The 72,089-nt window shown below is 34.7% G+C and overlaps 1 pseudogene; it reads left to right on the top strand.

The window, feature by feature from the left end:
* The first annotated feature begins 17,582 nt into the window (after positions 1 to 17,582).
* Positions 17,583 to 54,682, top strand: LOC143639826 (KATNB1-like protein 1 pseudogene; annotated as a pseudogene).
* The last annotated feature ends 17,407 nt before the right edge of the window (positions 54,683 to 72,089 follow it).

Raw genomic sequence — 72,089 nt, 5'->3', positions numbered from 1 at the left:
GTTACATAAGTACAACAGTAATATTAGTAATAAAATGGTAATCAAAGCCAAAGTTAACACAGTACTTACTATGTTCCAGACACAATTTCATGCCCTGTATATTCTCACTTTATTTAGCACTTATTTCCTTTCTATAAAATCTCCTTCTTTTAAAGATGAGGAAATCAAGGCAGAGAGGATATCTTAAATCAATTTTGTGTTGTTATTAAAGAACATCTGAGATGGGTAACTGATGAGGAAAATGAATCTATTTCTTGCAGTTTTGGAGGCTGAAGCTCCAAGGTTAAGAATTTACATCTGATGAATGCTGCCCTTGCTGATGGGGACTCTGCAGAGTCCTAACGTACAGCAACACATCTTGTGGTGATATTGAGGATCTTTGATAACTTGGGTCACTTTTTCATCTTTTTCTGAAGCCCCATTCTCAACTGTAATTACTTTGAAAGGCCTACCTACCAATATGTGACTTTGGAGATTAAGTTTCAACATGAGTTTGGGAGAGGACAAATACCTAGAGCATAGCAGAGAGGTTAAATGACTGATAAAGTTTTACATAACTCATAAGTACAGAACACAGTCAGGCTGTCTCTTGAGTCTAATATACAGTTCTCCCAAGATACACATACAATCCAAATTATCATGGTAATAACTCCCCTTTGTTTGGAGTCAATGCCTCTATAAAATTTTCTGACTAGCTCTTAAGAGTTTCCTGGGCATTGCCAGTTATAAATTAATCCACATTGAGCTTGAGGATGTAAATTTGCCCTTCACCTGTTTCTCTTTAAGCATAGGACAGGCTCTTATTTGCCAGAGAACATAGGAGAACAGATTTTAACCTTTATATTTTAATCAAAGATTAGATGTATGCAAGGGGAGTAACCACATTAATTTACTTTTAACTGCCACAGGGAACCCAGACCTACTCTCAGTATTCCTATTGAGTTCTACCAGTTTGATTTAGTTGGTCTTTGTTCTAACACCCACCTTCCTCAACTCTGTATCTACAATCCAAAGTCCAAAATATGAGGCAAGGCTCAGAGTTGTAGTTTAAAGACCTATATTCTTTCTGTCTTTCTCAAAGAGTAAACTAAAATCAAGTATATATGGATTAGGAATTTTATTATAATGGGTCTTTTGTTTATATCTGGTAAGAGTACTTGTATAACTTGTACCAGTAATGTTATTGAACAATACAAATACTGTTCCCAAAATATGACATGCTTAATAATTTAAAAAATCTGTAAAAAGATGACATAACATATCTCATTTCCTTTACCTAACAGAAAATTATCCTATCCAGAAATTCTGATTTAAAAGAGCGAGGTAGGGCCTGACAATTGGCCATTTGGTGAACTATACAGTGGTCATGGATAAAAAATATTGGTCTAGATAAACATCTTCAAGCTCAGAACATAATAAAGAGTCTAAAGGGATGTTTTACCTAGTGTTTTTGTGTATTCTACTGATTTTTGTGTTGAAATTTTTACCATTTAAAAAATTAAATGTTATACCCAATTACAAAATCCTGATAATAGAAATTAGACAGACTTTTTAAAAAAGTTATTTGGTTATATTCCTTACATTATGAATTTCTAACTTTTCATTTAATCAATATTTGGGCATAATAAGGGTTGTAATTTTTTAAATATTTTTTGAGAGTTTAATTTAAAAAGAATTTTCAATGAATATTATTAAGAAAGTATCATTAAATAAAATTATACATTTCAAAATTCTAATTTATCTTTTCAAGTCATAAATGTGTACTTTTTCTATTTTATATGTGTATACCACAATATAATTTATTCAGAGTATAGATAATTTTAGTTATTTAAAGTGAATAATGAATAAAGGTGGTTTTTCTTTAAATGACATTTTAAATATCTTTACCTATTAATACCTTATGTTCTCAAACCACATGAGAGCTCTTCTGATTAGATTTATTTATTTTCATGACTTGGGTGGGGATTCTCTGGATACTTTAAAAGCATGAATGTCCTTTTCACCTTGAAGTGTACCCTGGATTTTCTCTATGTTCTAAGTGCTATGAGACTTGTTGCTAGGGCTGTCTATGAAGAATATAGCTAGGATGCCTGCCCTCCTGAATGTTGCAGTTTGATCCAGTATCTCATAACTTTATTGGGCATATAAATGGCCTGGGTCTTGTTAAAACTATGATTTCTGATGTGATAGTTCTGGGACATAGCCTAAAAGTCAGTATTGTGAACAATCTCTCAGGTGATGCTGATGTTCCTGTTATGCTTATCACACATTAGATTATAAGATATTTCCTTGGTAGCCCTAGGGTTCAGTGACCACTATTATTTAGTTGTTACAAACATATGTTAATCTATGAAATATACAGTTCAAGTCAAATATGGTTGTTTTCATTTTTGCCATTACTCTCATTGTAGTTCTGCTCTGTAACTCACTTGTAACCTGTTTGAAGGCAGGAAATAAGTCACTAACTTCCTTATCTCTCATTGTGCTCAGAGTGCCTGTGATCAGAGAAAGTTCGTAATGAATACTTAATAGGCTATATGTGATAATTTAATTTTAACTTTACATAGGGGCTGAAGGAAGTACTACATGACTTATCAAAGACCCTGGAATGATGATATTAAATATAAGTTTGGAGGTAACAATGTTGGCATTGGAAGGACTGATAATTTCCACTATAGCCCAACAGCCAGGCTCCTTTTTACTTCCTACATATATTTCAGTCAGTAAGCAGCTGCATTTGCTGCACTAGAGAAACCCTCTCCTCTTCAAAAGAAAGAGCCTAGATTTAAAGCATTTGTGGAGAGGAAGCAGGTTGTGTGTTAATCTGTGGAAAATGTTTGTAGTAAAATATAGTCCTGATTATCCCCATTTGCCCCTTCTGAACAGAAATGGAAATTGTGTGCTTCATTTTATTATTTTAATTAGTCTTAAGCAGTCCTTTAAAGATCCCTAAGAGGCCCAAAGCCACAGTACTTATGTGTATATTTTATAGTTCTGGATGCTATAGAGATTGGTTTTCATGTTTCAAATAATTTTATGTCTTGACATTGATTATTAGTTGCCATTATGCAAATGCATATGGGAATATGTATCTGCTATTTGTTGCATAAACTCCCACCAAAGTACCCAATATCTCCATTTTGCCTGCTTTGAGAAATGCCTCCTTATAGTGGTCCTTAAAGAAACATATTACTGTAAGTTAAGTTGCTTTCTCAGAACATAAAATCTTGAGCACAAACTGAGAGTTTTTCATGTCACAAAGAAAGCCATTTTCCTTGATGACATGGATCCTTTCCAAAGACTTCATGCATGCTGTTACCTGCTGCTATGTGTCTATCACTGCCATCCAAGGAGCATGGCTTTCCATTTCTCTAACATGGTGACTCACTGTGAAAATTGTAATTAGTTCTCAGTATTTAATTGCCTCAGTCTGGCTGGGTACAATACACGAGCCACTTGTCAAGCAGAAACAAACTTTATTATTAGAACACACACACTGCACCACACAAGCTCTTCAGGGATTCCCTCAGAGCCCAACTGCCACCACTGGCTCTCCCAGCCAGCCTCTCAACCACTCTTGAGCTCAACTGGTTGGGTTGCATGGGCGGAGCCAAAAGAGTCCCCCAGTGAGCAGCTCCATGGTCTGAAAGGGCAGGGAAACAGCCCAATGAGCAGCACCACAGAGGAGCCAATCAACTGAAAGCTGGGGCCACTTCCACTGTGGCTCTCAACATCTCCCCCTCTCTGTTTAATTAAAAAACAAGCTTGTGGCTTAGGGACCGTGCCTGTCTTAGGTTGTCCAATACTACATATGGTCCTTACCCGTCAGCAGATGAGCTGACCTCTAGGCGTCAGCCTCCTGTGTTAGGTTGGTACCTTTGCATTTGGATCTTACCCGTCATTGACAACCAGTCCAGCGTATAGCCACACCTGTGGATAGGCTTTTGTACCTGTGTGTGTGGGGGGGTAAGGTTCTTTGTCTCACCTCTGTTAGCCCCCAAATTTTAGCTGAACGACCATCACAAGCAGAAGGGAGGAGGATACACCAAGCCAATTGACGGCTCTTTTTGGAAAAATTGTACCACCAATCAAACCATCAGCAAAAATACCCTGGCACTACCAAAAGTTGCTGCACCAAATGATAGTTCACAATGCATACAAGTGATACATAGTCGATGACACCATCAGCAAAAATACCCCAGCACTACCACAAGTGATACATAGTCCAGGCAAGTTCTGCAAGCAGTTCAGTGATAGCTATTGCAGAAGCTGTAGTTTGGTTTTATCATTGTCTTCACCAGCACTGGGATGAAGATAGGAATTCTGGCAATAATGGCTAAAGAAAAAATTATGTAACATTCCAGTAGGCACTAAAAGAAAACAATTTTTCTGAACAATTTACATTATCCTGAACAGAATTATTAAATATAATGAAAAGGAAAGGAGAAAGTAAACAAACAGATCTGTTAACTTCCTTTTTTGTTCACATATTAAAACAATCCTCAACAGCTGTTTATCCAATTTAAATTAAACCATTTAAATCATGTGAATAAAAAACAAATATTTGGATCCATTTTATGATGAGTGCTCATCATATATGATATATGGACATACACGCATACAAACGTACATCACAAAACACAAGTGTGCACACATAATATAATACATACAACACATAATAGTAAAGGCCTTGTAACTTTTTACAGGTGAAATCTCCATTGCAATGTTTAAAAACTCTATAGTCAAAAAATAGAACTGATTAACAAAACATAAACCTGGGTCTTATAGGAGCTCAAAAAACAAAATAGAACTTCATGATGTGGGAAAGGGCAATAATAAAATAGATATTGAAAAAGGCATCCTGGTTCTGTCGCAGATGGAAGGATAGCCAAACTGGAGTTCTGGATATCAGCTGTTATAGATTTGAGCCAAATCATCTTTTTGGTCTGTAGAAATCGCTTTAGTTAATCTCTCTGGAATCCAAATCGGCTGCTGTTCTCCCTGTGGAAACACACAAACAGACCCCCAACTCCAGACAATTACTGGATCAGGATCTTTCCATTGTCCTCTTAGAATATCCTTCCAAAGTACCTTGGGCTTATGTACATTTTTTGGACACATATGCCTTTCCGCAGCACTAAGCCTTGATGAATCCAAATTTAAAAAGTTTAGAGTAAAAAGGGTTATTTTAAGTTTATCTTTGGGGAATATATATCCCTTCCCAATTCCCTCTTTTTGCTTTAATAAGTACATTTTAATAGTTTGATGAGGTCTTTCAACTATGCCTTGTCCCTGTGGATTGTATGGGATTCCTGTTATGTGAGTAATGCCAAATGATGAGCAAAATTGTTTAAAAGAGGTAGAAGTATAACCAGGGGCATTATCTCATTTTTTTCTGTTTTGGAACGCCCACAGTGGCAAAATTTTGTAAGCAATGAGCTATAATATCTTTAATTTTTTTCTCTAGTATGAAGGGAGCCAATCAAAAATCCAGAAGAAGTATCAACTGTAACATGCAAATATTTTAATTTTCCAAATTCTGGCAAGTATGTGACGTCCATCAGCCAAATATGGTTAGGTATCAGTCCTCTAGGATTGACTCCAAGATTAACTTGTGGTAAGAAGGTCACACAATTTTGACATTGTTTTATTATTTGTATAGCTTGTTCCTTAGTTATTTTAAAACACTTTTGTAAAGTATTAGCATTGACATGGAACTTTTTATGAAAATTTGTAGCTTCTTCTAGTGTAGAGAAAATATGTATGTCATGTGTAGTTTTATCTGCTAAATCATTGCCCAAACTAAGGGCTCCAGGCAATCCTGTATGTGCCCTGATATGTCCTATAAAGAATGGATCTTTTCTGTCCCAGATTAGACTCTATATAGTGGAAAGCAAAGAGAAAACAGTAGAGGAAGGGGAAATCCTACCACCATCTTCAAGGGATACTGTAGCATTAACCATATACTGACTATCAGAAAATAAATTAAACACAGAATCTTTAAACATCACAAAAGCTGATAATATTGCATTAAGCTCTACCTTTTGAGCTGATTGTTTGGGTACTAAAAATATAAAAGTTTGATCAGGTGTAAATACTGCTGCTATACCATTATTTGACCCATCAGTGAATATATTTGGAGCATTCATGATAGGTGTTTTTCTTGTCATTTTTGGAAAAATTACAGGATGCAATGACCAAAAAGATAACAAAGGATTAGATGGTAAGTGGTTATCAAATGAAACATTAGATTTGCACATGATTATTGCCCAAGTATTTAACTTATTAGCTAACTCATCTCTGATCCATAGTATATGGAGTAATAATTTTATTGGGAGAAATTCCAAACACTCCCTTTGCTGCTTTTATTCCTTTGAGTATTAATTGTCCTACAGCCTCAGGATACCTAGTAAGAACAGTGTTAGGAGCATAAGATAAATGTATCCATAATAATGGACCTTCTTGCCAACATACTCCTGTAGGAATATTTTTGTTAGTAGTACAATAAATAACAAAGGTAAACTTATATCAATTCTATCTAAATGCATATTTTCCATATATGTTTCAATGATTTTTAATGTCTTTCTTGCTTCAGGCATTAACATGTGGGGTGAATTTGGATCTAATGTACCTTTTAGGATATCAAATAAAGGTCCCAACTCTCCTGTTGGTATGCCTAGATAAGGCCTTATTCAATTTATGTCTCCTAATAACTTTTGAAAGTCATTAAGTGATTTGAGTTGACCTACTCGTATTTGAATTTTTGGTGGACGAACCATGGTTGAGGATAATAGAACTCCTAAATAATTAATTGAAAAATTTAATTGTACTTTATCTATTGCTATCTCTAGATTATAATTTTTTAATAAGTTTGTAAATGTGGCATAATATTCTAGCAATGTGTTTTTATCCTTGTGTGCTAATGATACATCATTAATATAGTGAAATATTTGTAATTCAGGATTTTGATTTCTAAGTGGCTGGATTACTTTAACATAAATTTGACACATAGTTGGGCTGTTAGCCATCCCTTCAGGGAGTACTTTCCATTTATACCTCTGATCTGGACCTTCATGCTTCAGTGCAGAGATAGTAAATGCAAAATGTGAACGATCCTCAGGATGAATTGGAATTGAAAAAAAAAACAATCTTTAATATCTATAACTAAAACATACCAAGTTTTTGGTAAAGCAGATAATGGGAGAATCCCCAATTGAGCAGGTCCCACAATAACCATCTCATTATTAATGGCTCTTAATTCTTGCAATAATCTCCATTTACCAGATTTATTATTGATGAAAAAAATGAGAGTATTATGGGGAGATACAGAAGGTTGCATGTGTCCTTCCGCTAATTGTTGTTTGACCAGATCATGGGCTGCTTGTATTTTTTCTTTAGTCAGGGGCCACTGAGGAACCCATACTGGTCTTTCTGATTTCCAAGTAATTTTTATTATCTCAGTGACCCCTCCTGAAAATCCAATCCATGTCTGTCTGTTCCTTGATCTATTTGTATTGGTGCTGCTATACCTTGTTCTTGTTTTCCTAATCTTTTTCCTCCCCTAAAACCTTGTCTAGCCATAATAGTGGGTGCATTTGGATTGATGTTATTTGTTAATGTTAGTCCTGATTGATCTAGGACATCTCGTTCCCATAAATTTTATGGGAAGATGATCCAATACATATGGCTGTATAGTTTTTTCATATCCTTCAGGATTCTTCCAATCTAATACCATTGCATTTCTATGGGGATTAGTCACCACTCCTAGGCCTCGAAGCATTTGAGTGGCTTGTTGTAATGGCCAATGTTTTGGCCATTCTTGAGGAGAGATGAAGCTAAGGTCTGCACCTGTATCCAGGAGCCCATTAAATTCATGTCCTTGAATATTTAGTTTTAGCATGGGGTGAGAATCTAAATTTAAAGAAAGCATAGCCCAATCTACACCTGTTGAGCCTAATCCCATGGAACTTCTTTCTACAGTATGACTGAAAAATTTGTCATGTAGACTGGGTATTATTAGTAACTGTGCTATTCTATCTCCTAGTGAAATTACTGATATGCCCTTTAGAGAACTGGCTATAATTTTTATTTCACCTTCATAATCAGGATCAATTGCCCCAGGACCTGTCATAAGTCCTTTTAGAGTAGAAGAACTGTTTCCCGATAATAAGCCTACTGTTCCTTTGGGAAGAGGCCCTTTCACCCCCGTGGGAATGATTTGAACTCCCATCTCTTGAGTTAGTACTGTTCTGGCGGAGACACAGTTGTCCAATCCTGCACTTCCTCTGGTTTGCCTAGTGAGGGATCTAATGGAAAGTGTGTCCTGGGCACTATCCTGATGGTGTTTCTGGGTTCCTCTAGTGCCCTGTATGCTTGTGGTCTTGGGCCCTGGAGCATTGGGCCCCCCTGTCCATTTTTTGGCAATAGAGCCCAATGCCTTTATCCATGATATCCTGGATAGACACCTGGTCCTTGTTTGTGTTTGATAACGGAGTACCCTCTATGGTGGTTTGAGAACAGCATTCATTAGCCCAATGTCTCCCTCTATGGCATCGTAAGCAAATACCCAATATTCTATTCCTTTGTTACCTAGTTTTGTTAAACCCTCCTCCTATGGTGCAATTTCTTTTAAAATGTCCTGTTTTTTCACAATTATAGCATGCTTTTGGCCTGGAATCTAAAATCTGTTGTACTGCAGTTACCAATTTAATATATGTGTTTAAATCTTCATGTTTCCATGGTCTAATGACCTCTCTGCACCAACAATTTGCTTGCTCATAAGCCAGTTGTTTTATTAATGGCATATCTTGTTCTGTATTCCCCAAAACTCTGCTAGCTGTTCGAATAAGTGTATGTACAAATTCAGCATATGGTTCATTAGCTCCTTGTATTACCTTAGATAATTGACCTTGTAAACCTCCATGTCCTTGTAAAGTCTTCCATGACCTAACCACATATGCAGCAATTTGTGAGTATAAGCCAGGATTTTATGCAATTTGTTGCTGCTGATCCTCATAAGTTCCCTTTCCTAACAGCATATCTAAATTTCTCTGAGGATGACCAGATGATGCATTTCACCTAGCCGTCTCCTTGCAAAATTCCTTGGCAACCTTCCATAACAGGTATTGTCCTCCATTTAGCACAGCTTTACACATGCTAGCCCAATCTGCTGGTGTCATGTTCAAGTTGGTAATGGATTCGACCATGCTTACAGTGAAGGGTGCTTGAGGACCACAGGTTATTATAGCCTCTTTTAGCTGCTTCACTGTTTTGAAATCTAAAGCATGGTGAATTCGCTGCCCTCCTGCCTGCTCAAATACAGGGCATGGTAACTTTGAGGTCCTGTCTCAGGATCCTATCTATCAACTATGGGGGTTGGGGGCCTCCCAGCATATGAAGATGGCGCTGTTGGTTGGACACTTCCACCCTCTGGTGATAGAAAGGTGTTATTGGCAGTCTCCTGTTGTAAATTTTCCCCTGATGGCTTTTTCTGCTCTAAACTTTCTTCCTCTGTCTGACTAGCTCGAGAGACCTTCTCTTTTACTTGATTTTTTTTCTCTGTCTGACTAGGTCAAGAGACATTCTCTTTTGCTTGAATCAATATGTCTTCTCCTTCCTCTACCATTGTCTGAACTGAAGGCTTTGGACTAAGCAAACAAGATTCGAATGTCCACAATGGCAACATGCCAAATTGCAGAGTTCCTAGGTTTTTCTTTTCCTTTTCCCTTAAATCTTCCCCATGATGGTTCCATTGTGATATATTTAACAACTCCTCCTTAAATAGCCATGGGCTACATTTTTGTATTGTATCAACATATGCCCTGACTACTCTTGATTTTACTGAGATGCCTCATTCCTCTAACAATTTTCTTAACATTCTTTCAGTTTGTTTTTTACTAATTTCTGATCCCATATTTCTACTATAATGCAACCCAACAAGATGACGCCAAACAAAACTGAAACAGAATGAAACAAAAATGGAACAACAAAAAATCCTTATGACACCTTTTCTATCCTCCTGAAATGTCCATCCAGCCTTTCTCCCTATCTGTTCCTCAGACACAAATAGGTTTTCCTTAGATGTGAGCGGTTTTTCTTCCTTCTCATTCATCTTCAGGGACAGGCAACTTAAAACAAAAGTGAAACAAAACAAAATAGGAATCTTAAAATGGCTACCCATCCTCTCGCCATTTTCTTTGGGGACAGCAATTTACCTTATCACTTACCCTCAGTCGTTCCCTGTATGGGCCACCAAATGCCACAGTCTGGCTAGGCACAATTCAGCAGCCACTTATCCAGTAGAAACGAACTTTATTTTTAGAACACACACGCTGCACCACAGGAGCTCTTCAGGAATTTCCTCAGAGCCCAACTGCCACCACCAGCTTCCCACAAGCCTCTCAACCCCACCCCCCCCACTCCTCCTGCTCTTAATGCCAATTGGCTGGGTCGCATGGGTGGAGCCAAAAGAGTCCCTCAATGAGCAGCTCTGTGTTCTGAAAAGGCAGGGAAACAGCCCAATTAGCATCACTGCAGAGGAGTCAATCAGCTGGCAGCTGGAAGTTTGCTGGGGACCCTTGGCTGTGGCTGTCAACATCTTTATTTTAATATTATCCTTTCCTTTTTTTCCTATTGGGATAGGTGAATCTTTAAGGGTAAAAACATTTAAAAACAACTGCTTAAGCAGTGGAAGAAAGTCACCATGCCTGCTCAGGAGAAGGGCACAGGATCAAAAACGAACTCTGAAGACCTCACCTGAGTTTATACATTAGGCTCATTCACACACACACACACACACACACACACACACACACACACAGATGTCATACATGCATTGTAACAAAAATAAACCTGAGGAAGTGTTTAAATGTTTTTACTGAAAATCACAAAGGAAACTAAAAAATCTTGAAAACATGGTCAATTCAATCAATCAATCAATCAATCAACAGAAACTGAACAGATTCACCTAAACTTCTGAGTGAAAACAGGCTGTGAACCTTCTAGACAAGTATTTTAAACTGTTAAATTAGTAATGCTTCAAAGAGCTAAATAAGGTACAGATAAACTCAGGAAAACTTTTGATAAAACTTTTGAAGAAAATAAAATTTTAGGGATGAAAATGCAACCTACATTGAAAAATTTAAAACAGGGATTCAAAGCAGATTTCAGAAGGCAAATGAAAATGAAACAACAGGAATTAATAATCATAAGGAATTGAGGGAAGGTGGGGTGGATAGTAAACAATAAAACAAACACATTACAGTCAACCTGTAGAATACCACAGACAAAAAACAATCTTGAAAGTATCAAAAGGGAAGTAACTAATCATATGAAAAGGATTCTCAATAATGTTATCTGCCACTTTCTTAACAAAAATCTTGGAGATCAGAATTCAGTAGTTGTCATAAGTGTTACAGTAAAGCAACAATAAACTATCAACTGAGAAATTTGTAACTAGCAAAATTCCCCTTCAAAAATGAGAGGGAAATTAAATTAAATTAAAACAAAAAATAAAATCTTAAACAATTTTTAAACAGCAGTTTACACTGGAAGAAATGCTAAAGGGAGAACTTACAGTTGAAATGAAAGAACACTAAACAGTACCTCAAAGCTACATGAAAAAGTGAAATTTTCCACTGAAGATAAATACATGGCTACTGTGAAAACTAATATCATTTCAATATGGTTTGTAGTTCTGCTTATGTTTTTCATATCTTTTATGAAATACATTCTTAAAAAACTTACTGTAACTATAGTCAATGGCTTGCCTCAGGTTGCATCCCCAGTACCAAAGGAAAAAATATTATTACTCAAAGATGTAATTAGGTAACATCAAAAAGTAGCAAAAGTCATTCCTTCCTTATCCATAAGCCTAATAAATTTCACATGGTATAAGAACAAATGATTTCAACAAGAGTGCCAAAAGTGTTCAAAGGGGAAAGAGTAATCTTTTTAACAAATGCTGAGAGAAAAGGAAATAACATTAGGCAACAGAAAGAAGCTGCCCCTTTAGTTAACATAAATCGATGAAAAACTAGCTCAAAATGTCTCAAACTCCCAAGGAGAAGTAAAAGCTTAATTTCTATGAGAAAGTTTTAGGGAGAAAGTTATGGATTTGGCAAAGACCTCTTGGATACTATTCCAAAAGCACAGGCAACTGCAAAAAAAAGTAGACAAATTTAATTTTGTTAAAAAAATATTAAAATACTCTGTGAAAAGACATCAACATGCTGAAAATGAAACCCACCGAATGGAGAAAGTATTTACAAAGCATGTATTGGTAAAAGATTAATAGAATCTGAAAGGACACTAAAACTCAAACCCCAACTTTCAATTAAGAATGACCAAAGCATTGAATTAGATTTTTTTCCAAATGTACAAATAGCAGTAAGTACACAACAAATATCCAAAGTCACTAATTATTTCTCCTATAATATAATGCAAAAAATAAAACAACAACAGAACAAAACCCCACAATGGGATACAATTCACACCAATTATGATGATTAAGATCAGAAAAAAATAGAAAGTAAAGTTTGGCAAAGATTGAAAATATTGGAACTCTTGTGTATTGATAGAGAGAATATAAATTGGTGGTACACCTGCTATAAAAAGTAGTAAAAGTCCTTCTCAAAAATAAATAAATAAAACAATTAAAGTGTCTGATAATGGTAAATATGCTGCTATGACATTTTACCACCATGAAAAGAAGAGGCTATCCTAGAGTTTTGCATGGCCTTTCCATATTGAGGAAACACCTACCAGAGAGCAGGAGGTGAGATAAAAAGGAACCAGCCTTCAGCATGTGAAGAATGAATAAGAAAGGTGATATGGCCTATGGCAAGAAAAATTATGCTGCTAGGTCACCTTAAATCTTAAGGAACATGGCATTAGAAAGAGGGTAAAAGAAAGAGGGTAAAAGCCTAGAGATGAGAGAAGGGGAAGGTCCATGTAAGGATGGGGCAGGGATAGGAGGAAAAGAAACAGGGGTATAGCAGTAGAGGGGAAAGAGAGGAAGTAAGATGGAAAGGGAAAAGGAGGTGGAGGAAAAGGGGAGTGGGGGGTACAGACAGAAGAAGGGAGGCACAGGGGAAAGGGAGAGGCAAGGTCACAAAAGGAAAGGAAGGGGAGGGAAGGGAGCTGGAGGGAACAAAAGGAAAATTGTGAAGGGCAAGGGGAGGGGGCAGGTGGCAGAGACCAGCAGAATGGGAGAGGAGAGAGAGGCAAGGCAGTGAAGGTAGAAGGGAGGGTAAAGGAGGGGCAGGGGACCAGGTAGGACTGAGGCTGGAATGGAATTAAAGACATTGAGAAGGGTAAGAGGAGGGGAGAGAAGGACCAAAATATGAGAAAAGGCAGTAAGGTCCTCAGGAAAGAGCCAGCATTCACCAACTGTAAGTTGAGGCATCCATCAAGGAAGTGCTGTGAATTTTACTATTTGCACTTGATGGGATAATAAAATCGAACACAGCTAAAGACAGGGTTTTTTGTTTGTTTTGGTGGGCTGGTTGGGTCTAATTTCACACATCTTGCACTTCCACTATCCAAGTCAATTCCCCTAGAGGAATGTATGTAGAGATTATGCTTATCCTGTGAGAAGAAGGTAAAACTGATATTTATTTCTTTGAAGAGCAGAGAACAAGAGAGTCTTCCAAGTTGCTATGGGTTGGCAGACCCTATTTCTCACAGATTTCTGGTCCTGGCAGTTGGGTTAAGAGAACACAGTCATAAATGAATCTAGATGAGCCAGGTGATATGCTGGGCTTTAGGTCCAGTAGAACCTTGCCAAGATTTTCACATGTAAGATACACATTCTTCCCAGCTTGGAACAGAGCTTAAAATACAGCTGTAAACGTCCCTCAATAAGAGTCCTCAAGGTCACTCACTACTATTTAAATATCTGTCATGGGAGAAGAGGCACTGAACACTCAAGGTCAAAGAACTGTGGGAACTGAACAGACTACCTAGTCTTTCTCTTTTGGAGGATAAGAGGTAGAAATGCACGAGGATCTGAAACACTTTCTGACCAAAAGCTTAAGATTATTTTCTCTTTGCTATAATAAAAAACACAATACAGCATATGAAAGAGAAAAGGGGCAAAGGAAAATAAATAAGATGTTTTAGTACAGAAATACAATAAATGAACACAAGAGAAATGTGACAAACTTTTTTCATACAAACACTTATTGATCAGTTTCCATTTATCTAATGTCTAATATAGGCATACATTATTTTATGCATACTATATCTTGTAGACTGTTGGGAAAATATTTTGCCTGTTATCTCAGTACTCTGAGTCAAACTAATTTACTGAATGTGAACCATGGATAATACTACTAAATGAACAATTGTACATACTTTGGTGTAAAACGTTACACGATCTACAGAAATAATATGGATATCACATTAATATGTAAATCAAGTGTGATATAAGACAACGTTGAACATTATGAAATAAGGCAAAAGGCAATCATATCAAAAGGGAATTTTTCTGGAATTTTTATGGAATATTATTATGTTCATTTCAATTAACCAATGTCCTACTTTTCATTATCCATAGGAACTAAATCACCATAAGGATAAAACTAACTCTAAGATGTGCTAAGGGAGGGAATACTGGATATTTGCGGTGGTAAATGCTAATTGTTAAAACTAGCTTTATAAATCAATAAACTTTTGATTATTTACAAAACATCATCTGATTAACTCATATACAATAGATACCTTAACATCACCTGAAAATGTATAAATGTTGGTGAAAATTCACACAAATATTTCCCAGAACACAAGAATCTTTGCATTTACATTGGAATCAACTCTGAAATTTCTATAAAAATTCTTCAACAACTTTATAAATTTTCCACTCTCCCAAAAGTCTGATGTGACTTCCATCCTAAGAAAATTTCCTAACCTCAGAAAAATAATTCATTTTACATGGCAATAACAAGGGCCAGAACAAAATCTTGAAGTCAGTTTCTTTCAAAGATGATAAAGGATTTATGCCTGGCATGTTGGAGGCATTAAATACATATTTTCTGGAACATAGTATCCACTTTACCTAGATGATTTTTATCTAACTCCTAATTTCAATCAAATGGCTGGGCTTACTCCTTACCTGTAAAATGAAATTTATATACTGAAACCAAAAATCTCCAATTGACATGTATCTAAACTTAGGAATCAAAGTACTGACCTAGGAGTACTAAAGTTAACTGTGATATAAGACAACAGAATTCATTTCATGTCTCACAACCACAATACTCTAATACATTGTGTCATAAAATGAACTCATAAAACCAATCCTTAAGAATGATGCATTCCTTTAATTTTGGAATACAATGTATTTTTACATTTATAACTCTACCAAAGCAATATATAAAAATCTTATCAAGCACACATATGTCTTTCTGTATTTTATAGTGTCTGATCCTTTGTTTACATACTTATAAGATCAGCACATCTTACAAGAGCTGCCAGTTTCTCCTCTGGGATCAAAAAAGTTTTCAGGACTTGTATCCATAATAAAATTTCTGTTTCCTGATGACTAATAAGATTTTTTAAAAGTACCCCCAAAAGGGTAAAATAAATCCAGTCTGTAAAATTCTACATGAAACATCCCATGTTCAGACATCCAGCAAGGGTGGTGGTGGGTGGGGAGTAGGTAATGCTACACTTAGAAACATATTTGCCAAATTAATGGAGGAAACTATTTTAAAAGTCCGATTTAGCTGCCATTTCCTCTCCCATTCCAGTTTCTTCACTTGCCATCTACCACCGCTACATGGTATTTAAACTTAGTGAAGGATGACAAAGTGAAAAAAGACACTAAAAGCTGAAAAACTTACCTTGCCTAACCACTGTTAAGGCAGAAACATCCCTATTTAGGTTTTTGTTTTGTTTTGTTTTGTTTTGTTTGTTTGTTTGTTTTAAGATAGGATAGGAAGTACTTATAAACCTTCTCTCAGTCAAGTACAAATGCAGAAGAAACTGAAAAGCTGGTCAGGTATAGTCAGTCTAAGATGCACATAGAGGAGGACGAATGTAATTCAGTGGCTGAGCACTTGCCTTGCATGTGTGAGGCAGTGGGTTTGATCCTCCATAACATAAAAGAATAAGGTGTACAAAAACTATCCCATCCACATATATGACTATAATGCGCCAATAAAAAAATTGTAGAAAGAAGAAACTTTATAATTTAAACAAACAAAAAAACCCATGAAGACATGAAAATAGGTGTTCTCTTGTGGAATGGAGCTTTTTAAAAAATATTTTGCTTTCAGTTGTAGTTGGACACAATACTTTTAGTTTATTTATGCATTTATTTTTATGTGGTGCTGCGGGTCAAATGCAGTGCTTCACACATGCTAGGCGAGTGCTCTACCACTAAGCCACAATCCCAGTCCCGGGAATGGAGTTTTAAAAGGCTACTTTAAAAAATTTGGCAAGGAGAAGTAAGAGGCAAGGCAAATGGTACTTCTAATCACATTCTATTTGTTACCCTGGGGTAGATACATGTTAGTTAGGAAAATTTCTAATTGATATACTTTACAGAATGTTTTGAGGGTGAGAAGGATTGGGCTGACTTTAAACAGAACTTTTGATGTATGTATATGTTAATACTGAAATATCTTTTTGTTTAGGCCAAAAAACAAAAAAGATGAAATGTCCTTACTGAATGTTTAAGAAATAACAGCAAATTAGTCTGCAATTTTTAAAACTTCTTTGTCAATACATTTTAGACTCATTTCATCTAAAACTCTATTTTACACATGTAATTGGGGCTATGGATTTTGGAGATAACTGTCCTGTTTTTAAGACATCATCACTACTTGTAATTTGTCCTCATGAATTTTCAAGTCTTCTGGTGTAGCAAAACAAGAACTAAGAAAAATTCCAAGTTACAATAATTTTAGAAATAACTCTGCAACATTTGGTATAAGAGGAATCAAAACCAGGGAATCCAGTCAGGTAAAATGAATAAGGACTTAAGATTTCATTCTTGAAATTTAGTGTACCAGTATTAGACCATACTGTCAAACTAAGAGTGAAAGGAAAAAACATTCTGAAATAAATCTCACCAACTCTCACTAAACCAAAGAAAGTGTATCCTCAAGTTCACTAGGTGATGTTTAAATAAACTAAGCAAACACACAATTTTTACAATTATTATTCATCAGATTACTTAGACAAAATTGTGGTAAATCAAATAAATGCTCCTTTCACAATGCCCCCCCCCCCAATTGTTTCAAAAAATCTACAGAGTAAATAATTTGGATTTATATTCTGCTGTTTTCACCTCTTACATATAACTGCCTCAGACATGAATATAACCTCAGCAAAGGCTGTGTTAACTAAACATCTTCAAATTAGTCATGTTCATGATCACTTGTGCTGCTGAAAACAGGAGCAGAGACTATTACCTTAGTTGTTTTCTTTCATTTCTTGACTTCTGGGTACTTCATGCTGGGCTGACCAAATTCCTGGTCTTTGCTGTGGAGTCATGGCCTTCATCTTCTCTTAATAAATGTTTGTTGCCTGTGCCACCACAGTTGGAGTTTTTGTGCAGTAGAACATCATTCGACAACATGTCTGTTTTCACCTCTAGCCCACGGATTCCAGTTAGGAATCCAACACATACTGGTGAGAACAGAGGAAAACAAAGAAAAGAGAGGAAACCAAAGCAAGAAGGTAGAGTGATTAAACAAAATGCAATGAAGAGAAGAAAAGTGTGCAGAGAAAACTAGTTCTTTGCCCTGCCCCCAGGTCCTATGTAAACTTACTTTTGCAGTTGTATGAATCTTAGAACCAATATTCACACTATAGTGTGACAGCAGTTTTTCTTGCATTCATAATGGTCTCTAATATATCACTGCTGTTTTAGACTTCAAAGTAAATATGTTAGATTCTAAGTTTCACAGAGAGGTCACTGAATTTTTGCAATTATACTTGGAATATAAAGTTATTCTAAATAATTAAAATTATTTGCACAATAACACACTATATATTCCCAAATCAACAGAAGAATATATTCTGAATGTTTTTACTGCAAAGAAGTAATAAATATTTAAGATGACAAATAAGCTAATTACCCTGATGTGATCACTATACAATATATAAGAGAATGAAAACATCTATGTAGAAATAAATATATTCAATAATGTGTTAATCAAAATTAATAGTTTAAGTGAAATGACTATATAAATAGATGAAGATAAGTACAGCAGAGGAAGGGGAGCAGGGAAGGGGAGATGAGGAGAGGAAGAGAAAGTATTGGTGCCGCAGACTGGCTGGGCACAATTCAGGAGCCACTTGTCAAAAGAAACAAACTTTATTTTTAGAACCACACACGCCAAACAAAACCGCTCCTCAGGAAAAACCCTCAGAGCCCAACTGCCACCACCGGCTTCCCACAAGCCACTCTCCCAACCACCAGCCTCTCTACCTCCCACAATCCTCCTGCTCTTGAGGCTGATTGGCTGGGTCACGTGGGCAGAGCCAAAAAAGTCCCCCAATGAGCAGCTCCGTGGCCTGAAAGGGCAGGGAAACAGCCCAATGAGCTTCACTGCAGAGGAGCCAATCAGCTAGATGTTGCTGGGGCCGCTGTGAGTCAATCATCAGCTGGCAGTCTGAAAGTTTGCTAGGGCCCCTTCGGCTGTGGCTCTCAACATATTGGGGACTAAATAGCACAACCTACATTTTATGCTTACATAACTGAGTCAAATGAACCCCCACCTTGTGTATAACTATAGGACCCTAATAAAAAATTGAAAATAAAAAAAAATAAATGAAAATATACATTCTAAAATTAGTATGAATCCTTATAGGTATCACCTCATCATGAGTAAATGAAAAACTCCAAGTTTCTGTCCCTTTATGCAACAGCTAATTATCTGGCAAATACCTCTGAACCAACGTTTCCAGACCTCTCGAATCCTCTAAGAAGATTACAAGAAAGGAGGAGTCTTCGTGAACAAAAATTAAAAAAAAATTCTTTTTCAGGATTTTAAATTACCCACCTACCATATCCCACAGCCTAGGAAGAGCTTGTGCGGTGTGGCGTGAGGTGTGGCATGTGTGTTCTAAAAATAAAGTTCTTTTCTGCTTGATGAGTGGCTCCTGAATTGTGCCCAGCCAGACTGTGGCATTTGGTGGCCTGTAAGGGGAACAACTGAGGGTAAGTGATAAGGTAAACTGCTGGCCCCGGAGGGCACGGTGAGAGGATGGGTAGCCATTTTAAGATTCTTCTTTTGTTTTGTTTCACTTTTGTTTTAAGTTGCATGTCCCTGGAGATGAATGAGAAGGAAGAAAAACTGCTCACATCTGAGGAAAAACCATTTGCATCTGAGTAACAGATAGGGAGAAAGGCTGGATAGACATTTCAGGAGGATAGAAAGGCTGTCATAATGATTTTTTGTTGTTTCATTCTGTTTTGGTTTTGTCTGGTGTCATCTTGTTGGGTTGTATTATAGTTATAGTAGAAATATGGATCAGAAATTACTAAAAAAAAAAAAAAAACGAAAGAGTGTTAAGTAAATTGTTAGAGATAGGAGGCATCACAGTAAAATCAACAACAGCGAGGGCATATGTTGATACAATACAAAAATGTAGCCCATGGCTATTTAAGGAGGAGTTGTTAAATATATCACAATGGCACCATCATGGGGAATATTTAAGGGAAAAGAAAAAGAAAAATCCAGGAACTCTGCCAGTTGGCACTTTGCCATTGTGGATGTCCGAATCTTGTTTGCTTAGTCCAAAACCTTCAGTTCAGACAATGGTAGAGGAAGGAGAAGACATATTGATTCAAGTAAAAGAGAAGGTCTCTCGAGCTAGTCAGACAGAGGAAGAAAGTTTAGAGCAGAAAAAGCCATCAGGGGAAAAGTTACAATAGGAGACTGCTACTAACACCTTTCTATCACCAGAGGGCGGAAGTGCCCAACCAACAGCGCCACCTCTGTATGCTGGGAGGCCCCCAACCCCTGCAGTTGATAGATGGGATCCTGAGACAGGACCTCAAATATTAACATGCCCTATATTTGAGAAGGCAGGTGGGGTTGTGTGTGGACCACTGGAATTTGGAGGTGGGGACCCACAAGAAAAGCAGAGTGCACCTGGATCTGAGAGGGATGAGGTGCTTTCTTTGAAGAAGGAATCCCATACAATCCACAGGGACAAGGCATAATTGAAAGAGCTCATCAAACTATTAAAATGTACTTATTAAAGCAAAAAGAGGGAATTGGGAAGGGGTATATATATTCCCCAAAGATAAACTTAAAATAACCCTTTTTACTCTAAACTTTTTAAATTTGGATTCGTCAGGGCTTAGTGCTGCGGAAAGGCATATGTGTCCAAAAAGTGTACATAGCCCGAGGTACTTTGGAAGGATATTCTAACAGGACAATGGAAAGGTCCTGACCCAGTGATTGTCTGGAGTTGGGGGTCTGTTTGTGTGTTTCCACAGGGAGAACAGCAGCCGATTTGGATTCCAGAGAGATTAACTAAAGCGATTTCTACAGACCAAAAAGAAGATGATTTGGCTCAAATCCATAACAGCTGATATCCAGAACTCCAGTTTGGCTATCCTTCCATCTGCGACAGAACCAGGATGCTTTTTTCAATATCTATTTTATTATTGCCCTTTCCCACATCATGAAGTTCTATTTTTTTTTTTTTGAGCTCATACAGACCTAGGTTAATGTTTTGCTGATCAGTTCTATTTTTTGACTATGGAGTTTTTAAACATTGCAATGTAGATTTCACCTGTAAAAAGTTATAAGGCTTTTACTATTATGTCATGTGTTGTATGTATTATATGATGTGTGCACACTTGTGTTTTGTGTTGTATGTTTGTATGTATGTATGTCCATATATCATATATGATGAGCATTCATGAAAAAATGGATCCAGATTTTTTTTTAATTCATGGGATTTAAATGGTTTAATTTAAATTGGGTAAACAGCTGTTGAGGATTGTTTTAATATGTTTTAATATGTGAACAAAGGAGGTTTACAGATCTGTTTGTTTACTTTCACCTTTCCTTTTCATCATATTTAATAATTCTGTTCAGGATAATGTAAATTGTTCAGAAAATTGTTTTCTTTTAGTGACTTCTGGAAACTTACATAATTTTTTCTTTAGCTATTATTGCCAGAATTCCTATCTTCATCTCAGTGCCAGTGAAGACAAAGATAAAACCAATCTACAGCTTCTGCAATAGCCATCACTGAACTGCTTGCAGAACTTGCCTGGACTATGTGTCACTTGTATGCATTGTGAACTCACCTGTATGCATTGTGAACTATCTGTTGGTGCAGCGACTTGTGGTAGTGTTGGGGTATTTTTGCTGATGGTGTCTTCGGTGGTAATATTTCTCCAATTGGCTTGTTGTATCCTCCTCCCTTCTGCTTGTGATGGTCTTTCAGCTAAAATTTGGGGGCCAACAGAGGAGAGGTGAAGAATCTTACCCCCGGCCCCCACTGGTACAAAGGCCTCTCCACAGGTATGGCTGTATGCTGGACTGGTAGTCAGTGATGGGTAAGATCCAATTGCAATGGTATCAACCTAAGACAGGAGGCTGACGCCTTGAGGTCAGCTCATCTGATGACGGTAAGGACCATATGTACTATTGGACAACCTAAGGCAGGCACGGTCCCTAAGCCACATGCTTGTTGTTTAAACAGAGAGGGAGAGATGTTGAGAGCCACAGCCAAAGGGGCCCCAGCAAACTTCCAGCTGCGAGCTGATTGGCTCCTCTGCAGTGATGCCCATTGGGCTGTTTCCCCCGCCCTTTCAGACCACAGAGCTGCTCATTAGGGGATTTTTTTGGTCTGCCCGTGCGACCCAGCCGATCGGCCTCAAGAGCAGGAGGAGTCGGGGGGTTGAGAGGCTTGTGGGAAGCAGGTGGTGGCATTTATGCTCTCAGGGAATTCCTGAAGAGCTCCTGTGGTGCGGCATGTGTGTTCTAAAAATAAAGTTTGTTTCTGCTTGATGAGTGACTTGTGAATGTGCCCAGCCAGACTCTATTAAACTCTATTTTTTTTTTTGAGTCCTTTAATGCTGTGTTAGCCTAGAGAGACTTGTGGTAGTGGTGGCCCCCTCTGTGACTATACCTCTGAGATCACATGTTGCAGTCAGGAATCAGAACACAACTTCCTGAGATTTGGGAGGACTAAGTTCTAATAGCTTACCCTGCCTTCCATTAGCTGATTTAGGAATGTGTTTAGGATGCCTATAGTGGTATGAGCTTAAGTGAACTGAAATTAATCACTGTTTATGTCTTCTGGAAAATGCAGCTTTGAGTAGACTCAGAGTTCCAAAATGATTACACAGATAGACTTGTAATTTTTGTTTAGGTAGAAGATGGATTCCAGCTTGTTATGTTTTACGACCCTGCCTGATGTTACTTTGACATCTTGTCTCTTGACTGCCTCATTTTGAGCACCAGGGCAGCTCTCCATTCTATGTATCAAATATACTGTAGGATCTCATCAGTCACTGGTACACAGCTCGTTCAGACCATCATGCACCACTAGCCTAACATAGTCACTAAAGGAGTCTCACTGTATTTTTTCTCTACACACTATGTACCTGTAGTGTGTAGAGAAAAAATATGTCAGTTTGTTTTTCCTTATGTTTCAGTCATTATTATAATTACTATCTTTGGGAGGAGTCTTTTTGTCCTACTCCACTTAACTAGATGAGTCTAAACTCTGTATACACAAAAATGCAACCTGGAAAAAGAAAATATAACCATGGTTTTCTATTCTCTCTGGTAGTCATAATACCCCTTACCTATTTTTATCTCAGCAGTTGATGGTGCTTTTTAATCCTTAGAAGAAAGAGATGCCTGTAAGTGTCTCACCATCAAATCTAAGTGTAGTTGCATCTATGCCTATCTTTTGGGACTATTATCAATGCCTACTTCCTACAAAAGTTCAGTGTGATATTTTAGCAATAAAGCAAAAAAGACAATCATATGAGCCGTCACAGAAGTGGTTGCCCTTATTACTACCACTAACTAGTACATTTGAAATAGTCCAACTATTTCTGGTTTTTGTTCTGGTATTGTTATGGGGAGCCACTTCAGAAAACACTCTTAAGTATGAATTCAAATCAATGAGAGCTTTATTTATCTGTCCAGGGACTCTCACCCACTCATAGAGACTCAAACTCTTAGGGAGAACAGCAGCTCTCTGGTCCATTTTTTGAGAATTTATGGATAAAAACCATAGCTCAGTGATCTTCTTAGCATCGTGTAAGCAAGCCAATCAGAAATTAAAATAATAGTAGAAACTTCAAGTCCTAAGCAGGACTGAAATTTTCCAGTCAGCAAGCAAGCAAGTGTAGAAGCTAAAAAAAGCAATCAGCTTTTCAATTCAATTGACCACACATTTCTGAGTTTCAGCAGATACTAGACAAAAGTATTCTGAGTTTGAGCAGGGGACAGTGGGGGCAAAAATTTATTCCAAAGTCATGTAGACCCACAAATGCCCTCAAACCCAGGAAGTAGCTCAGCACAACCACCACTGCATCCTGAGTAGTATACAATTTGTGGAGTACAAAGTACAGAAAAACAATTTTTATAAGAAAACTTTCATTTTAATTTTTCAGAAACAGTTCTTGTAACAGATTTTTATAGAAGGCAGCAAAATGAATTCTTAGGCCCATCTCTGACAGTTTTTGCTTTATTTTATCTTATTTATCCAAATATTATGTCTATAATCTATATTTTTAACTAATATATATAACCCATAACTTACAATTTTACTGATTTTATTTATTAGTTTGCACCAAATGAGTATACATGAGAAATTGTGGAGCAGGTCATACAGTTAGTAGGTATATGTGAAGAAAAGTTTGGCTTGCAGATAATATATTGACTAAAATACTTACAGTCAACTTAAATGTGTTGTAGCTCATACTTATTTGATGTAAAAGCAGCTAACATCTAAATCATGCTAAAATTTATGCATATTGTCTATAAAGAAGCTTGGTAGCTTTCTTGATATGTCACTTACTCTTGACATATTTGATTTGTTTTGTTCTTCATAAGAGCTTTACTCAGATGTCAGGAAATCCACCATTTTATCTGTTTTTGAAAAATAAAATAATTTGTTTTAACTTTAAAACACATTTACAAAGAATACTGAGGGCTTCTTATGCTGTGATTTTATTAGCTGTTTAGCCATGTTATTTTTGTGTATTCTTACTGAAAAGAAAGACTAGATGTTGATGATTCCTAAGAAGTTTTGGATTCATAGATCAGTTTCTGATTTGATAAGAAAATGAAAATTTGAGATTTTCTTTCTTCACTTGCTTCTTTATTAACAACTTTCATACCACAAAGGGGTAGAAATCTTTCCATGTAAGTGTAGTTATTCAAACCATAAATCAAATCTCCTTATTAAGTACCTCCTAAATGTAAAGTGCTTATTATTTTAGCTGGAGGAATGTGGGACTATTCAAAAGCAGATGAAGATTTTGCAGAAGCAGCAAGCCCAAATCATGAAAGGAAAGTTCATCTTCATAGTGAACATAGAAAGGCTATATTGGCAAGAAACAAACTGGAATCTCTTTGCAAGAACCTCAGTGTCACAATATCATAATAAGACCTTTTTTTTTTTTTTTTGCAGGTGGGATTAGACTTCCTATCTATATGAATGGATTCTTCTCCTTGCTTGCTCTAAGTTACAATGGTTTAATAAAGACTTCTGGTTGATAATACCTAGGTACACTACAGGACTTATTAGTTTATTAGGCTTATTAGTTTATTATTATTACTTATTAGTTTATTATAGGTTTAGTGTTAAAAAGCAGGAGTCTTCTGGGAAACTGAGGCAGCAGGCCTTGACTTTTTAGTTGCCAAATATGTTTCAGAATACTTTTTATATCCAGGCTAATTATAAGAGAAAGTGTGGATATTAAAATTTATCCATAGTGGATGAAGAACAAAGAAAAGAGACTCTAGGTAGTATCTGTTCATTGGGGATCCTGTCTGCTCATATATTAGAGACATTTATACTATTGTGAGTTTGATTTTATCTGAGTTGATGTCTGTGTGAAGTTACTGCAAGTTTATGACACAGACTTACATGGCTTTATTACCTCACGAGTGTATGTTTGCATTGTGCTTTTAATTGTGCAGAATCTCAATTATCCCATCAAGTACATTCAGGGACTTTGCATATACTACAACTAATAATTTTATTTAGTTCATTAATTAGTTTTTAATGCCAGGGTCTTTTTGATTATTGAGGTAAGGATCCTCTGACACTGGTATCCTGGCAAGAATTTGAGAATAAGCTTTTAGAAATAATTTTATTTGTCAGTTGCATCTTTGGAAATGGAAGGCCTGTTGCAAAAAGGAACATGCAGGATCTTTAAGCTGGTCCAGAATGATATGCTGCCTAAGTAATGAAGACTGAAATAAATTGAAGTTTGAAAAGCAAACATATAGGTGCTTTTGAAAAGCAAACATATAGGTGATCACATGACATTTTATAGGAGGGCAGTTTGCATTTCTTAGATCAGCTACTTGTGTTGAAAACTTTCTTGTCATAAATTAGGGGTCATAATTGTGACAAAGAAGCAAACTTCAGAATAGCAGTAAGTTACCCCAAGTTGCAACAGAAAGTTTTACCCATGTACCATTAACATATTTTAGATACTAAATATTCAGCAGAAGGATGAGGAAGAAGGTCTAATAGAAGCAACTCTGCACTTCTAAATTACTTTACATAAAATCCAAGCCTAGCTGGTTTATATATATGGTTATAGAAGGCATTATGCTGAACCCCAGCAGCAGAACATTGAATTTTAGCATGTAGATTGTTTTTTCATATCCAGACTTACTGTATATTTTACCTCCAAATGCTCTCTATGTAAAAATTTTATGATTATCTGTATGATCTATTGTTCCTTAATTACATTTGCTATTTATGCTACAAAAATGGAAGCATTATACTATCTGGGAAAAATAAAGGAAATTGCTTATGATCTATTACCTAGTTGTGATGGTGGCCACTCACTCAATGAAGGGGAAGAAAAAGGCTACAAGTAGTTAGTGCCACTAAACCTGGTCATATATTAATTTACAAGGGTAGTGATCAAGTTTTATCCTAATGAAAAACAAACAGGCCATAACTTACTTTAGAGGTTAAGTTCACAGGGTAAGAAACTTTTCAAAAGGTAACATCACCTAATTTTATTATTACTTAGCTAATAAAATGTTATGATTTTATGAATGTTGAATCCCATTAGAGATTACAGTTGCTAATTAGAAATTTTGACATATTTAAAAATGATAAAGTTGTAAGTTTTGCTTGTATCTTAGGAAAATTTAAAAAGTTGACATGTATACAATTTCAGTTCTTATTTTAGATTCATCTACAGTTTTCTGTTCTTCATTGAAAAATTTTCCAGTAAGATTTTAATGCTTTCTAATTTGTTCCCCTCAACCCTCTCTCAGTTTTGCTTTATTATGTCCAGTTGCAAACTTGCTGTAGTGTGTCACTTAACCTCAATATCCCCTTTTGTTTCTAGCATTCATTTCATCTACTAATTTTTTCTTCTCTCCCTCTCTCTCTCTCACTGAGGATTGATCTTAAGGTCTCTGGATCACTGTGCCACATTCCCAGCCCTTCCTTCCTTCCTTCCTTCCTTCCTTCCTTCCTTCCTTCCTTCCTTCCTTCCTTCCTTTCTTTCTTTTCATTTAAATAAATTATATTCGTTTTCATTTCATTCTCACTGAGGTGCTTAGTACCTTGCTTTTGCTGAGGCTGGCTTTCAACTTGTGATCCTCCTGCCTCAGCCTCCTGAGCCACTGGGATGTTTAATTAAATTCTGGACGTCCTATTATTTCAATCTATTTGAATAAGCATCTTGAAATAAATTTCTTGTTAAAGTGTAACAACTTTAATACTATTTGCACCTACAATTTAACATTGCTTAACATATCCCTTGTTACTTACACGTTTTCACTTATAAATTTCCTACCTTGTGCTACATATTTTAAAAATGGATTTCATTTAAAATCCATTAAGGTTTTTATACATGTTTTGGATAATATCCTCAAGAATTTTTAATCCATAGATTTTCTCTCCTTTTGCCTTTTTTTTATTCAGAAAGTTTCATATAATTTATTTAATGCCTTTTTTAATTGTAACATTTTTCAGACACAGGGTGAATAGCTTTTATTAGATCTTTTATGGTGTCCTCAGTTTTTTAAAGAATTCTTTATATTTTGTTTTTATGAGTGATAATCAACCTCATAGAAGAATCAAATTTGAATGGTGTACATATTCAAAGTATATTTCTTGTAAGTCTTGTTTTTTCAGATTTGTACATAATATTTTTTTCTACTTTTTTCAGGATGCATTCAAATAATGATCAAATTATTTGCAATTAGGGACAAGTTGCCTTCATTTGTATACCTTATTAAAAATGAGTATTTTGCTAAGAGATGCTAACAGTATCCAGTATAAAGGGATATTCCAGTGAATTAAGTGAGAAATATGTCCAGGATTTCTGTGCATTATGAATTAATTAAATAATACTATATCTTATAATCCAACTTCCCTATGTAATGGTTTTAGCTTTATTTTAAGTGTAGGTAAGAGACAGGAAGTGCTAAGCTGATGATAGGATGGCCTGCCTAAAACACACCAACCATAGGACAGCAGAGGGCAGAACTATACGTGTACAAAAAGACCACGTTTTAGTTGTGCTGATATTTGCAGGAAAGCAAGATGTCATAACTGGTGTTTTGTTTCCCTGAAGTAAAATTCCACTGTGTATATAAACCACAGTTTCTTTATTCTTTCATCTGTTGAAGAGCACCTAGGTTGGTTTCAGAGTTTAGTTTTTGTTGAGTTGAGCTCCCATAAGCATTGATGTGTCTGTACCACTGTAGTATGCATATTTTAAGTCCTTTGGTATAAACCAAAGAGTGGGATAGCTGGGTCAAATGGTTGTTCCATTCCAAGTTTTTTAAAGACTCTCCATACTGTTTTCCAATTTTTAGCCCCACCAGCAATGTACAGATGTATCTTTTTCACCCACATCCTTACCAACATTTATAATTTCTTTGTATTCTTGATAATTGCCATTCTGACGGGGTCAAGATGAAATATTAGAATATTTTTGCTTTGCATTTCTCTAATCTTGAACATTTTTTCATGTATTTGTTGGTCAAAAGTATTTCTTCTGCAGAGTGTCTGTTCAGCTCTAGAGCCAATTTATTGCTGAGGTGTTTTTTATTTTATTTTTATTTTTTTTTTGTATATGTGTTTTTCAAGCTTTTGGCATATCCTGAAGATTAATATTATGAGGTGTATGTGGTAAAAATTTTCTTCCATTCTGTAAGCTCTCTCTTCACATTATTGTTTTCTTTGCCTTAAAGAAGAATGAAATTATGGCATTTGCAGGTAAATGGTTGGAGCTAGAGAATATCATGATAAGTGAAATAAGTCAAATTCCCAAAACCAAAGCCTGAATATTTTCTCTGATATGCAGATGCTAATTCACAACAAGGAAACTTAGGAAGAATAAGCTTATTTTGAATTAGGTAGAGGGAAGTCAAGGAAGAAATGCAGCTAATGGGGGCAGGAAGGATTGTATAAGAAACTGGACATTACTAATCTACGTACATATATAACTACATGGCCAATGTGATTCTATATCAACAAATGAGAAATTAGACTCCATTTCTGTGTGATGCATCAGTATAAATTCTACTTTCATGTGTAACTAATTAAAACAAATAAAAAATGAAGTAAAATCTAAACTTCATATTACTTCAAGTGCATGATAAAAATATAACTTTAAATAGGCCACATCACTGACATGGGTGTGGAAAAAGGGGTCTTACTCTCAGAGGGCTGACTGCTACTTTGTATTTGCAGCTAGGTGGAAGGTGTCTGGGTCTTTTAAAACATAGATATGTCCATTAATTTAGAGAAATGCAGTCTACCAAGATAGAAGGATTAGCAAGTGCTTCTTCACTTCACAAAAATATTAACTTTACCATGCAAAATATTTTGTTTCAGGAATATTTCATTCTTTTAATTTTTTAAGTATATGCATTTCTATACCTATTACATTCTCATACCTTTTCTTTTCAGTTTATCTAATTTTTTAAAAAAAATTGTATTCTGAAACAACTTATTAATCCTCTCCTCAATGAAATAAGACTTCATGATTTTTATACTATTTAATAAACTTATCAAATACAATTTTCCCCCCTTTTCATGCTAAGTGTATTTCTAATTCTCAATAATCTTATTTCAGTGAAGACCCAGAAACAAAATTATCATTTTTTAAAATTCACCAACACTGTGTAAAATCACATTTAACAGACCCAAATATATGTTATCATACAGAATTTAAGAAACCAAGAGTATTTGAATTTATAATGTACTGGTTGATACTTATGAATTGTAAATTTTAAATTAATTAAATGTCTCCTATACAAACCCTTATGAAGACTAATATCATTTATGTAAAATCTAATTTACCCATTTTTGACTTATATTACCCATGAAATCCAAGAATTTTGTTAAATCTACTTAACATTTCAAGTCATTTTTTTCCTTTTGAGGAAAAATCTTGGCAGCAAGAGGTATTACCCTTTAAACATTTTACAAAATCTAAGGTTATTTTTATTGACCATCTTGAGAAATATGGGATTACTAATTTTAAAGACATCTTTATTTAACCAATTTAAATTGTGAACTGAAAGGCAGTTGGCTCCACTTTTTAAATTTTTGAGTTCTCATTTTTATATGTGACAATTTTCATACCATGTACTAAATATAGATGTAAGCGTATATGTGTGCATAACATATAATACACAGCTATGCAAACATATACATAAATACTAACAGGAAAAAAAGATTTTATACCTTTTCTCTTTGTAAGTATATAGTTTGAGTTTTTTTTAATCTAAGCCAGTTTTCCAAGGTTAACTTCATAAAACATATTATGTCTGTCATGTATGTTTTCTCTTTAAGCAGCCAAAGATTGTTTCTCCATTGCTAGGTATTAACATGTGGAACAGATTAAAGGTATGTGTAGTTGGTGGTCCATATAGGTTAGTGGCAATAGGTCATCAATTGATCTATAATTCTAGCTGAAATTAAGTCTGAAATGTGAATATGCCTTTTTGGTCATTTGACAAGTTAGCCTTGGTTTGATTGTTATTGGTATTTTTCAGAATATCTCTGTTTTCTAGTTGTTAAAACAAGCTATAGAATTGAGGAGAAAATATGAAGCAATAAAACACAAGAAGTACAACTACAACAGCAGGTAATGAAGGTAGCTGTGGGGCACTTTGTTACCAGTCAGGGCCATCTGGAACAGGAGAATTAATCATCTGTCTCTTGGAAATTTCCATGACAATTAGGATTTGGCCAGGATTTTTCCTGACTTTAAATTGTAAGTTCTGAACTTCTTTGATCCAGGAATGTTGGGATGGCTGGTCACCCTGTCTTCATTCTCTTCTCAACTACAAGGATCCTAGATATTTTCTGTAATATCTAGAAACTTCTTCTCTGAGTTTTTAAAAATATGAATGTTTGGACAATTCTGCTCTCAATATACATATGTGTTTGCTTCTTTAAAACTTAGGAGTCCTATTTCAGTCTTTATTTAATTGTTTTATGTGAAATAAAACAAAAGGTGAAGTATCTGTTCTGGGCCAGACTATATGGGCAATGAACAAACATACTACATTTGGCCCCGAGACTCCATTTTATATAAGAAATGCTTCTCCCATGGAAACACCATGCCTCTGTACTTATCAATGGTTGCTTAGCAAAATATATTTGGCAACATAAAATGGCAATTCTTATACAATGTAATATTATTCTCTCTTTGTTTCCCATTTTGCTTGGGCAATGTACCCTGTCAGAAATCGTCTAGACATTAGTAACCATTCTTCAACTTGTACTCACCTAGAGTTATTTTGATCCACTTCCCTCCTGCTTATGATTATGGAAAGTCCTGTGAGAAATACTCAATGTATGCAGAATGAAAATATGAGTATAAACATTGCATTGAATTACTAACTGCTCAATTCAGCTTCTGTACTTCTCTCTTGCAACTATGTCAGCTGGATGTGATTTTTGCCTTTAAATACCTTGAAACACTTAGGCTTGGGACTGTTCCTTGAAGAAACAGTGTGAGTCCAGCAGAGAGCAGCCACCAGCTGGCTAATAAAGAGTCTGCCATTCAGACAAAGATGGCACTTGGTATGTTTTCTGAGCAGTCTGCCCCCCATAACAGTATCCTTGATCAAAGAAAAGATGGACAATGAGGTTGTGCATCACATCTCTGAAAGTTTTCTATTTGTGCTTTATAGAAATGGCAATTAAATGTGTTTAAATATGTTAAGTTCTGTGAAATTCACTCTTTCTTAATTAGGAACATGAATTTATTGGAAAAAAAATGTTGCCTGCTTGAAAATTCGTTACATAAATTTACATATTACGAATGTATATACTCAGTTAAGCTCTCATAATTGATTCTGAAATTCACTAATAACTAATAACTAATGGCATGCATCTTCCTTAGCACCACTGTTAAGTGTGATTCTCTTGGAACACTTAATAATACAGTGATATTAAATAACTCTACCACACCTTACAGTGAAACATTAGGAGGAGTCAAATACCAGAATTTTCCGTGGTAAATTATGACCCTGATAACATTCTTGCAGAAAATATCAATCACTTGCTTATCAGCCTTACACATTTGGTTGTCCATGCAAAGATATACAGGAATCAATGTGGAAAAGGGGCAAATTCGCTGAATGGCTTTGAAAGATGTCCTTGAACTTGGGAGAGATTGATAATGCTACAGAATCACAGAGGGCATTTTCCCAAAACCACACACCAGCTTCAATTGCCCTGTCCTTAGTGTATTCTGTCTTGTCTATAATCTATGCCACCCCCAACTCCTCCTGTTGTAAATCTTACTTTGTTTTCTTGATTATCACCTTTTCTTTTCCTGCTACCTGAACATGGCTTTCCTTTATAAGGATTTGTCTCATTCTCTGCTTTTATCATGTCATTTCACTGTATTTGCTGATGGTACTTATCAGTTCTATTGCTGCTTTTCAGCCCATAGTTTTGTAATCTAGCCACCAAACACAGCTTAGTAAGATGTTGGTAATTAAGTATACACTAGAGATCAACACTAAAATCTCAGAAAACAAAGCCTTTAACTAAAAATTTCATCTTAAATAAAAATTCACTTTTTAATTAACATATAGCAGTTGTACATAGTAATGGCTTTCTGCATGACTTTGCATAAAACCACCCTCCTGAACACACACTTTCCAATCTCTGGTAATTACTTCAAATTGTCTTTATTTAGCTTCCACATATGAAGAGAACATGTGGTACCTAGTTTTTGTTGTGTGTGTGTATGTGTGTGTGTGTGTGTGTGCGTGCGTGCCTACCTTATTCACTTAAACTCAGATTCTTCCATTTCTCTGAAAACAAAAAATTTCATGTTTTTATGACCAAATAGCACTTCACTGTATGTATGTATGTGTGTGTATATATATATATATGTGTGTGTGTGTGTGTGTGTGTGTATGTGTGTGTGTGTGTGTGTGTGTGTGTATATAAAATATTTTTTTATTCAATTGTGTTGATTGGCACCTAGATTGACATCATAATTTTGCTATTTTGAATAGTGCTCTAGGGAATATGGGTCTGCAGATATCTATTTGGCATACTTATTTTCATTTTCTTGAATATATTTCAGTGGGATTCCTGGGTCATGTATGTATATGTTCTTTTAATTTTTAAGGAACCTCACAAACTGCTTCTTATAATTGCTATACTCCATTTAACTTTCATTCAACAATGTGCAAGCATTTCCTTTTCTCCACATTCTCAAAGGACTTGTTATCTTTATTCTTTTTGATAACAGCCCTTCTTATTGGTATGGGGTACAAACTTACTGTTATTTTGTTTCAAATTTCCTTTGTGATAGTTTGTCTGCTGGTATTTGTACATGAAAATGTCTTATTTAGGTCTATTGCCCTTGTGTTTTGGGTTTTAGCATCTCTTAATTGTACTCCCGCTAAATTCTTTATTTATTACCAAATCATTCTTTGGCTTTGAGTTTATTTTTATGTCTTCATGAAGAAAAGAGTTAGCCATGTTACAATAAATCTAGAGATAGAAATATAAAAAGAATGATTATTTTGAAAAGTAACTTCATATTTAGGAGAATTGGTACTACATAAAACATTAAGGTTGTTTGAAATTTATCAACTATGCTTCAGTTTTTATAATTGCTGCAATAGATCTATGAAATAGATATTTTAAATAGTTATATTTAAAATTTTATAAACAATAAGGTTTCAAGGCATTTATTAGGTTATTTGAAATATTTTTGTTATTATTTCTGTTTCTTATAACTAGTAACAGCTTTTATTATCTTTTGAAAATAATGTTATTTTTAAAGATATCATCTTTTGAAAGTCTGCTATTTTAAATTGTTTACCTGAAACTCAGAATATCTATTTTCTTCTCTGTAGCTTTCTTTTTATAGAGGTAAATTTGAAGTATTTCAAGTGACCATGGCAAAAAGCACTGAACTATTTCCAATCTTCAGATAGGAAATGGAAAATGTACTTTCAGATTTTAATAGGGTATTACAAAAAGGAACTTATTTAGAAGGTGATTTTTGAATATAAAAATTCCATAAATGAACTGATAGTATGTCATTTTCATGTTTCATGGCCTATTTTATTTGAGTATTTTTCATGAAATTTATAGTTTGCTTATAATCTTAATACCTTAAAAATTGTGTCAATCTGGATGTGGGCATGAGCACATCTGTAGATTCAATTACTCAACAGAATGAGAATGGAGAATAGCTTGAGGCTAGGAGTTGAAGAGTGAGGGCAAAATAAACCTTATCTGAAAAGCAAATTAATTAGCTAATTAATTAATAAATATTCTATCATAATTATTGTAAATTTTTTAAGGACAGGGGGTATTTCTTTTAAGATTTCTTCAAATATTTCATTATTCTTCAGTTCTTTCACAAGCCTTTCACATATTAGATTAGTTTTTTTTTTTTTTTAATTCAATGCAATGTAACAAACCTTCTATTCCTGTCAGTGGAAGGGAATGGCACCCACAGTTCATAATCACAGGCATTACCTTCTCAAATGCAGAAAGGCCAGGGTTCTCTATCCCAATTAGGAGTAGAAAATGGCACCTGTGATTTATATCTGGAGGTAATAAGAGGTAAGACACAAGTGAACCAAATTCATTCAAAGAGAGCACATAATCACAGGCCCATGTTTGCACTTTAACTTTTTATATTTATTTAAAGGAAAGACTAATTGTAGTAGGGTTTATTTGAGAAGAAATAAAACATCTTCAATGCAGGGAGTAACACTTTTAAAAAAACTTGGTGAAGGGGAATGAGCTTAGAGCTTAAAACAACACACTGGACCTTGCATTCAAACAACTAGCATACAGCACAGCACCTTCTTATCAAGCAGCTTGACCTATGAAACAAGCATCAGCTGTGAGAAATTCATAAAAAACAGCAAAGTAGCTCCTGTGCTACGTATTACTTCTGGTAGTATCCAAAGCTAAAAGTAATGGGCATCTTTTAAAGATCCCAATTCTGATGTAATCCAAACCAGGAAGACTCACATAAGAATTTTTCCAGCTTTGTATTGTTTACTACAAACAGCTCTAGTATAAATTTTAATGTTACATATTTTACTCATTTTGATTCAATAATTGTTCCCCTAGTATTGTGACTTCAACCCATCTTATATACTAATATTTTTAAGCATTATTTAGATTCGACTTTGCTTGCATAGGACAGATTTCTGCTTCCTCCTCTTAATTTCTTTATATCCTTTTATACTACTAGTTAAGTCTCAAATCCCCTCTTATACTTTTCTTCTTTTTAATTTTAGTCTGTCTTATTCTTTCTTACCATTGCAGTTTTCTCTCTTCTTGGTTTTACTCCCTATTTAATGTGTATAACTAATAACTAATTTATCATCCTATTGTAGAATATTATTACCACTTAATGCCTGGATTAGAAGGACAGTATGGAACCCAATTAACAAGTTTTTCTTGTTCTTATGGTATGTACATTTTTCTGAAGTGATTGTAGTAAATCGATTTTAAGTTCTTCTTTCAATTGAGTACTAATTCTGAGAACAGAGAAGAATTCAGAACCTGGATATACACCCAGGCCAGTACTCTTAAGAGAAAGAATCTTACTAAATAATCCCTTGCATAAAAGTGGAAGCAATATTCATCTTAAGAGATGGGTAGGTATTCAAGGGCTTTGAAGCAGCAAGGGGGAAAAAAACTACCTCAGATAGCCTTAAGATTTTAACAACTGATGCTGTTGACACCACAAGGGAGAAAAATATTAGAGAAAAAATGTGAAAAAAATGCTCAACGCTTTAGCAATCAGGGCAATCACATCAAAACACCAAATTTTCATCTCATTGCACTCAAAATGGTAATTATCAAGAATAAAAATAGAATAAATTCTGATGGAATGTGGGGAAAATGGTACATTCATATATTATTTGTGTGACTGAAAATTAGTGCAGTCATCCTGAAATGCAATATAGAGATTTCTTTACCACCATATGGCCCAGCTATTTCAGTTATCTGTATTTATTTCCCAAAAGAACTAAAATCAACACACTATAGAGAGAAAAGGCACATTGATATTTCTAGCATCTTAACAATTGCCAATTACAAGACCAATTTGGATAAAAAAATGCTGTGTGTGTGTGTGTGTTGCACAGTTTCCCCTTCACCATAGAGAAGAAAGAAATTATGGCATTGTCTGGTAAATGGATGAAACTGGATAACATCAAGCTATATGAAATAAGCCAGACTCATGATAGTTATGAGATTAGTACAGTAGAGGAAAAGGATTAAGGGGAGGAAAGATAGGAAAGAGGATGAATTGTATAATGAAACTGACTAAATAGTTTTTGTGTGTGTATAAACATATACACACATTAATACAAATATACCATAGTGAATTTTACCTTTATATATTGTATAAAGAACTAATCTCAAAAAACTAAAGTATAAGACCAGTAGAGTAGAAGAAAGGGGATGTGGGGAGGAAGAAAACAGGGAAAGAGGAAGTACCAGGGGCTTTTTCAGAGTAAATTACATTTTACATAATTATGTCTAAAAAAACTCAATATGTATGATTATGAAGTACTAAATACAAATGTAGAAATTTTGTTGAAATAGATATATGTCTGCAGTACTAGTTAATATCTCAAATAGTTTTATTTTTTTATATGAATTTACATATGTAATAAACCTGGAACAGCTTTAAAAGTTTTAAAACCATTTTTAAAGTTATGTAGTGAAAAGTGTTATATAAAGAGTTATATAAATTTCAACTAAAAGTCTTCTGAGGGGCAATTTTAAGCAGAATTTGTCTTTGAAACCATCTTTAGCACGTATTATAAGAACTGAGATCTGTTGATATTTTTGGATTAAGTAATTGCAAAGCCTTTGATCATTTCTGCCTCCCAATCCTTTTCATTTTTCTTCCCATTGGGCTACAGTGGAAGGAAGACTATTAGATGTGTTGTACCTGTAGCACATACTCACTTTTGAAGAAAAACAGAGTTTAGTATTCCCAAAGTCTAGTAATATAGCTAATATATGTTCAATGTCTAGCTGGTATGGCAATGCGCTGAGAAGCCTCTGTGTTAGAGTCTCATCAAGTCTTGACCTTGGTCATAGGCACAAAATTCTTGGGAGTAAAGTAACTTGCTTGCTAGATAACTACAATGTTTATCAAGCTCCAGTGTTCCCAAATCTATCCACCTAATAGTAACTTCAGACAATGGACTTTCTTGAGAGCTGCACAAATCTCCTTATATTACATATTGTACCTGTATAATGTAATTGCAGAATAATCAACTTTACTGATATTCTAAACAATCATGTAGTTATGGTACTAATGACCTAATGTAACCTATTGGTATAAATAAACATGGCTGCTTGAAAGGGACCACTTTTCTGCTTCTGCACCTTGACTTTCCTTCTCCCTTATGATTATTCCTTTTAGTACTGCATGCTGCCTAACAATCTTGCAGTGTTTCAGACTATCCATATCTATAACTGCATTGTGCATTGTCTATTTCTCCCTACGTTGAAAGGCATGTGTTGATTCCTCTTGCAATGTTTATGTTTTTGTATTTGTTGCCTTCATCTGTGCACATGTTTATCATAATTTAACTAAGAAAGTTTCAAATCATACTAATTTTAATCTGTATAAGCTCTGTAGTTCATCATTTCAATAGAAAGCAAACATAAAATTCCAGCAAGAGACAGTGCATACTTGATTCATATTTGCTTTTGGATAGTGCATATGTCACTTGATAAATTGAAATGACCACAAGACCTGAGTCCTTAAAAGAATAGCTCGATGAAGATGTCATTTGTAAAGAAAATAGTAATGCACACAACTCATTGTATCAACAGACTTTGTGTAACTAAAATCCAGATGTTTAAAACAGATGTTTAAAAAAATCTAGATCTCAGTACTTGGAGTGGAATATGTCTAAAATTTCAAATATGCTTCCATTCCATTCACAATAACCTCAACAAAAAGGAAAATATCCTGGAATAAATGTATTAAAAGAGGTGAAAGTCATCTACAATGAAAACTATAGAACATTAAAGAAAGAAATTGAAGAAAACTTCAGAAAAATGGAAAGATCTCCCATGCTTCTGGATAGGCACAATTCATATTGTCAAATGGCCATGCTACCCATAGGTTTAAATAGTTTTACTTATATGATTCTGTCACACTGGTGGTCTGAAATACTGGAAAATAAAAAAGTTTAATGTAGGAATCAAAAAGTTTTAGAATCAGTTTATTTGTAAACTCTAATTACTATCCAAGTGAAAGATCTGTAGAGTAGAGAAAAAGAAAACAAAATGGAATAATTGAGTTACCCTGAAAATGAGCCACACAAAAAGGAACTTCCTAACCTCTTTGATAAATACACCATTTAGCAATTAAATAAAATAATTATACCCTCTAGTCTCAGGTTAATATATTATTTGAAATTTAATGAATCTTAGAGTTAATATTAACAACTATATTTTACTGGAACCCTGTTGAATATGGATATATTCTTTGGGAAGGCAGTTGAAAGCCCACCACACATCTTTGTTTTTTTTTTTACTTGAATAAAGGCTTTTAAGGAATTTACAAGACAGACAATTATTTGAGCTTTTAAGGACCCAAGTCCTTAAAAAATTCACACACTAATCACAAAGTAGAATATAATAGTGATTAAGAACCTAAAGATAATAAAAGTGCATTACCTATGACATACAATTGTAAAGGTATGAATGGGAAAAATACATTGAAGTTTTTTAGAAAAGTATTAATAGCGAACACTGAATACAGTTAGCTGTAATGAGTAACTGAAGGTCCTTGATACGGAAATGACAAAGTGCATCTAACAAGATTAGTTCCAACAGTGTCTTAACTCCTTCTTGATTCCTTCCTTTTAAAACAAAATTCAAAAAATATGTTTAAGGGGCATAATTTGAGTCAAAACCAGGCTTCTAAAAAATAAGAAATGTTTACTTTTGGACTAGGAATTTAACACAGGGGCACTTTGCCACTGAAGTCTTTCAGAGTTGCTTAGGACCTCACTAAGTTGTCGTCAAGGCGGGCCTTAAACTTGGGATCCTCTTGCCTCGGCCTCTGGAGTCAACTGGGGTTACAGGAGAACCACCATGCTCACCCCTAGAAATGACTGCTTTTTGACCCTGGTAGATCATAATGTGAGCTAGGGAAGGAGACTAGATTTGTGGATCTGATGTAAATTGTTTTCCTAGCCCTGTAAAAACTCCATGAGTTGATACTATTTTAAAGCCAGTTTTGAGGTTGTGATTAACACTGTCCCCCATTTCTCCAATAAAAAAATTCATTTGATAGCTGTCACTACTTGTAAATGACCTTCATTTCTGAAGGTATGGCCCAGGGTGTCAGCATGGATTGAATGATTATTAATGAATATTAATGGCATTTTCTTTGCTAATAAGAGAACGGCTAGTAGATACGAAAAGAACAATAGAGGATAACCCCCCAGTTACCCATATCTGAATTAAATAGGATTAGAGACAAGTATAGGCAATTTTTTTTCGGTGGTGGTGCTGGGGATGGAACCTAGGGGTCCTCCACCACTGAGCTACATCCCCAGCCTTTTTTTCATTTTTTTTATTTTGAGACAGGGTCTTGCTAAGTTGCCCAGGCTAGCCTCAGGGTTGGAACCCTCCAGCCTCAGCTTTCCAAGTAGGTAGGTTTCCAGGTTTAAACCACCATACCCAGCTTAATATAGGCAATTCTTTTTCTAGGATTTATTTCTCTCTGCCCTAAAGCTAACAGGGATTCTATAATCTAACCCCACCTACCTGCCACTTTATGGGCATAGGAGGATATGATATTTATTTTTGGGTTTTCATCTACAATTCCTGGCTCATCACAGAATCTCTAATCTTACCACTTTTCTGTCTTAGAGCTGACCATAAAAATATTCTCTAACCTACCCTTGTCCCTTGTCATAAAATGGTCCTCATTCCAGAAAGGTCCTGCCCTACACCCTATATAGGATGGAAAGAGGACTTCTGCCCAAATGGGCCAAAAAGAATGCTCAAGCAGAAAAACTTGGGCAGGGGGACTCCTCACCCAGTCCATTACAGTCTGTTAACATCAGATATGCAATAGTCTCCCTCCATAAAAACCCGAAGGGACTGAATTTGGAGAGCTTCCAGATAGCTGAGCAGGAAGAGATTTCTGGAAGGTGGGGCACTGGTAGAGAGCATAGAAGTCTGCACACTTTCCACTATGCCCCACCTAATGCATCTTTCATTTGTATCCTTTGTAATATTCTTTATAATAAACTGATAGACGTGTTTCCCTCAGTTCTGTGAGCTGCTGAAACACATTAATCAAACCCAAGGGTAGCGGGGGTCGTAGGAAACTTCATTTACAGCCAGTCAATCAGAAGCCCAAGTCAAACAACCAAATCATGCGATTGGCATCAGAAGAGGGGGAAATCTTAAGGATTCAGCTATCAGACTATGGGATCTGACGATGTCTCTAGGTATAGTGTCAGAATTGAAGGACAGCGGGCTGGGGTTGTGGCTCAGTGGTAGAGCACTTGCCTAGCATGTGTGAGGCACTGGGTTCAATCCTCAACACCACATATAAATAAATGAATAAAATAAAGGTCCATCAACATCTTAAAAAAATTGGACAGCTAGCTGGTATCCTCTGCAGAAGTGATTGCTTGCTTGGAGCACAGGGAAAACCCCTTCACATCTCATGTCATAAGTGATCTGTGTCTTGAGAGTATAGTAGAAGAAACCAAATTTGTTTTCCAGACACAGGCTCCCTCTGTCCTCCAGAGGTGATTCCTTTCCTCATTAGGAAATTCTCCTCTCCCTTTTTCTGATTCCTTTTCCGAGCATTTACGTTGTACATCTGGAAAGGAGGGACACATCTTTGTTTTTGTACAGGATAAATCTCAGGAAGAAATAATGTGGTCAACAGTACTTTGCTTCCTTTAGCATTCTATATATTTTAGAAATCATTTTGTGAAATTAAAAGTATTAAAAGAATCGGGATTCCATCTTGGACAAATTCAGTTTCCTTTCAGAATTTTCCCTCTGGTTACCAACTAGAGAAACAGACAAAAACCAAGAAAAATTGCCTCCTTTAAGAATGGCTCCTGTTCATATGACTCTAAGTATTGGCCTGCCTAATATTTACCTAATAATAAAAAATAGTGGGTAAAGTGTTTTTATTGACTAAGGATAATTTCACTCCACATTGAAAAATTGAAAAAGCCTAAAATATCACAGTCTGGCCCTGCTTTTCAGCCACAACACTTCCTGCTGTGTAAAACTTTAATGTTGCTGTCATTTACAGTGTTTGTATTTGGTAGTACCTTCTGGAATTGCATGTAGAATAGTGATGCATTAAAAAACATAGAAAAGGAGGATCTAGAATGTCTGAGCATTTTGTCTGCAGATATACATTTCCTAGTTATGAGGCCAATATATGTGCAGCCTATTATCAAGGTTCAGTGAATACATAAAGGTTACAGCGTTAGTAGGCATAGTGCCTTATATTTAGTTCACATGTTTTTGACAGTACAAATTGATCAGCAGTTTCATTTTCAAAGATTTTCTGTGGTATTTTTTTTTATTAATGTGCCTCACATATGCTAGGTAAGTGCTTTACCAACTGAGCTATAACCCCAGCCTACCATATATAATTTGGAAAAAAATTTCTCCAATAATGTAGGTAGAAATGGGCTGTTGTATTACCATTTTTATTTATCTCAATAATTATTGTTAAATTTTATTTCACCTGTAACAGGAAAAGGAGTAAGCAATCCCAGTAAGATGGGCATCTGTTTCCACATCTGTCACAAAGCTGAAGACTTTGGTATAGTGGAGAGATAATAAATTTTTTACAATGCTTCTAAATTAAGTGCTTTCTCGGTCTCTGGTTTCATTATATTCCAAAGATATTTAGGGTTGTTGTTTTTTCCAATTTAAAGACTGTATCTTGACTGAATCTATCAGAATCACATTAAAATAAAATAAAAGTATATGTTCATCTACTATTAAATATATTTTTTAAAAATAAGTAATAAGTAACATGAATAATTATATATTGTAAGGATCAAAGCATGCATAATAATAAGGATGCAACCTGAAAATTAGAATAAGGACTGAAATTAAACATGGCTCCAAAGACGATATGTAATCGTAAGAGAAAATTAAGTAAAAAGTCACAAGAGAATACTAGGCTCTGACAAATAATGCTATTAAATACATACTAGAATATCAAGTTATGATGCAAAAACCAACTTCTTACATTGATCATGAGGATGTAGAACATTACTGCTTTATAAAATAGTTTGTTTTCAAAAATTTACAAGTCAATTCAAAACCATAAACTCAAGATAGGTGAAGGAAGCACAAAAATGTGTGCACATATTCATGTAGTCCAAATATCAACAATTTACTTTCCATCCTTTGGACAAGAGACAATCCTCAACTCCTAATTTTTGTCAATAGAAAAATAGATAAGTCCATATATATATATATATATATATATATATATATATATATATATTTCCAATGAATATTATTTAGCCCACAAAAGAGTAAAATGGTGCTATGTGCCTCGACAATGATGAACCTCAAAAACATTCCAATTGTAAGTTGTATACACAACATCACATTGCATGTGATTGCATTTATAACTTCCCGTTTTCAACATTTCTATATTTTGATGACATAAATCTGTGGAGATGTTGATACTAGAGGGCCTCTCCTAGGGCTATTTAATTCCTAAGGATATGAAACAACTTATCTGGGAGTGTATCTTTTGTATGCAAAAGGGTCAATCCCAAAGCTGGTTAACTTCACTTAGCATTATCTTCTCCAATGCCATCCATTTACTGCAAATGCCATGATTGTATGTTCTCTTAATTAGCATATTGGAATTTCTTTATAATAGAAGGACAGTTTAAGAAGCCAAAAGATTTATCAAATTTAATGGAAACACCATTTGACCCAGCTATCCCACTCCTGGGTCTATACAGAAAAGACTTAAAAATAGCATATGACAGTGATGTAGCCACATCAATGTTTAGAGCAGTGTAATTCACATTAGCTAAACTGTGGAACCAACATAGATGCCCCTCAGTAAATGAATGGATAGAGAAAAATGTAGTATATATACACAATGGCATTAAATTCAGCATTAAAAGAGAATAAAATCATGGCATTTACAGGTAAATGGATGAAGTTGGAGAATATAAAGCTAAGTAAAATTAGCCAATCCCAAAAAGACAAATGCTTAATGATTTCTATGATTTAAGGAGACTGATTCACAACATGATGTGGGAATTGGGAGAAATGTGAGGATTAAAGGAACTCTAGAAAAGGCAAAGAGTAGGAAAGATGGTGGAATGAGATGGATATCATTACCCTAAGTACATGTATGAAGACATGAAGGGTGTAACTCTACTTTGTGTACAACCAGAGATATGAAAAACTGTGCTCTATATGTGTAATATGAATTACAATGCATTCTGTTGTAATAGGTAACAAATTAAAAAATTTAAAAATCTTTAAAAAGTTGAAACATATTTTGATCACAATAAAACTGAAAGTCAGCAAAAAAAGAAATTTTAATAATTATATGAATTCATGGAGACTGAACAACACACATAGACTAAAAAAATACATTGCCACAGTAATCAAAATAGAAAATTTAAGGGCTGGGAATAAAGCTCAGTTGGTAGAGTTCTTACCTCTGTGCATAAGGCCCTGAGTTCAATCTCCAGCAACAACAAAAAAAGGGGGTACTTAATATTTTTTAAGAAAATAAAAATGAATGCAGACTAAATACAACAATTGTGGGATGCAGAAAAAGCACTACTAAGAAGGAAGTTACAACAATGTATGTATGCATTAAAAAGTTGAAAGTTTTGAAATAGACAATACATCTTAAGAACTAGAAAAGCAAGAAAAAACAAAAACAAAATTATTAAGAGGAAATAAACGACAAAACTAAGAACAGAAATAAAAGAAATGCGGGCTAAAAATAGGAATAAAAGAAAGAAATCAATGACATTGTTGATTCTTTCAAAAGATAAAAAATATTGTTAAAACTTCAGCTGATCTTAACAAAATGATTATTTTTTTGACCACCATAACAGAAAAATTTCTTAATCTTTAAATATACCCATTTTTAAAAAATTGTTGTATGTTGAATCATTCAAGAACATTTGTGTATATACATATCTGTCATACTAGTATTTCACTTTTGGCATTTCTTGAAAGTGTTCATTTTCTTTACCCTGTCTTTGAGGGCTATGGTTTTTGATTAATATACTTTGGTTATGTTTTATTTAGGTTTTTGGTTATTGTTGTTGTTTGTTTGTTTGTTTATATTGTTTTCTACTATCTAGTTCCCTTGATTCACTTTTTATCTTATGTTTCAATAGTAATCTATTTTAGCTGGGTGCAGTGGTGCATGCCTGTAATCCTAGCACCTCGGGAAACTGAAAGAGGAGGACTGTGAATTCAAAGGCAGCCTCAGCAAAAAGTGAGGAGCTAAAGAACTCAGTGAGACCCTGTCTCTAAATAAAATACAAAATAGGGCTGGGGATGGGGCTCAGGGATCAAGTGCCCCCGAGTTCAACCCTTGATAACCCCAGCATCACCCCCCCACCAAAATCAACTTTATTGTTCTCTTCTTCAGTCTTCTGTTGAATTTATAGCATTACTTTCACTTCTTTTCCCTTGATATTATTACATGCTACATCTTATTTTCATTTCCTTTTTTTTACCTTTTTGAAAGAGAAAACACACTTGCAAATTTACTCCTTTTTCGACTGATGGCAATTTCTTAACATACCAATTCTGTTTATTGTACCAGTTCATACTATAAATGTCATAGTAGATATTATTTTTTAATGCTGTGTATTTTTGCATTAATTTATTTTTTTATTTATCTCTTCTAAATTGTGAGGTACTCATTTCTTCAGGGAAACTACAAATTCATAAGATAGAAATTCTGCCACCTCATATTCTTACTGATAATTGGGAAGACATACAAATGGTATTGTAAAGCAAGGTTTAAAAAAAACTATTCCAAATAAACCAAATTAACAGAATCTTACAATATCAAGTGAAAAAAATGTCAGAGAAAAACTTTAGAAAATTCATAAACTAATCTGAAAAGTAAAAGAGAAGAAGTAAAATAAGTAAAATAAGAAGTTAAAACAGAGAGAAAATTCAAGAAGTGAAAGATCATTTTAACAATGAGATAGAGATCCTAAAAAAATCTCAAAATGAAAAATCTGCAAACCAAACTTAAAACTCAATGGAGTCTTTAGCAGATTTGACCACTTGGAAGACAGATTTTTCAGGCAATGAAGACAAATATAATTTTTAAAATAAAGTTGACCGTAGAGAAAAGATGTTAAGATACCATGGATAGAACTTCCAAGAAAACTGGGAAAATAAGAAAAGAAAGCTCTGACATACAAACCAAAAGAATGCACAATTTTTTCAATAAACAATATCGTAAAATTTCCCAAACCTGAAGAATAAAATGGACAATAAAATACAGGAGGCATTTAGGATATCAAATATGTAAAATTCCAATAGGCCCACAGCAGGGCACATTATTATGAAAAATGTTTAACATACAGTATAAAGATAAAACTTTTTTTAAAAGGCTGCTGGAGGAAAAACAAGAGTTCACATTTAGAGGAAAATCTCATTTCATTTCCCAATCCAAACTCTGAAATCCATGAGATCTTGGAATAATACATACCAACCTCTGAAATAAAATGGATTCCAAGAATATTATACTCAACAAAGTTGAATCTAAAATTTGATAATGAAATAAAAACTTTATACTCCAATAAAATAGAACAACATGAAAACATAAAATAATTTTTTAGAATTACATTACCTATTTGAAAAAGAAGACATAGAACACTTATTTAGATTAATTTTAAGCAATGAAATTAAAGATGCCATCTAGAGTCTACCAACTCACTTAACACAAAAAAAAATGCCCAAGAATGGATGCATTCTTAGTTGTGGTCTATCAGATCTTCAAATTATAACTAACAACAATTTCCCACAAATTATTCCATGAAACTTTTGAGGGAGATCTTCAAAACTCATTCTATAAAACCAATATCATTCTGATACAAAAATCAGACAAAGAAAGAAAACTTCAAGCAAAGAAAACATCTAACCCATATCTCCAATGAACATAGATTCTTAAATCTATGAAAAATTTCTTAAAAAAAAACTAAAAAGATAGTGCACCATGATCAAATGGTGTTTATTCCAGGGATATGAGTTTTTTTCAAAGTATAGGAAACACTATAGGTGCTATAGTATATGTAATTCTACTCTTTACTTTGATGAATAAGCCTTTTCTTTTATTCCATTTGTAAATATAGTATCTTTCTTTCTTTTCCTTGATTATTATTCTTAGCTATGTCTGGTCATCTACATAGTACTGCAAACATAGAATTTCATTCTCTTTATGAAATATATTTCAATATGTTTATACACACTTTTTTTTTTCATTCATGGACACAGGTTGCATATATATTTTGACCAAAGTTTTAAAATCTTCTGGATACTTTAGCTCATTATACAGTAGTTCTTTTCAGTTTTTGAGAAAATTTGCTATTTTATCCACAATGGCTGTGTTAACTTACATTACTACTGTGTGCAAATATTTTCTTTTTTCTCAATCTTTCCATAATTAGTTATTGCCACCATCACAATCATGGAAACTGACGTAGTGCTCACTGCCACTGACCTGCTGCAACCTGCTACTGTGTGGAGGTTCATTGCCAGGGTATCAACAGGTATGACAGCACATGGCCACCTCCATCTTGGGACACTGTCAGGACCTAAGGGATGGGATGCCAGCAGGTTTGCCACCATTGACATCTTGGGATACAGACACCTTTGTATGAGGATACTGGTCAGACCTGGATGATAAGTGTCAGTGTTTCTAAATGTTTGGCTGCACCTGAGTTCTTCCTACTGAGAATGCTGGTGGCCGCCAACTTGCTGCTTCTTTGTGGGGTTGATTCTTTGTGTGAATTAATCTCTGATGGTCTCTGCTGGGAGCCATTAGCCAAGTAGGTATGACAATTTCCTTGCCAGCGTACCCCCATGTTGCTTAGTGGATGGAAGGACTCCTGGAAAGTGACCTTGCTCAAGGACCAGGGCGGATCCGTGTTTTGGGCGTTCCCAGTTTAGGACAATCCGGGTTTAGGGTGTTCCTGGTTTAAGATTATTCCTGCTGGGAATAGGGCGTATCCTGCTGCCTGAGTTCCTCTTGAGTTCTCACTGGATTCAGACAGTATTTTTGGGAGGCAGAAGCCCAGTGGAGGTGTGGATTTGGGCAGAGAACGTGGATTTCCCCAGAACGTGTTTGTAGAGTGCCGGTGACAGTTCGGGAATAAAGAATTGCTGTTTGAATCTACAAAGCTGTGAGTGGCTCGTGATTTGTGCCCAGCCAGACTGTGGCAGGTCTCCTTTCAGGTTATGGTGGCATTGAGATTTTGGGACTACAATGTGGTCATGTCTAAGGTATCTGAAATCCAGATCCCCAGATCTATTAAGTAGTTACTGAGTCTGTGTGGCCAATCTAGGCCTGGCAATGTCATGAAAAGTCAGAGACAGGGCATATTTTTCCCAGGAGCAAGAATACAGTTTGAATGACAGGAGAGAGCCTCGCTACCCCAGCTCCATGAGTCCTGACAAGGGAAGAAGAGAATCACTACATCAGGGAGAACGGCTGAAAAGGGTTTGAGGGCATCTTGCTGTGTGTTACCCAGCCTGCAGGTCCAGCACCCACTGAAGTGGAGCTGCCATCAAACCCCAAATGGCTCCACTTGTTAGAAGAGATGGAAAACTAAGAAACTTTTAAGCACCAATGGAAACAGTTGTCTAATTTTTCACAAATTTTTTTTCCTAACATCTCTACTTATATTTGAGGCCAAGTATTTTTCATACATCAGTGTTTTTAAGTCTGATATATGAATGGTGTTTTGTAATTTTTCTGTGTATTCTTATATTTTTAATTTATTTCCTTGCATACATTTTTTTCTCCCACTTATCTCTTTCCCTGGATTCTCTGTCTTTTCTCCACTAATTCCTCTTCTACTCTTTTTTTTCTCAATTTTTACTTCTAACTTTTTTCTTCCTTCCCCTTAGGTCTTATATCCTGCACTACTTCTATTTTTTCCTTTGTTCATCACTTGAAATTGTACATCTTTTTATCAAACTTAGACAATAGTTGAACTCATCGTTTCTGTTTATTGAAAGAAAACTGTAAACATCTCAATAGTAACTATATTGTTAAGGCTGAATATGGTTTACATTGTATGCTGTTGCTATTGGTCTTACCCTTATGGTAAATATTGAATCATAAGAGACTGAAGCAGGAGAACTGCAAGTTTAGAGTTGGTTGAGCAAAAGTGTGGCTAAGCAAAACTGTGGTGAGACTCTGTCTCTAAAAAAAATAGGCTTAGTGGTTGAGTGCCCCTGAGCTTAATCTCTGGTGCTGCCTCCTGAAAAAAAAATATGCAAACCTGTAGTAACAAAACTTGCATTGTATTGGTCTGAAAACAAATCATAGTATGATGAAAAAGAATAGATGACTCAGAGAAAAACCAACCCAATTAGAGTTATTTGCTTCTTGTCATCGAGTCAAAAAATATGTTGCTTGAAATGCACTGTCCTGAATAAGTGGTGCTAGAAAGACTCAATATTTATATTAAAAAAAGTAGAACTATAACTCTTTCTCTTCCAAAGTAAATTAAAAATGTAATGAATTTCTATGAATTCAACTCTTCAACTTCTAGAAGAGAATCTGTGGTCAATACTTTAACCTCTAGGTCCAAGAACTGAGTTTCTCAATGATTTTTAAAACTCAGAAAATGAAACAAAAAAATAATTAAATGAGATTTAAAAAATAACTTATTTATAGCAAAAAAGGCAGTGAAAACATGAATAAAGTGCCCAAATTATGGAAGAAAAGCTTTTGCAAGCTGCTTACTGAAGAGGATTCAATAATGCTAGGGGGACTGCAAATTGGTACAGCCACTATGAAAAATAATATGGAGATTCCTCAAAAAAACTGAGAATGGAACCATCATCTGACCCAGCTATTACACTCCTGGGTTTATAACCAAAGGATTTAAAATAAGCATATTACAGTAATGCACCTACATCAATATATATAGCAGCTCAATTCACAATAGCTAGACTATAAAGCCAACGCAAAGAAAATGTGTGATATATATATACTCAATGTAATATTACTCAGCTTTATAAAAGAAGAAATTATGGCATTTGCCAGTAATTAGTTGGAGTTGGAGTATATCATGTTAATCAAAATAAGCCAATCCCGCAAAACCAAAGGCCGAATATTTTCTGTAATATGTGGATGCTAATTTAAAATAAGGTGAAGGGTGCAACGGAAAAACAGTGTTACCTTAGATTAGGTAGAGGCAAGTGATAGGAGGCGAAGAAAGGAAATGTGGAGATAGGAAAGATAGTAAAATGAAATGGACATTATTACTGTATGAATATGTGTGATTACATGACCAATATGATTCTGCAACATGTACACTCTGAAAAAATGAGAAATTATATTCAAAATATATCGAAGTGCATAAATGCATCTACTGTCATGTATAACTAATTATAAATAAATATTTTTAAAAAAATCAAACAAAAGAACAAAACAGAAGAATCAGAAAAAAAATCAAAACAGATCATCTAAGAAATAAATGGGGTAAAAAAGTTAGAAATTTCTCTACAAAATACAAAGGGCCTACAAATATATGAGAAAAATTCAAAATACATCAATCATGAGAATGCTAATAAAAATAATTCTGAGGCACATCTTTACTTCAATTAGAATGACATTTATTAAGAAGAGGAGGAAGGACTGGGGCTGTGGCTCAGCAGTAGAGTGTTTGCCTAACACGAGCGAGGCACTGGGTTCAATTCTCAGCACCAAATAAACAAACAAACAAACAAACAATCAAATAAAATGTTAAATAAAAAGAATAGGAGGAATAAAAAATCCTAGCAAGGCAGGGATATTTACACACTATTGGTGGGATATAAATTAGTACAATTACTATGTGCATCAGTATGTAAGTTCCTCAAAAAAGTAGGTATTGTACCACTATATGATCCAGGCATACCAGAATTTCACATTTAGCCTAACAATTTTAAAGTCAGCATACTACAACCATGCAAGATTACCCATGATTACTGTAGCTCATTTTACAATAGCAGAGTTATAAAAATAGTCAAATTATGTCTAAAGATGCTATACTCCAAAGACCATAAATCTCCACAAGAAGATGTCTAGAGCTGATTAACAAGTTCAGGAAAGCAGCAAAATACAAGATAAAAAAATAAATTGCTTTGCTATAGACCATATTAAGTCTGCTGAAGAGAGACCATAAAATTACTTCCATTCAAAATAGCCTCAATAATAATAAAATATATATAAATAACTCCAATGTATGAGATGAAATAACTATAATTAACATTATAGAACACTGAAAAAATGCATTAAAATAAAATGATAATAGGGAAGATTTTCTATGTTCATGAATTGTTAGAATTATTATATTTAAAATGGACATGTTACCAAAAAATGAACTATGGATTTATAACAATTTCAGTGAAAGCACCAATGTGGTATTATACTTAATGGAATATTACTCAGCTTTAACAGCACTAGATAAAACAGTCCTATACATGAATAAAGAACCTAAAAATGCAATAATGAATAATAAAAACAATGGTTGAGGCACTTTATCACCTTGTCTCAAATTATACTACAAAGCTATAGTAACAAAAACAGCATGGTCCTGGCATGAAAGCAAAATTAAGAAAAACTGAATAAAAATAAGAGGTAGCTACAAACCCAAATACATGCAGTCACTTTATCCTTGATAAAGTTTCTAAACCTCATTAGGTTGAGAAAAGAAAGCCATTTTTCACAAATTGTGCTAAGAAAACAAGATAGCTATTTGTATAAGGGTTAAATAAGAGGCCAATCAATCCTCAAAAAAGTCAATTCAAAGTTAATTGAAGGACATAGAAATTAGCTCAGAATCACCTCAACTGTTACAAGAAAACACAGGATCAAAATTTTAATATGCAGTCATAGTGATTGACTTCTATAATACATGCTAGAAATTCAAGAATTAAAACCAAGATTATTAAATGAAATGACAACAAATTAAAAGCTTTTGAAGAAATGAAGAAATAATCAACAATATAAAGAAAACATGGAATGGTAAAAACAATCTGCCAGAAACTTCTAACAGAAGTTTAATATCTAAAATAAATAAACTCAAAAATTTATAATAGAGAAACAAAGAACCTAAACCATAAATGAATTAATGATATAGTTAGACATTTCTCAAAGAAGGAAATGCAATGATCCTCAAAATGCAATGTCTTTATCAATTAGGAGAATACAAATCAAAACTATACTGAGATTTCATCTCACTCTAGTTAGAGTGAGAATCACTAATAATACAAATAATACATGTTGGTAAAGATTCAGGGGAAAAAAGAACTGCATGCATTTTCCAATGTGTACAAACACTAGAAATCACTGTTTCTCAAAAATATAAGAATGAAATCATGACATCACTTTGCTATCTCATTCCTAATGAACTAAAATAAACATACTATAACAAAGCACTAATATAATTGTTTAAAACAATACAATCCAAGATAGACAAGCTCTGAAAACATCCATGTCAATTAACAAGTAAGTAGATTAAAAACATATGTCATTATATATAAATGTGTGGGTTGTGTGTGTGTGCTCAAGAGTGCACATGCAATGGGAATCTACTCAACTATAAAATTATGTTATTTTCCACTTAATGGTTGGAAGTGGAGGTCAACATTTCTCATTATATGAGAGAATAAAAAAATCAAGGATTAAATATTTTCTTTTATATGTGAAAATTAATGATAGAATAAAAAGGAGACCTCAAAAAAATAGTAGGAAGGTTAATGAAAGGTAAGAGATGAGAGGAAGGAATGAGTTAAAGTAGTGGTATTGGTGAATATAATTTATTAAATTATGTGACATGCAAGAATATTTCAAAATGAATCCCATTTTGAGTTTACTTATAATTCACAAACTGAAATGTAGAAGGGGAAAGAGAAAAATTTAAAAATGGTTTAAAGAGAGTGAAAAAGAAAGAGAGGATGTCTTTAAAAATATAATTGATTAAAGTCAGTTATATGAAATAATATGTCAAAATGAACTCCAATGTTATATAAATTATTATAGTCCCATATACAAACACAAAATCACCCTGTTTATATATTGTATTAATCATCCAATTAAAAGACAAATAATGGTATAGAGGGTTTCAAAAATGCTATTTTTTTTTCTAAAAAAACCCAAACATGTGACTGGTAATAAATCAGACTAAAACTCAAAGAATGGAATATTGTATCTCATGCAAATGGAATTTGAATACTAGAAAAGGTAGTGATATTCTATCTGAAAAGCAAAAATCAAGCCAAAATTAGTCAGAATAGATAAAGAACATCATTAGGTATAAGTAAAGGGAACATTCCATCAAGTACATACAATGTTTAAATATATATATATATATATATATATATATATATATATATATATATATAATTATCAGTACATCCAAATTCATAAAATATTATTTGACATAAAGAAAAATATACCCTAACAATGTAATTGTTAATGTTTTATTAACCACAGCCACCAAAAAAAGTTATTCACACAAAAAATTTGGAAATATACAAGTTCAATTACCATACAACTCAAATATGTAAGTTCGATTACCCTATAACTCAAGTGGTTTAACAAACACACATGTTCTATCAGCTATACAATTATTCTTTTAAATAGCACACAGATAATTCAAGAAAAAAAATTACATTTGAGGTTAAGGTAAGTCTAATCACCTATAAAATAATAAAGTGATCTCTTACTTTTTACCATACTGTATAAGAGAATAATACATGAATGCAAACAACACATATTTCAATGATGAAGGACTCATTGAGGTTATCAGGGGCAAATTTAAACATCCTAGAATTAAACACATAAATATTACAGAATTTGCAGAATAGAGTAAATTAGAGTGAATGCAGGATTTGTTTTTTGCTTTTTATTTTTGTTGTTTTTTAACTGGTGAAGAACCAATATATAAAAATATTACAAAAATTCATAATTAATACATAAAAATGCATTTCAAAGATAAGAACAATTTTGAGGAGGAAAAGTTTATTTAAGGACTCAGGGTTTCAGAGGTCTCAGCACATAATGGCTGATTCTGTTGCTTTGGACTGGAGGAAAGGTAGAGTATCAGGATTCAAGAGTATGGAGAAGGAAAGCAGCCAAGGACAAATCACCAAGAAGCAGAGAAACTCCACTCACAGTGACAAAATATAAACCCAAAGTCACACCCCAAGTGACCTATCTCCTCCAGCCACATACTACTTGCCTACTACTATTGTTAATAGCAGATGTGGGTAAAATCACTAATAGTTTACAAGAATAAACAATATAACTCACTTGGCTGCTAGGTAAAGTCATTACTTAAAAGCAAATTTGAAGAATATATGATAGTTGTTTAAAGTAACTTTATGCTGTTAAAAAAAAGAGCTGGTCAGAACTATCCTCCAAATACAAGTATGAATTAAATGAATTTAAAACAACAAATTTGAGAAATGAACACACAGACACATGAGTGAGAGCAAAATAGCAGGATTGATTCAAGTAATATAAAGAAAGCAGAGGTCCTGAAGCAGAGTGCCCAAAAGAGAGGTAGCCAACACTGTCTGTAGCCTAGGCAGTTGTAAAGTGTATCTGGGCCATCACCTTGGTGCACATCTGTAATCCTAGCATCCCAAGATGCTGAGGTAAGAGAATTGTGAGTTCAAAGCCAGTCTCAGCAAAAGCAAGGTGCAAAGCATCTCCTTGAGACTCTGATTCTAAATAAAATACAAAATAGGTCTTGGGATGTGGCTCAGTGGTTGAGAACTCCTGAGTTCAATCCCAGGAGTGCTACCCCTACAAAAAAGTACACCTGGATCCTGGTGGGCCATGCATTCAGGACAGCCTGTTTTGAATGTCTCTGAGTGGGGCCTGGCCATACAGCCCAGTGAAGCAATTTGATCCAAGGAAGTCTGCCAATGTTGGTGCTAGAGTGAGTATCAGCAGCACCACGAGATTCTGGTATTTATACTCTAATAATAACATAAAGGAGTTAATAAATCCCCCAAACAGCTGCTTATAAAAATAGAACAGTTAAACAAACTGTGAAAAGCAGACAAAACTATAAAAGGTTATATGTGGCAGAAAGTTCAACATCCTTTTCCAAATCCTTGTTACAGAAAAAAGAATAGTTTCCTATAAGTGGAGGCTTTGACATGGCAAATAACAAAAATGAACTGGCTTGTATAGGCCACCTGCCAGAAAAATTACCTCATGATAGTCAAGCATATTTGGTTAAATCTAGTGACTGGTTTCTTCACAGAGAAAATAGCTCATCATCTAAATACCATGATTTTTCATGAGTTTTCTCAGCATCAATGGCCCAAGTTTTGTTTATCAGATTTTGAGACTGAATGTATCTTTAACATTCTGGAGTAAAAGAAATACAAGTTATAGTTTATTTGGTGAGGATATAAAATCTTGGTATTGTGGTAGATTGCCTGCTCATACTCACTAATAGTTTGCAAGAAGAAAAACAATATACCTCACTTGGCTGCTAGGTAAAGTCATTACTTAAAAGCAAATTTGAAGAATGTATGATAGTTGTTTAAAGTAACTATATGCTGTTAAAAAAAAGGTGGTGGTCAGAACTATCCTCCAAAATAGAAGTATATTTATAATTTAAAACAACAGTTTAGTGGCTTGAAAGGACAAGAAAACCATTTTACCATCTTACTGTTGTTCTGGAATATAGCTAACAATATAGATGCGTACTTTTTAAAGTTGTATTAAGAGATTTTTGTGTACTAAAGAACATTTAGTTATTAACAACATCCTACATGATTTACAAAATAGGTCTCTTTTGAGAACTGTGAATTGTGGAAGAAATTGAAACTATTTTTGTCCTTTAAAATAAAAAAGACTCTGGGGATAGACCTCAGTTGCTCAGTTGGTAGAGTACATGCCTTGCATGAACTCTAATCCCCAGCAAAACAAAAACAAAATGAAGCATAATGAAGCCTCTACTGAAAACCTAACAATTTGCTTCACATTGAAGTTGATAAATACCTAAAAGGAGTAGCTTCAACTTCAAAGATTGAAGTTGAAGCACTACAAAGATTTTTCATCTTTTCTCCATTCAAGATTTATGTAGTTATTTCGTAATATTTTTTATGAACTATTAGGTCTTAAGGCAGTCCTGCATAAGAATAGAATTCATGCTATGTAAATAAATAAATTAACTAGGAATCACAAAACCCAATTATTAAATTTTTATATTTTATTAAAGAATCTGGAATATGTGCAGTTTTTTCCTAACATTGAATAGATTTTCAAAGTTTAAAACATCAGAGCAATAACCATCATAGTAATAAATATCATAATAAATAATTATAAAATATTGAAGTATTTTTTGTCCACTCCAAAAATAAATAAATATGTAAATAAAGGTATACTTGATGGCTCAGCACAGGATAAGAAATGCTAGGGGCATGGACCAATCAATTTCCTCCAGCTCTGAGCTTAATAAGCCACTCAGAAATGCTTACTTTCAATTCCTTTTGACATAGTGAAGCCGTACAGATCTCAGTGGTTATTGATATGCCTATTAGAAAAAGGAAGCATTTGTGGTAGGGGTCTACTTTTGGTCAGCCATTTTTAGGGTAAGTGAGAAAGAGCGCTATAGTTAAACATGTGAGGAGTCCAAACAGGCTTGTGTTTTACACTGTAGAGACACAGTATGTCTTTCAGGTTGTCCGCTGTTCTTTTTAGGTCAGTATCATATCTCCTGCCCCTCCTGTTCTATTCCTAGACTCTTATCCTGGATGCCTATGAAAGAGCTATCTTCATGCCTCACTCATAACCAGGTAATCAAAATCGGGGGATTAATTCACTGATCAGATTAAGGTTCTTATAACCCAATTATTTTATTTATATATCTTCTAGAATTATCTCACATGTGAGCTTTTGTGGAAAACCTAATATTTAAATCATAAAATTCTATTCCTGGACCATAGCAGCTCGTGTTTATCTCATGTTCATCAATGCAAAATGCATCAGTCCACTTCCAAGTGCTCCCAAAGTTTCAACAGTTCCAGGGTTATCAAAAATTCAATTCCAAAGTCTCCTCTGAGATTTAAAATAAATAGTTAGCATAAGCTCCTATAAAAATTAAAAAGCAAATAACATACACTCAATATATAAAGGTAAAGAATAAACTTTTTCTTTCCAAAAGGAATAAAAAGGTGAATAGGAGGAAGAAAATGGAATTAGCAAAACTGAAACACAGCTAGGTAAAAAAGTCCAAAGCTCCACTTCCAGTATCTGGGGTATCATGATTTTCTCTCTAAAAGGCTTATGCAGCTCTGTTCTTTGCTGGTTGCAGGCCACACGTCTTCTGTGTTGGCTTTACTTCTGCTCAAGCTAAATTTCTATAATTTTCCTTAGCAGAAGTTCCACCTTACAGTATTTATTTATTTTTTTTTCATTTTTTAAAAACAAACAACAAATAAACAAACAAAAAACAGGCAGAGACACTTAACCACTGAAATAATTGAAATATATCATGTCTTTTTTAAAAAAACATATATTTTTGAGATGGGATGTTGCAAATTTGTGAGGGCCTCACTAAGTTATTGAAGCTGCACTCAAACTTGTAATCTTTTTTGCTTCAGCCTTCTGAGTTGCTGGGATTATGGGCAGGTAATACCACACATGGCTCTGAACTGGCACTTCTTAATATCAGAGATCTCCACAGCAGCTTCAGCTTTACTTTCACTTCTACAGGCAATACTCTCTCAGGAGCTGGCTGCAGGTACTCTGACCTTGGAAACCTTGTCTGGTCTTCCTTTGAAATTTCATGGAAGTCTCCATGTCTCCTAACACCAGTATCTTACAGGAACAATACCATAATTGTTGTGGTTAAGGTCTGATGCCATCATAAAACAGGAGCCACGACTCCTAGAACCATGGTTGTAGCAGCCTCCAAATGACTGTATAAATGACTTCATAGGTACCCCTATGCAAGTAGGATTTACTTTTCATTGAAATTTTACTTCTTCACCCTTAACCCTGATGGATGAGGTCTTGCCAATTGCTGAGCTATCTCATGCCATCTTTCTATTGTTTCTGGCAAAGTTTTTGTATGTCTTTAAAAACCACACATTCCTTAGCCCCACTTTTACTCACAGTTTTCTGGCCAAACTGCAGGTTTCTCAAAACCTTTTGCCTTGCTTTATGCTCCCACTTATCTCCACAAACTTGGCTAAAAGCTGCCAGTAATATCCATGTAACTGCTATTATGCTGCCTAGAAATTTCCTCTACCAGATCAAGAAGTTCATTACTTTTACATTCAGCCTCACAAAAAGTCTTAGTATATGGGTAAAATTTAGATGATTTCTTAGAATGTAACATGAATGATCTCAAGTCCAATTTTCATTAGGATTTTTCTTTTTCTCTGAAATATGAAAAGCCATATCTTAAATATTAAAAGTCTTTCAGACATTCTAGTCCCTTGGACTCCCACAATAATTGTTCATTAAGGTACACTACAAAATTCTAAAGCTTTTCCAGCTTGCATCACTTAATACTTCAAAATTCTTTCCACAGGGCTGGGATTGTGGCTCAGCAGTAGAGCACTCGCCTAGCACATGTGAGGCCCTGGTTTGATCCTCAGCACTATATAAAAAATAAAGAAATCATGTATAACTACAAGTAAAAATTAAATATTTTTTTAAAAAAATCTTCCCACAAATTTCAAAAGCTCCAAATAATTCTTTTTTTCCTTTTTTTAATTGGTTGTTCAAAACCTTACAAAGCTCTTGACATATCATATTTCATACATTAGCTTCAAGTGAGTTATAAACTCCCTTTTTTACCCCAAGTACAGATTGCAGAATCACATGGGTTACCCATCCACATTTTTACATAGTGCCATATTAGTAACTGTTGTATTCTGCTACCTTTCCTATTCTCTACTATCCCCCCTCCCCTCCCCTCCCCTTCCATCTTCTCTCTCTACCCCATCTACTGTAATTCATTTCTCACCTTGTTTATTTTCCCACTCCACTTACAACCTCTTATATGTAATTTAGTATAACAATGAGGGTCTCCCTCTGTTTCGATGCAATTCCCCTTTTCTCTCCCTTTCCCTCCCACCTCATGTCTCTGTTTAATGTTAATCTTTTCTTCCTGCTCTTCCTCCCTGCTCTATTCTTAGTTGCTCTCATTATATCAAAGAAGACATTTGGTATTTGTTTTTTAGGGATTGGCTAGCTTCACTAAGCATAATTTGCTCTAGTGTCATCCATTTTCCTGCAAATTCCATGATTTTGTCATTTTTTAGTGCTGTGTAATACTCCAGGGTGTATAGATGCCACATTCTTTTAATCCATTCATCCATTGAAGGGCATCTGGGTTGGTTCCACAGTCTAGCTGTTGTGAATTGTGCTGCTATGAACATCCATGTGGCAGTATCCCTGTAATACGCTCTTTTAAGGTCTTCAGGGAATAGTCCGAGAAGAGCAATAGCTGAATCAAATGGTGATTCCATTCCCAACTTTCCCAGGAATCTCCATACTGCTTTTCAAATTGGCCGCACCAATTTGCAGTCCCACCAGCAATGTACAAAAGAACACTTTTCCCCACATCCTCACCAGCACTGTTGTTGTTTGACTTCATAATGGCTGCCAATCTTACTGGAGTGAGATGGTATCTTAGGGTGGTTTTGATTTGCATTTCTCTGACTGCTAGAGATGATGAGCATTTTTTCATGTACTTGTTGATTGATTGTATGTCCTCCTCTGAGAAGTTTCTGTTCAGGTCCTTGGCCCATTTGTTGATTGGGTTATTTGTTATTTTATTGTCTAATTTTTTTTGGTTCTTTGTATATTCTGGATATTAGGGCTCTATCTGAAGTGTGAGGAGTAAATATTTGTTCCTATGATGTAGGCTCCCTATTTACTTCTCTTATTGTTTCTCTTGCTGTGAAAAAACTTTTTAGTTTAAGTAAGTCCCATTTGTTGATTCTTGCTATTAACTCTTATGCTATGGGTGTCCTATTAAGGAATTTGGAGCCCGACCCCACTATATGTAGATCATAGCCAACTTTTTATTCTATCAGACGCAGAGTCTCTGATTTGATATTAAGGTCCTTGATCCATTTTGAGTTAACTTTTGTGCATGGTGAGAGGACCCCTCCTCTCCTTCAGTTTCATTTTGTTGCATATGGATTTCCAGTTTTCTCAACACCATTTGTTGAAGATGCTATTCTTCCTCCATTGCATGCTTTTAGCCCCTTTATCAAATATAAGATAGTTGTAACTTTGTGGATTGGTCTGTGTGTCCTCTATTCTGTACCATTGGTCCACCCACCTGTTTTGGTACCAGTACCATGCTGTCTTTATTACTATTGCTCTGTGGTATAGTTTGAAATCCGGTATCGCTATACCGCCTGATTCACACTTCCTGTTTAGAATTGCTTTTGCTATTCTGGGTCTTTTATTTTTCCATATGAGTTTCATGATTGCTTTATCTATTTCTACAAGAAATGCCATTGGGATTTTGATTGGCATTGCATTAAACCTATAGAGAACTTTGGGTAATATCGCCATTTTGATGATGTTAGTTCTGCCTATCCATGAACAGGGTATATTTTTCCATCTTCTAAGATCTTCTTCTACTTCTCTCTTTAGGGTTCTGTAGTTTTCATTGTATAAATCTTTCACCTCTTTTGTTAGGTTGATTCCCAAGTATTTTATTTTTTTTGAGGATATTGTGAATGGAGTGTTTTTCCTCATTTCCGTTTCAGAAGTTTTGTCGCTGATATACAGGAATGCCTTTGATTTATGCGTGTTGATTTTATATCCTGCCACTTTGCTGAATTCATTTATTAGTTCTAGTAGTTTTTTTGTAGACCCTTTTGGGTCTTCTAGGTATAAAATCATGTCATCCACAAATAGTGATAATTTAAATTCTCCAAATAATTCTTAACCACATGGCCAGATTAGTCACAGTAATGACCACAATTGAGTTTTTTTATTTTAATCAGCTTTTTTACCAGTATGATCCAAAGACCTGATGAGAACAACTTGAGAAGGGGAGAGATTAATTTGGGGTATCAATGCTTCAGAGGTCTCTATTCATAAGTGGCAAACTCCATTGCTGGGAGTGGGAGAAAGACACATTATGACAGCAAGGTGTGGCAGAGGAAAGCAGCTGGGCACATGGCACCAAGAAGTTGAGACAGAAAGAATAAACTTGCCAGAGATAAAATAGATACCCCAAAGTCATGTCTACAGTGAATTACCTTCTCCATCTGCATGCAATCTTCTTACCTATAGAACCAAGTTAATCCCTATTGGTTGGGTTTAAGTTCTCATTACTTCATCATTGCACATCTTAATATTTTGCATCACTTTATATTTGAGCTTTGGGCACCTAATATCTAACCCATAACAAGTCTCAGAAAGACATGACTCCAAGTCAATAGAAAAATACAATGATGAGCTGAAATTAGTCAAAAAAGAATAATATCAATGCTTAACAAAACAATCGGCCTCAAGAGCAGGAGGAGTGGGGGGGTTGAGAGGCTTGTGGGAAGCCAGTGGTGGCAGTTAGGCTCTGAGGGAATTCCTTAAGAGCTCCTGTGGTGCAGCATGTGTGTTCTAAAAATAAAGATCGTTTCTGCATGATAAGTGGCTCCTGAATTGTGCCCAGCCAGACTGTGGCATTGGTGGCCCACACGGGGAGGGTGGGGGAATGCCTGAGGGTAAGTAATAAGGTAAACTGCTCACCCCTGAGGGCAGGGTGAGAGGATGGGTAGCCATTTTAAGATTCTTCTTTTGTTTTGTTTCACTTTTGTTTTAAGTGGCCTGTCCCTGGAGATGAATGAGATGGAAGAAAAACCACTCACATTTGAGGAAAAACTATTTGTGTCTGAGGAATAGATAGGGAGAAAGGATGAATGGACATTTCAGGAGAATAGAAAGGCTAATATAATGATTTTTTGTTCCATTTTTGTTTCATTCTGTTTCGGTTTAGTTTGGCATCATCTTGTTGGGTTGCATTATAGTAGAAATATGGGATCAGAAATTAGTAAAGAACAAACTGAAAGAGTGTTAAGTAAATTGTTAGAGGAAGGAGGCATCCAAGTAAAATCAAGAGCAGTCAGGGCATACATTGCTACAATACAAAAATGTAGCCCATGGCTTTTTAAGGAGGAGTTGTTAAATATCTCACAATGGAACCATCATGATGAAGATACAAGGGAAAAGAAAAAGAAAAACCCAAGAACCCTGCCAGTTCAGACAATGGTAGAGGAAAGAGAAGACATATTGATTCAAGTAAAAGAGAAGGTGTCTCAAGTTAGTCAGAGGAAAAAATTCAAGTAAAAGAGAAGGTCTCTTGAGCTACTCAGACAGAGAAGGAAAGTTTAGAGGAGAAAAAGCCATCAGGGGAAAAGTTACAAAAGGAGACTGATATGAAAACCTTTCTATCACCAGAGGGCATAAGTGTCCAACCAACAGCACCACCTCCATAGGCTGGGAGACCCCCCAACGCCCATAGTAGATAGATGGAATCCTGAGACAGGACCTCAAATATTAACATGCCCTGTATTTGAGCAGGCAGGAGGGCAACGAATTCACCATGCTTTAAATTTCAAAACAGTGAAGCAGCTAAAAGAGGCTGTAACAACATATGGTCCTCAAGCACCCTTCACTGTAAGCATGGTCAAATCCATTACCAACTTGAACACGACACCAGCAGATTGGACTAGTATGTGTAAAGCTGTGCTAAATGGAGGACAATATTTGTTTATGGAAGGTTGCCAATGAGGAATTTTGCAAGGACACGGCTAGGCAAAATGCAGCAGCTGGTTATCCTCAGAGAAATTTAGGTATGTTGTTAGGAAAGGGACCTTATGAGAATCAGCAGCAACAAATTTCATATGATCCTGCCTTATACTCACAAATTGCTGCAGATGCGGATAGGGCATGGAAGACTTTACAAGGACATGGAGGCTTACAAGGTCAATTATCTAAGGTAATACAAGGAGCTAATGAACCTTACACTGAATTTGTAGATAGGCTTATTCAAAAAGCTACCAGAGTTTTGGGGAATACAGAACAAGATATGCCATTAATAAAACAACTGGCTTATGAGCAAGCAAATCGTTGGTGCAGAGAGGTCATTAGGCCATGGAAACATGAAGATTTAAACACATACATTACATTATGTAGAGACATTAATGAACAAGGGCAAGTTTTGGCAGCTACAGTACAACAGGTTTTAGATGCCAAGCCAAAAACATGCTACAATTATGAACAAACAGGACATTTTAAAAGGAATTGCCCCATGGAGCCACTTGTCAAAAGAAACAAACTTTATTTTTAGAACCACACATGCCAAACAGCTCCTCAGGAAAACCTTCAGAGCCCAACTGCCCCCACCGGTTTCCCACAAGCCTCTCCCCCAACCACCAGTCTCTCCACCTCCCACAATCCTCCTGCTCTTGAGGCTGATTGGCTGGGTCGTGTGGGCGGAACCAAAAAAGTCCCCCAGTGAGCAGCTCCGTGGCCTGAAAGGGCAGGGAAACAGCCCAATGAGCATCACCACAGAGGAGCCAATCAGCTAGATGTTGCTGGGGCCACTGAGAGCCAATCATCAGCTGGTAGTCTAAAAGTTTGCAGGGGCCCCTTTGGCTGTGGCTCTCAGAGGGGTCTGTGGAGACCCCTCTCTGTTTAAACAACAGCATGTGGCTTAGGGACTGTGCCTGCCTTAGGTTGTCCAATAGTACATATGGTTCTTACCCATCATCGAATGAGCTGACCTCAAGGCGTCAGCCTCCTGTGTTAGGTTGGTACCTTTGCAATTGGATCTTACCCGTCACTGACTACCAGTCCAGTATACAGCCACACCTGTGGAGAGGTCTTTGTACCAGTGGGGGGGGGTGAGGTTCTTTGCCTCACCTCTGTTGGCTCCCAAATTTTAGCTGAATGATCATGACAAACAGAAGGGAGGAAGATACACCAAGCCAATTGACGGCTCCTTTTGGAAAAATTGTACCACCGATGACATCATCAGCAAAAATACCCCAACACTACCACAAGTCGCTGCATCAACAGATAGTTCACAATGCATACAGGTGAGTTCACAATGCATACAAGTGATACATAGTCCAGGCAAGTTCTGCAAGCAGTTCAGTGATGGCTATTGCAGAAGCTGTAGATGGTTTTATCTTTTTCTTCACCGGCACTGAGATGAAGATAGGACTTCTGGCAATAATGGCTAAAGAAAAAATTATGTAACATTCCAGAAGGCACTAAAAGAAAACAATTTTCTTAACAATTTACATTATCTTGAAGAGAATTATTAAATATAATGAAAAGGAAAGGTGAAAGTAAACAAACAGATCTGTTAACCTTTTTTTTTGTTCACATATTAAAACAATCCTCAACAGTTGTTTACCCAATTTAAATTAAACCATTTAAATCACGTAAATAAAAAAAAAATATTTGGATCCATTTTTTCATGAGCGCTCATCATATATGATATATGGACATACGTACATACAAACATACAACATAAAACATAAGTGTGCACACAACACATAACATAATAGTAAAGGCCTTATAATTTTTTACAGGTGAAATCTCCATTGCAATGTTTAAAACTCTATAGTCAAAAAAATAAAACTGATCAGCAAAACATTAACCTAGGTCTGTATGAGCTCAAAAAACAAAATAGAACTTCATGATATGGGAAAGGGCAATAATAAAATAGATATTGAAAAAAGCATCCTGGTTCTGTCACAGATGAAAGAATAGCCAAACTGAAGTTCTGGATATCAGCTGTTATGGATTTGAGCCAAATCATCTTCTTTTTGGTCTGTAGAAATCACTTTAGTTAAGCTCTCTGGAATCCAAATCGGCTGCTGTTCTCCCTGTGGAAACACATAAACAGACCCCCGACTCAAGGCAATCGCTGGGTCAGGACCTTAGTTAATCTCTCTGGAATCCAAATTGGCTTCTGTTTTCCTTGTGGAAACACACAAACAGACCCCTGACTCCAGACAATTACTGGGTCAGAACCTTTCCATTGTCCTGTTAGAATATCCTTCCAAAGTACCTTGGGCTTATGTACATTTTTTGGACACATATACCTTTCCACAGCACTAAGCCCTGATGAATCCAAATTTAAAAAGTTTAGAGTAAAAGGTTATTTTAGGTTTATCTTTGGGGAATATATACCCCTTCCCAATTCCTTCTTGTTGCTTTAATAAGTACATTTTAATAGTTTGATGAGCTCTTTCAACTATGCCTTGTCCCTGTAAATTGTATGGGATTCCTGTTATATGAGTAATGCCAAATGATGAGCAAAATTGTTTAAAAGAGGTAGAAGTATAACCTGGGGCATTATCTGTTTTAAACTGTTTTGGAACGCCCACAGTGGCAAAATTTTGTAAGCAATGAACTATAACATCTTTAGTTTTTTCTCCAGCATGAAGGGAGCCCATCAAAAATCCAGAAGAAGTATCAACTGTAACATGCAAATATTTTAATTTTCCAAATTTTGGAAAGTGTGTGACGTCCATCTGACAAATATGTTTAGGTATCAATCCTCTAGGATTGACTCCAAGATTAACTTGTGGTAAAATGGTCACACAATTTTGACATTGTTTTCTTATTTGTCTAGCTTGTTCCTTAGTTATTTTAAAACGCTTTTGTAAAGTATTAGCATTGAGATGTAACTTTTTATGAAAATTTGTAGTTTCTTCTAGTGTAGAGAAAATATGTATGTCATGTGTAGTTTTTTTTTATATGCTTATAGGAAAAGGGCATAGCAAAACTAGGTATCAAAGGAGTAGAATACCGGGTATTTGCCCATGATGCCATAGAGGGAGATTGGGCTAATGAATGCTGTTCTCAAACCACAATAGAGGGTACTCTGTTATCAAAAAACAAGCAAGGACCAAGTGTCTATCCACGAAATTGTGGAAAAAGACATCGGGCTCCATTGTCAAAAAATGGACAGGGGGCCCCAATGCTCTGGGGCCCAAGACCAGCAACCCCATCAGGGTAGTGCCCAGGACACACTTTCCATTAGATCCCTCACTAGACAAACCAGAGGAAGTGCAGGATTGGACATCTGCACCTCCACTAGAATAGTACTAACTATTCAAATCATTCCCATGGGGTAAAAAAAACCTCTTCCCAAAGGAACAGTAGGTTTATTATTGGGATGCAGTTCTTCTACTCTAAAAGGACTTATAATAAGTCCTGGGGCAATTGATCCCTTTTATGAAGGTGAAATAAAAATTATAGCCAGTTCTCCAAAGGGTATATCAGTAATTTCACCAGGAGATAGAATAGCACAGTTATTAATAATAACCAGCGTGCATGATAAATTTTCCAGTAGTTCTATAGAAAGAGGTTCCAGGGGATTAGGCTCCACAGGTGTAGATTGGGCTATGCTTTCTTTAAATTTTGATTCTCGCCCCATGCTAAAACTAAATATTCAAGGACATGAATTTAATGGGCTACTGGATACAGGTGCAGACCTTAGCATCATGTCTCATCAAAAATGGCCCAAACATTGGCCATTACAACAAGTCACTCAAATGCTTGGAGGCCTAGGAGTGGCGACTAATCCCCATAGAAATGCAATGGTATTAGATTGAATGGATCCTGAAGGAACTATACAGCCATGTGTATTGGATCATCTTCCTGTAAATTTATGGGGACGTGATGTACTAGATCAATTAGGACTAACATTGTCAAATAACATCAATTCAAATGCACCCACTATTATGGTAGACAAGGTTTTAGGAGAGGAAAAAGATTAGGAGAACAAGAACAAGGTATAGCAGCACCAATACAAATAGATCAAGGAAGAGACAGACATGGATTGGATTCAGGAGGAGTCACTGAGACAATAAAAATTACTTGGAAATCAGAAAAAGCAGTATGGGTTCCTCAGTGGCCCCTGACTAAAGACAGGATACAAGCAGCCCATGACCTGTTCAAACAACAATTAGCTGAGGGACATATACAACCTTCTGTATCTCCCCAAAATACTCCCAGATGCTCCCATTTTTGTCATCAAAAAAAAATCTGGTAAATGGAGATTATTGCAAGATTTAAGAGCCATTAATAATGAGATGGTTATTATGGGACCTGATCAATCGGGGATTCCTCAATTGTCTGCTTTGCCAACAACCTGGTATGTTTTAGTTATAGATATTAAAGATTGTTTTTTTTTTCAATTCCAATTCATTCTTAGGGTAGTCCACATTTTGCAAAGATTGTTTTTTTTTTCAATTCCAATTCATTCTTAGGGTAGTCCACATTTTGCATTTATTATCCCTGCATTGAATTATGAAGGTCCTGATCAGAGATATGAATGCAAAGTACTCCCGCAAGGGATAGGTAACAGCCCAACTATGTGTCAAATTTATGTTAACAAAATAATCCAGCCACTTAGAAATCAAAATCCTGAACTACAAATATTTTACTATATGGATGATGTATTATTAGCACACAAAGCTAAAAACACATTGCTAGAATGTTATGCCACATTTACAAACTTATTAAAAAATTATAATTTAGAGATAGCAATAGATAAAGTACAATTAAATTTTCCAATTAATTATTTAGAAGTTCTATTATCCTCAACCATGGTCCATCCACCAAAAATTCAAATACGAGTAGATCAACTCAAATCACCTCACGACTTTCAGAAGTTATTAGGAGACAATAAATTGGATAAGGCCTTATCTAGGTATACCAACAGGAGAGTTGGGACCTTTATTTGATATCCTAAAAGGTCCATCAGATCCAAATTCACCCCAAATGTTAATGCCTGAAGCAAGAAAGGCATTAAAAATCATTGAAACATATATGGAAAATATGCATTTAGATAGAATTGATATGTTTACCTTTATTATTTTTTGTACTACTACAAAAATATTCCTACAGGAGTATTTTGGCAAGAAGGTCCATTATTATGGATAAATTTATCTTATTCTCCTAACACTATTCTTACTAAATATCCTGAAGCTGTAGAACAATTAATACTCAAAGGAATAAAAGCAGCAAAGGGAGTGTATGGAATTTCTCCCCATAAAATTATTACTCCATATACTATGAATCAAATTGATGAGTTAGCTAATGAGTTAAATACTTGGGCAATAATCATGTGCAAATCTAGTGTTTCATTTGATAATCACTTACCATCTAATCCTTTGTTGTCTTTTTGGTCATCACATCCTGTAATTTTTCCAAAAATGACAAGAAAAACACCTATCATGAATGTTCCAAATATATTCACTGATGGGTCAAATAATGGTACAGCAGCAATAGTTACACCTGATGAAACTTTTACATTTTTAGTACCCAAACAATCAGCTCAAAAGGTAGAACTTAATGCAGTATTACAAGCTTTTGTGATGTTTAAAGATTCTGTATTTAATTTATTTTTCGATAGTCAGTATATAGTAAAAGCTATAGTATCCCTTGAAGATGCTGGTAGGATTTCCCCTTCCTCTACTGTTTTCTCTTTTCTTTCCACTATACAAAGCCTAATCTAGGACAGAAAAGATCCATTCTTTATAGGACATATCAGAGCACATAAATACAGGATTGCCTGAAGCCCTTAGTTTGGGTAATGATTTAGCATGAACAGTGATGATTTAGCATGCTTGCATAAACAGGCCACCTTGTTACCCATTGTTCTGTATAATTTATGCATACATATGATTTTTTAAATTAATCATTTAATTGAAGATCTATTAAGTTTCAGGTGAGGCTTCTATTAATTATTTTAGTTTCTTTATTTGGCAATCTACATTACCCATTTCTGAATATCCTTGGTTTTAATTCATGTATCTGAAGGGGTGTGTGATTATTAAAAATTAATATGTAGATAATGTATAATCAATCCAGGCATTTATAAGTTTTCTCTGTTTATACATCTAATGGATAAAATGATGATGACTTCTAGACATGATAATTAAATTCAGCAAAAAAACGTGAATTAGCTTTTCCTATGACAAATTATCTCTACTTAATCATTTTTGTCCTTAATTTCATTCACATAGTTAATTAAATTTGTTGATTTATATATGTTGAAAAAGCTTAAATCCATAAAATGAAACAAACTTTTTCATAGTAAAGTTGTCTTCTTGATTTTTGTTTGGAATGAGGCTTGCCTACATTTTATTAAGAATTTTTACATCTATGTTCATTAGCAATAATATTCTATAATATTCTTTCCTTTATATGTAGTTGTCTAGTTTTGGAATCAGGATAGACATTGTCTTAGTAGCAAAAATCTGGCAATTTTTCCTCCTAACCTAATTTAAGTAATTTAAGAAGGATTTATATTATATATGTACCAATATAGAAGTATATATGTATACGTACACGTAAGAATATGTACACACTTATATGTATTACATGTATATTACATATATATAATTATATATAGTACATTTATTTCATGTGAATATTTGCAACTAAAGTATATATACATATAGTATATGTGTAATGCACATGTATGTTACATACTACTTATATGTGTATATATGTGATTAGTTTATTTGCAATATATATGATTATATGTAGTATACTGTGTATATAATATATAGTTACTTATATGAACATATACAATAGGTAATATATATGCATAATATATAATTACATATATTTCATATATGTGTGTATTTTATTACATATATATTACATATTTTTTCTTTTAAAGCTAATACATTACTTTAGAAAAATTCAAGTAAACAAAGTTAACACATTAAATTTAATTCAGTTTCTATTACAAAAAACCTGACTCATTACTGTACAAAAATGTTTATTCATCATAAAGCAAGTGCAAATGAAAACTGACACAACATTTCATACCAATACAAATATTAATCTTTTATAAACAAGAAATGTTGTCATATGTGTGGGGAAATTTAATTACAACTCATCTAATTTTGGTGTAAATATAAAATTGTGCAGTCACTATGAAAGTAGTATAATTTTTCAAAAAAAAATATATAATCTTACCATTTGATCCTGCAATTATATCTATCATGTAGAATAATTAAATAAAAAAATTGTGAGATATTTGTACACTATTTGTATGCGATTATTTTCAAAAACAAAAGATAAAAAACACAGTTTATTAAAGGGTGAACAAATGAATAATACATGGTTTTTACAATGGAGATATTATTCAGTTTCATAAAGGAGTAAAAATTGGCAAGTTGATCTGTGATTCATACGGAGATAAACAGACTATAATTTCAATTATGATTTATTCATAATAGTCTCAGTTAGAAGTAGTATATTAATGGTAACCAGGTGATGAGGGAAGAAGGAAATCATTACTTTTTAATAATTATATATTTAATACAGTATAATGAAAATCCTCTAATCAGTAATGATGGTATAGTCATTAAACTGTTTATTTAAAACTTGGATATAAAAATAAAGTATAAAAAGATTTAATTACATATTTTTAAATTTTTAATTACATGTAGACCTTCTCTACACACAAAAAATTAAGAGACTATTTAAAGTAGTCCAAACAAATGTTTTAAAATAGCCAATAAAAATAAAATTACCAAAAACTAAAGGACAATTGTAATGCCTTCTTAATTTTAAATATTCTTATATTTGATTTAGAAGATAGTTACATAAAATTATACAATATAGACTAATACATTAAAGCTCTAATTAGTACCAATAATATTGGAATTAGGTAGAAAATGGATCTAATATATGTCTGTATAGAACTTTACTGCACAAGTGTTTGGGAAACAGCTCTTTATGAAAGCACTTATTTCCCCAGCAACTTGTTGAATCTTTTCAATCCAGACAATAAATATTTCAATTCACAATGTAAGTTTTAGCATGTACAAAATAAGTCCCAAATAAAAATTTAAGAATCAAAAAAAAGATACCAACACAAATACTTTTGAAATCTATAAGATCTTTAGAAATTCTTGTAAAAATTTATAAAATAAGGTGGAAAAATCTAAAAGACATTGACAAAATTCTATACATAGGACCTGATTAGTTGAATCAGGAAGATACAAACAACTTTAAAAAAACAACATCTAATAATAAAACAGCAATTAAAAGTCTTTCAACAAAGAAAAACCCCTGGGTCATATGCATTTTTCAGCTTTTTTTTTTTAACTTTTAAAGATGAAGTAATACCAGTGTTTCTCAAATTATTTCATAAAATATAAAGGAAAGCAACACTTCTAAATCTATTCTATGAATCTAGTATGTGGAAAAGATACAATATCAAGAAATGAAATCTATAGACCAATATTTCTAATTGACACAGATGCAAAAATCTTTAATACTATAAAATCCAGATTCCAAAACATATCAAAAATATAGTATATCAAAATCAAGTGGGTTTCAACTTATAAACAAGATGAGTTAAAAATAATAAATCTATAAATATAATTAACCCCATAATTAGAGTAAGGAAACAAATCATTTTTTCAACTTAATAGATTTAATAAAATCAGTATTCATTCATGTTAAAAATGCTGAATAATTTAAACATAGAAGAAATTTTCCCCAACACTTAAAAGAGTGTATAACAAATCCAAAGCCAATATCATAATGAATGAATAGAAACTGAAAATATTTCTAAAATCAGAAGCAAGATAAAGATGTCAACTCTTACTACTCATATTCAATATATTTCTTGAAACTCTAGTCAAAGTATTTGAAAAGGAATATCCACAAGATATGAATAAGAAAGAGTCAAATTATCTCTGTTGCTGATGACAGGATCCTATATTATTTAGAACACACACATACACAGACATGCATGCACACACACACACACACACATACACACACACAGAAAGAGAGAGAGAGTGAGTGAGAGAGAGAGAGAGAGAGAGAGAGAGAGAGAACAAAAATTAAACAAAAAAGTTTATAGGAAAATTCTGTAACTGATGATTGCATGCATCAAAGTAGCAACAAATTAACTTTCCTAGTATAGAAAAATGGCTATTCTGCCAAGAAATTAATCAGTAAATCTATCTCACAATAACCTAAAAAATAAAATAAAATACTTGGGAATTAACAGACCCAAGGAAGTGAAAAATTATCTACAATGAGAATTCTAAAACAGTGAAAAAAGAAATTGAAAAGGAGCTTAGAAGACAGAAAGATCTTTCATGGGAAGAATTTATATTATGAAAAGTGGCCACTTTACCAAGAATTTTGCAAAGACTTAATGCGATACACATAAAAATATTAATGACATTCTTTATATAAGTAGGGGGGGAAGTCATGATTTAATCAGAAATCATTTGAAAAATTAAAAAAAAATAAAAATACACAAACCAAACTGAGTAATAAGGGTGATACAGAAGACACTATATGTCAACATCTTATCTCAAATTATAATCAGAGGAATGGTAACAAAAACATCATGATATTGGAATCAAAACAGAGTTGAAGATCAATCAAAAATCAGAATATAAGACACAGAAAGAAACTGATACAGATTCAGACATCTGATATTTCACAAAGGTGCCAAATTTATAGGTTGGAGAAAGACAGCCTTCTAAACAAATAGTTATGGGAACCTATCTCTCATTGGACAAATATAAAATCAAAGTGACCTCAAATATTTGGAAATTAGACAAGACATTTTCTATCATGAATGAAGTCCTCATTTCAATAAGTTATGCACACGCAGAGATATGTCCTCAGAGGTGGGCTTGGGCTGGGCAGATCACCTCCCTAAGAAACTCTTTCTGTACAAAAATTAAGAATAGATAGAATAAAGTTTATTAGAAGTAAGATAAAGATTAACTGATTTGCTAGTGCTGAAAAAAAGTAACATTTTAAGCAGGTCATATAGTTAGGACCCTAGTTTTCCTTAATCAAGGCCATTGTGTCCTACTCAAACTTAGGGTGCATTCTTCATGAGGTCACAGTTCAGGTCCTTTGAAGCATAAAAAGTGTGCATAGTCTTGGATCCATATTTTTCTGATGTTTTAATCATCTCCATCCTCTTGACAGACTATGCAAAACAAAAGATAATGGCAAAATACATAATCACTTAGCAAGGCTTGATACTTTCATAATACTTCTCTGGCTTGCTTGTTATATGGCTGGGTAAACAATTGCAAAATTTATGATGAGCTGAGAGACTTTAATATGT

Source organism: Callospermophilus lateralis, chromosome Y, assembly GCF_048772815.1.
Source record: "Callospermophilus lateralis isolate mCalLat2 chromosome Y, mCalLat2.hap1, whole genome shotgun sequence".
Taxonomy (NCBI): domain Eukaryota; kingdom Metazoa; phylum Chordata; class Mammalia; order Rodentia; family Sciuridae; genus Callospermophilus; species Callospermophilus lateralis.
Note: the sequence above shows the minus strand (reverse complement) of the source record. Positions and strands in the feature narration are given on the sequence as shown.